This window comes from Helianthus annuus, chromosome 7 (assembly GCF_002127325.2).
Source record: "Helianthus annuus cultivar XRQ/B chromosome 7, HanXRQr2.0-SUNRISE, whole genome shotgun sequence".
In the NCBI taxonomy this organism is placed as follows: domain Eukaryota; kingdom Viridiplantae; phylum Streptophyta; class Magnoliopsida; order Asterales; family Asteraceae; genus Helianthus; species Helianthus annuus.
Window position 1 is genome coordinate 96,339,378 of NC_035439.2, and position 72,089 is coordinate 96,411,466.

At 37.2% G+C, this 72,089-nt stretch overlaps 1 protein-coding gene and 1 long non-coding RNA gene across 2 annotated transcripts; both read right to left on the reverse strand.

Annotated features, from left to right (window-relative positions):
• Positions 1-14,737: 14,737 nt before the first annotated feature.
• LOC110905706 lies at positions 14,738-38,017 on the reverse strand. Its single transcript, XR_002573357.2, has 3 exons — positions 37,900-38,017; positions 37,331-37,384; positions 14,738-14,917 (listed from the first exon to the last, which is right to left on the reverse strand). It is a non-coding gene; the product is annotated as an uncharacterized LOC110905706 (long non-coding RNA).
• A 280-nt stretch (positions 38,018-38,297) lies between these two features.
• LOC110907086 lies at positions 38,298-38,822 on the reverse strand. The gene has a single exon (XM_022152118.1). It carries the CDS (start codon positions 38,820-38,822, stop codon positions 38,298-38,300), a length of 525 nt encoding a protein of 174 aa, XP_022007810.1.
• Positions 38,823-72,089: the final 33,267 nt, after the last annotated feature.

Consider the following 72,089-nt stretch of genomic DNA (forward strand, 5'->3'; position numbering starts at 1 on the left):
ATTGTATGCAAAGTTTGTTTTCATTTTAATTCCGCTGCACAACTCATCCATTTTCATCTTAACTTCAAACACAAAATACAATAAAAAAGAAACTCAGATCCAACAGTTTCAAAAACCAGAATACTAGTTATAAACGAAGAATTCAGTGTAGTAAAAAGAAAGAACTAAGAAACAAGATAAATCGGGAAGGTAATTAAAACCCGTCAAATCTTTGATCTTTAGGCTTCTAGCTTCCACACAATGATTCCAAAACTCAATTCCTTGCCAAAGCTGCTACTGAATTCATCCAAGAAGGTCTCAAGTCGTCTAGGGTTTAGGTTATGATCATAAACATCACATTTATACCTTGTAAACACCATAAACCCTAAATTTTACGAATTCCGCTGGTATCATATACCCTCCTGGCCCGCGACATCCTCAATCCAGACTCTCGCACCCCGCGGCGCTATGGAATAGTCAAACGGGTCAACCTTGTTCTCTCACGACACGCGAAGCTCGTATCCAAACCTGTTGCGACCCGCGAGGATCTTAAAAGCCTTATTTTTCATCCCTTTTCAACTCTTGATCACCTGTTCACGTCCCGGTACTTGGTTTTAGCATTTTTTTGGCTCATTTTCCACTCTTTTCAGCTACTTTAATCAACCAAGACCTCTAAGACATAAACGAATTAGAAGTACACATATTCTAACTAAAAATGGCACTAATTCTAACAAAAACCGTACAAACTATAGAAGATAAATCAGTGTATTTTGATAGTGAATTTAGTGATATTTGAAGTCTGCCTTATTCATTAGTAGAGCCACCTTTGTTTTATCAAAATAATCAATAAAAAGATTAGTTGTTCCAATAATTAATCAAAAGACAGGTCAACATGTTATCCTTTATTGATCAATTGTGTGATAGCTCCCACATTGACACGATCTCTATGGGAACCTCAATGCTCGACATCATACCAAGATCAGTGATGAACTTCTTAATGTATTCCGTCTTTGTAGTTGATTGTGCAACAACTTTGGTGGTTAGTTGTTACAATAATCAATGAAAAGAAGAAAACTTAATATCTCCAAGATTCTTTAGCTACTATAAGATGTGGATCTATTTTGTTTTGTTAATTGTTTTACATGTATGCTTAGTGAAAATATTCAATACCTTTGAGGTAACTTCTTGTTGCTTCATGGGTTTTTATATGCTAACATGCTTTTGGACCATCTATATATTTTGTTGTGCCATATAGATTTTGTTTCTCTTAGGGTGGAAGGGGTGCTCCTCATGTGGAGAGTGGTAACCTCTCCACTTTAGCATTTTAGCCAATCAGCTCATGTCATGTCAACTCCCGTCTTCACTTCCCATATTCACTCAAACACAAGGGGTGCTCCACATGTGGGGGGGGGGGGGTCCATTTCTTTTTTCTTTTTTAATTTCACAATCATAGCATGCATTGGTCGATTAAGTATACCACACTTTGACCTTAAAACACCAAAAGCCCATTCCACGTCTTTTCTTGCTGCCTCGTGTTGCCTCTTGAAATTTTTTTCGTTCGGAATGTGAGGATATGCAAATGATTTCACAAAAACTAACCAATTAGGGTAGATTCCATCGGTAAGATATTATCCATACTTGTATAAGTGGTTGTTCACGTAAAATGGACATCTTAGTGCAGTTCCATTTCGATGAGTAAGAAATAACGAAGATTGTTGGAGCACATTGATGTAGTTTTGTGAACCTGGTGGACCACAAAAAGCATGCCAAATCCACAAATCTTGAGAGACCACCGCTTCGAGCATAACTGTCAGGTACTTGTGATCCTCTCTCATATATTGGCCCCGCAACTCTGTGGGACACATTCTCCAAACAAAATGTGTACAATCAAGGCTATCCAACATCCCAGGAAGGTGATGTTTCTCCTCATGAGCTTGGTACAAAAACGCAACGTCCTGGCTTGTTGGTCTACGTAAGAACTTGGAAGCGTATAAATTACATACCGTTTGGCAAAAAATATTCTAGACACTCACCGGAAGTCCTTTCGGCCATATTTAAATACTCGTCGTTCTCGTCTGGAGGGTTACCGGTTTCAAGCTATTTAATTGCCGATGTAACTTTTCACAACAGTGTAAAACTCTTCTTCATTCTCCCATCTACGCCCTCTTGAAACCACGGGTTATTCGCTTGCACGTCGCTCACAATTTTTAAAAACAACCTTTTTGACATACAAAACCTATGATGAAAAAAAACCATCAGTGTATTTGGGGTCCTCAACAAAATAATCTGCCATAAGGTTTTCGTGGTCTTTCTCTCGATCACGGCGGACAACTCTTTTTTACTAGATGTGCCCATGTCTTCTAGTTCGGCTTGCTCGATGAGATTTTTGAAAAAAAAAAGTTTAGCTACTATCGCTTCAGGAAGAATCATCGTCTTCATTAATGCCGTATGGAATAACAACGGTATGTTATCTGCAATTTTAAAAAATCGAGTGAGATTCTTTGGATTGTGAAAGAAATAATTTGGTTGATTGATGGCACAAAGTGGTCAAACAAAAACTAACTAATTTTTACCTAAAATGGACACGCTAAGTTTTAAATATATAAAACTAAGATTCTCTAAGACCTAAACCACACAACCGGTAAGTGTATGGATCAATGCAGTATAGCTAAAGTAAGTCCGAGTACCGAACCCACATGACTCTCTTGATTACGTTAACTAAACTTGACTACTAATTATAGACTGACGTGACTTAATTGTTTTGTTGATTAGGGGGTTTTCTAACAAACTACTAAAATAACAAAAACTGAATAGTCACGCAAACTAAATAGGAGATGTGATCAGATGATGGAGAAAACACTACCTAGGTCTGAATCCTACACTTGCAAGACATGTGCTATCGGTTTTGGAACTAATGTGGAAACCGGGATCTTCATATACTAAACCTAAAGGATAACCGAACAGGACCCTCGATCTTTCTCGAGAAGACACCTATGGCAACCTAATAAGTTGTTATTCTACCGGTTTAAATGAATCATTCACAGGCTCTCCTAGTGTGATAACAAAGCACCCGTAGACACTCCACCTCACGGCATGAAAATCTAGGGAAACTATGGTTTATACTCTAACTTAGCTAACAGACAGAGACTGTGAACTAGGGGATCTTGTAAGGACCTTCAAAATGTCCCTAACCAACCTATAGATGTAAACCCGGACCCCTAAAACCCTACTGTACATGAAAAACCAAGAAAAACAAGAAAATAGGGTTTTAGGCGGGCCGCGTAAGGGATAGCTTAACCTTACGCGGGCCGCTACAACTTAATGATCAAACCGGATAAGTTTTAGGGTTCTAGGCGGGCCGCGTAAAACTTAAAGGATGCTTACGCGGGCCGCGTCAACTTGAAATTCAACCGGATAAGTATCCGGGCCACGTATAACCCATCTGTCCAACCTAAGCCCATGACCCATCAACCCTACGCCAAGACTAGACAGCCTCGCGTGCCGCGTAAGAAATATGTGTGGGTTTACGCGGGCCGCGTAAAACCCAATTTTAGGCTATAGATAGCCTAGCTTAAGGGCTTTCATTCTGTGTCGACGAAACTTTCCAAAAACGAAGATATACTGCCCAAAATTATAATTTCATGTAGTTAGGTGCTGCTACGATACCGGGTATTAACTCGATCGCTTTTACGATTCAACGTCCGATCGATTGAAACTATCCAACGAATGTTTAAGTGCTGCTCAAATTGGGTTTATACTTTGTCATTCGTCGTTAATTCGATGGATGTTTATGTATCGCATTTTGTCATTTGTTGTGAGGGTTTAATCTCGTGAATTGTTGTAAATGCTGTATTAGCTACTAACCCAGTTCGTGTGCATTGTTATTTAAATTAGGTTAAACAGGCTAATCAGTAGATTAAACTCCGCCCGTATAAATCCGCAAGGTGAGTCATTTTCTTTTTACCAACTGTTTTACAAAACTCCAAGTTATTTTAAAAGTTATAATTACAGGGATTAAGTCTTTGTAATCACCAAGTTACAGCCGGTATGTGGGGTTTTGTATACATTACTTGATAATTGTCACCATTGGACAACGGGTTAGCCAAGGGGTGATATGACCATAGTCACAGACACCAATTGGACAACGAGATAGCCAATAGGTGGTCGAGTGACAAATACCGTGGGTATATGGTTGATAAACAGAAACATTGTAATCGCTCTTAATACTGTAAATTATAACAAAATGCTGTTTTAACAAAAGAGCGATTCACTCAGTATTTCCCGCTGACAAAACCTTTTTCAAACATGTTTCAGGTGATCTGTTGTGATCCAAGAAAAGTGCCGTGAAGCACTACAAGCTTAAGGAAGTGGCTCAATATAAATAAATAAATAAACATGTTTTGTGAAATAAGGATTTACCAGTTAAATCACTTTATTGTAAATTACAGGGTTTTATCCCTAAATTATGTAATAAAGTAAACGGGCATTTTTAGTATTAAAAGATCCTGTATTAAAGACTTCCGCTGTCACCTAAATTAAATACCACGGGGTTCCTGTTCCGCGGCTCTTGACCGGGTCAAACCGGGGCTAGGGCCGTGACAGGAAAAGGTGGTATTAGAGCCACTGATTTAAGCTAATAAAGTATTCAGCAAAATACTTAATTTTACAGATTGCCATTCTGTGATTATGTGTTTTATTAACTGACTATTTGTTAGTTACAATATGGGTAAACAAAGACTTTCGGCTATCTATTATAAATTAGATACTTCACCTAAAGAAAAAAAGGAACTTCCTCAAAATACCCAGCAGATATGGAAGAAGGAATATTTGTCCGTAAGGCACAGTTTGAAAAGCCACTTTCTCCCAAAAAAAGAAGTTTGATTATTAGGAAAAGTCAGGAGAAAGAAAAGAAATCACAACCAAAGGAAGTAAGGTTTAATCCGGAAACCCAGGAAATAGACAATAATCAACCTTGGGAAGACAAATTAGATGAAAAATGGGCAGATCTTTATATGTTAGCAACGGTAGCGGTAAATACCAACCTTTAAAACTATCAGGACCCTGAATCAGTATTAGCGCCTATATTACCTACAAGCTAGAAGCTCTAAAGAAAAGTTATCTCGTAAATAAATAAATCACGATAAACCCTAGTGTGTTTCAAATTTCAGTTGTCCTTTGTATTAAATTAATCACACGGTATGCAATAATACTTAAATGTTTATTTGTGAAATTTTGTTATAAAATTTTAACTTAGCATTTTTGTGCATTTTGCATATATGCTAAACAGCATGAATGAGTTATCTGAAGCCCTTCAGAATCTCAATCTCTATCCTGTACCAATAGAAGTTTCCAACGACTTCACTGGTTACATTGCTGATTTGGAGGAACCTATGGAATTTCAAGCTCCACCTCCGGAGAAAGCAAAGCCTAAGAAAAGAAGAAGATATGTAGGATGGAGGAAAGTGCGCAGAAGGAAACCAGCAACTAGGAAAATTCCCAAAATAGAAAATCCTATGGATAAAGGAAAAGGGATCGAGATCAGAGAGAGTTCTAGGCCAGCAAAGATAGAAATCGGGGAAAATGTTAGGCAAACAAAAATAGAAATCGGGGAAATTTCTAAGCAAACTGAAGAATTTCCATTTCAGGAGGAATTAGATCATCTACTAGCAAGCTATGATATCATTAGACCTATCACCAACAATCTCTACCCTTATCCTGCTGAAACCCAACTTCCAATGAACTCGGAACCAGCTATTCTAGACCCTCTAATCCACACCCAACCTTTAGGAGAAATGGACGAGTGGTGGACTAATGACTGGCAGTTTCAAAACCTTCTTAACAACCCTTATACCTTTTTCCCTCAGTTCGACCCAGAACCTATACCAAACCCACCGATGAGTAATGAAAATTTAGCTGAACTCCGCCATTTTGGCGAGGAGCTGATAGGTACAGGGAATAGGATCCGGGAAATGGGAGAACAAATCTCCTGGAAATACGACGAGAGGGAACGTCACTACTAAAATGCTAGCTGACAAAAGAATAGTGGGGATGGGAGGCTGTATTTGTATAATAACAGTAGTAACAAAAATATAACTCTGTAAAATAGAAATAAAACTTCTGTAAAATAACAGTGTGTACGGATGCCTAATATAATCTATAAAAATGAAAGTCGAGAAATCGACAATTTTGGCTATACATGTGTTGTAAACATTTATGTGCTTATGTGCAAATTGTTTTGTTTAATTATTGATTATTTGACACTAATAATTTATACCTATAATAATTAGCAGATGGAAAACGCTGATAATGAACCAGTTAATGAAGTAAATCAATCTGAGCAAAATCAGGAAAATCAATTTATGACTAGATAAGATATCGAGAATATCGTTGCTCAAGGGATAGCCAATGCTATTCCAGCAATTCTGGCTGCTGCCCAGAAACCTGCGGAACCTCAACAAATCATTCCTAGTAAACGTACTCAGGAAGATAATTTCAGTATTAGCGTAAATGGAGGCGGCAATCATGATAATCATAACAATGATCCACGGCAAGCCCCACTTCTTAAGGAAATGAAAGCTACAACGCCTGGTTGCACTTATAAAGAATTTCTTGCCTGTAAACCGGCTGAATTTGCAGGTAATGAAGGGGCAACTATGGCACTGCGTTGGTTGGAGAAAACCGAAGCAGTAATTATGATAAGTAAATGTGCTGAAGATGACAAAGTTATGTATGCTTCGCATCTTTTCAAAGAAGGGGCACTAGAATGGTGGAATACGGTACTTCAAGCCAAAGGAAGAAATATGGCCTACGCCATGAATAGGGAAGAATTTAAGCAGCAAATGGAAAGAAAATTCTGTCCCGAATATGAAAAGGAACAAATGGCAAATAAGTTCCTGAGCCATCGTATGGTGGGTGTAGATTGTCGAGGATATACTTCAACATTCTTCGAATATGCGAGAGTGGTACCAACCCTGGATTCGCCAGAACCGGTACTCATTTCCCATTATATTTGGTGATTAATTGGAGAGATCCGTAATATCGTTAAAGCTGCGAGACCACGCACTATTGACGATGCGGTAGAATTAGCTAACACACTAACTGACGAACTGGTACGTACAAGGGAAGAAAACCGGAAGAAAGAGTTAGCTCATATAATTACCCAAGGATTTCGTATGGGTAATAATAACAAGTTTAAGAAAAGAGGAACCGGGCAATCTTCCACTCTGCCTTTCTGCAGGAAATGCAGAAAGAAACATTTTGGAAAATGTAATGAAGCCTGCAACTTTTGCAAAGTTGTAGGACATCGTGAGGAAGAGTGTAGAAAGAAAACCAGGATCTGCTATAACTGTGGAGAAACTGGACATTTCAAAATCAGAATGCCCTAAATTAGCCAAACTAGCAGACAATAAAGCCAAGACGGCAGACGAAGCTACTAAAAAGAATGCCAGAGCATTCCAGCTGACCACTCAAGAAGCAGAACTCATTCCAGATGTGATAGCCGGTACGTTCCTGGTTCACAATGTGTATGCAAAAGTATTATTTGACTCTGGTGCAAACCAAAGTTTTATCAATACTTCATTTTGCCAAGCTCTTAATTTACCATTGACCAATCTTAGGCAGATTTTTACAGTCGAAACGGCAGATGGAAATTCAGTTAACATAGATAAAGTTTTGCAAGAAGGAAAGATAGAACTTTTAGGCCATAAATTTTCTGCAAACCTGTTACCTATGAAATTAGCCGGGTTCGATGTAGTATTAGGAATGGATTGGTTAGTAGCCAACCATGCTCGAATCCTTTGTGATAAGAATTCTGTAGAAATTCGTACCCCCACAGGAAAAGTAATTTTAATTACAGGAGATAGACCTCGAAAGCCACTGAAATTCATTTCAGTAATGAAATTGGCTAGTTATTCAAGAAAACAAGGAATGGTGTATATAATTTCACTAATCATTAACACAAAAAGTAAGGAACTTCAGGAAATCCCAGTAGTCTTAGAATATTCCGATGTATTCCCAGAAGAACTACCTGGATTACCACCTGACAGGGAAGTAGAATTTAGGATTCATCTAATTCCTGGAACTACACCGATTGCTAAAGCACCTTATCGGTTAGAACCCACAGAAATGCTAGAATTGAAAAAGCAATTAGATGAATTACTAAGTAAAAGATTCATACAACCTACTTCATCCCCTTGGGGAGCACCAGTGTTGTTTGTGAAGAAGAAAGATGGATCGATGAGAATGTATATCCATTATAGGGAACTGAATAAGGTTACAATTAAGAATCGATATCCATTACCTAGGATTGACGATCTTTTTTATCAACTCCAGGGAGCTAGGTATTTTTCTAAGATAGACTTACGATCCGGATATCACCGATTGAAAGTACAAGAAGAAGACATACCTAAAACTGCTTTCAGAACTAGGTATGGTCATTACGAGTTTACAGTTATGCCCTTCGGACTAACGAATGCACCTGCAGCATTCATGGATATAATGAATAGAATCTGTAAACCATACTTGGATAAATTCGTAATTGTCTTTATTGACGATATACTTATTTATTCCAAAAGTCAGGAAGAACATTGTAAGCACTTGCATGCACTCTTAACTTTGTTAAGAAAAGAAAAGCTTTACGCCAAATTCTCGAAGTGTGAATTCTGGCTGCAAGAAGTGCAATTTTTAGGTCATATGGTGAATCACGAAGGTATTCATGTAGATCCTTCTAAAATAGAAGCAATCACCAAATGGAAGATTCCGCAAACAGCTATGGAACTTAGAAGCTTTCTAGGTTTAGCTGGATACTATAGACGATTTATTAAGGATTTTTTCTAAGATAGTTGTACCCTTGACTAAGCTAACCTGTAAAGCAGTTAAGTTTGAATGGGGACCTAGGTAAGAAGAAGCTTTTAAGATTTTAAAGCAAAGATTGACAAATGCTCTAATTTTAGCGTTACCAGAAGGAACTGAAGATTTTGAAGTATGTTGTGATGCTTCAAAGTTTGGATTAGGATGTGTGCTAATGCAACGCAAAAGGGTAATTGCGTATGCTTCAAGACAATTGAAGAAGCACGAGGAAAACTACACAACTCATGATCTAGAGTTAGGAGCCGTAATATTTGCCCTTAAAATTTGGAGACATTATCTGTATGGAAGTAAGTTTACTGTTTATATAGATCATAAAAGTTTAAGGTAGATATTTGGGCAAAAAGAATTGAACATGAGGCAAAGAAGATGGATGGAAATCCTAAGTGACTACGACTGTGATATTCAATGTCACGAAGGGAAGGCAAATGTAGTAGCAGATGCCTTAAGTCGTAAGTATCATGAGAAGCAACGACGAGTTCGTACTCTCAGGTTAAATCTACAATTAGATTTAATGGAACAGTTGAAGGAAGTTCAAGAAACAGCAATTAAAGACGATGCTGAAGGAATGAAAGGATATATAAAAGAACTAGAGCAAGGAAAGGATGGAATTTGGAAATTCCATAAGAAAAGAATTTGGGTACCTAAGCAAGGAGAATTAAGAGATAAGATTTTAGAAGAAGCTCATAAATCTAGGTATACCATGCATCCAGGAAACAATAAGATGTACCAAGATTTAAGAAATAATTTCTGGTGGATAGGAATAAAAAAGGACATAGCTAAATATGTATCTAAGTGTCTTACTTGTTCGGAAGTAAAAGCAGAACATCAGAAACCTTCAGGACTACTACAACAATTAGAAATGCCTGTATGGAAGTGGGAACTCATAACAATGGATTTTGTTACTAAGTTACCCAAAACCAGAAAAGGTAATGATGCGATTTGGGTAATTGTGGATCGATTAACCAAATCGGCACATTTTCTACCTATGAAAGAAACCTTTAGCATGGAAAGGTTAGCCAAGTGTATGTAGACAAAGTAGTATCTTTACATGGAGTTCCGATCTCCATTGTATCGGATCGAGATAGTCGTTTCACTTCTCATTTCTGGACTAGTTTTCAGAAAGCAATGGGAACCCGACTAAATTTAAGTACTGCATATCATCCACAAACAGACAGACAAAGTGAAAGAACGATACAAACTTTGGAAGACATGCTCTGGGCATGTGTGATAGATTTCGGTGGAAACTGGGATGATCACCTACCCCTAATTGAGTTCTCCTATAACAATAGTTATCATTCAAGCATCGAAGCTGCCCCATTTGAAGCACTATATGGACGTAAATGTAGAACTCTAGTTTGTTGGGCAGAAATAGGAGAAAGTCAATTATCAGGTCCTGAAATTGTGCAAGAAACCACTGACAAGATAACTCAAATCAAAGAAAGACTGAAAACAGCTCGAGATCGTCAGAAAAGCTATGCAGACAATCGCCGCAAGCCACTCGAATTTCAAGTCGGAGACAAGGTACTTTTAAAAGTTTCTCCTTGGAAAGGAGTCGTTCGATTCGGTAAGAAAGGAAAGCTGAGTCCAAGGTACGTAGGACCATTTCCAGTAATTCAACGAATAGGACCAGTTGCTTATCATTTACAACTACCAGAAGAACTAGCTGGAGTATATGACGTGTTTCATGTATCCAATCTCAAGAAATGTCTATCAGATGAATCCCTGGTAGTACCTCTTCAAGATGTAGAAGTAAATGAAAAGTTCAAATTTGTAGAGAAACCACTGCAGATAGAAGAAAGAAAGATCAAGTTTCTTAAGCATAAACGGCTAGTGCTGGTTAAAGTCAAGTGGAATTCGAAAAAAGGACCAGAATACACCTGGGAGCTGGAATCAGAGATGAAGCGCAAATACCCACACTTATTTCAATAAATCTCGAGGACGAGATTTTAATTAAGGTGGGGAGGATGTAAGGACCTTCAAAAATGTCCCTAACCAACCTATAGATGTAAACCCGGAACCCTAAAACCCTACTGTACATGAAAAACTAAGAAAAACAAGAAAATAGGGTTTTAAGCGGGCCGCGTAAGGGATAGCTTAACCTTACACGGGCCGCTACAACTTAATGATCAAACCGGATAAGTTTTAGGGTTCTAGGCGGGCCGCGTAAAACTTAAAGGATGCTTACGCGGGCCGCGTCAACTTGAAATTCAACCAGATAAGTATCTGGGCCACGTATAACCCATCTGTCCAACCTAAGCCCATGACCCATCAACCCTACGCCTAGACTAGGCGGCCTCGCGGGCCGCGTAAGATATATGTGTGGGTTTACGCGGGCCGCGTAAAACCCAATTTCAGGCTATAAATAGCCTAGCTCAGGGGCTTTCATTCTGTGTCGACGAAACTTTCCAAAAATGAAGATATACTGTCCAAAATTATAATTTCATATAGTGAGGTGCTGCTACGATACCGGGTATTAACTCGATCGCTATTACGATTCAACGTCCGATCAATTGAAACTATCCAACGAATGTTTAAGTGCTGCTTAAATTGGGTTTATACTTTGTCATTCGTCGTTAATTCGATGGATGTTTAAGTATCGCACTTTGTCATTTGTTGTGAGGGTTTAATCTCGTGAATTGTCGTAAATGCTGTATTAGTTACTAACCCAGTTCGTGTGTATTGTTATTTAAATTAGGTTAAACAGACTAATCAGTAGATTAAACTCCGCCCGTATAAATCTGCAAGGTGAGTCATTTTCTTTTTACCAACTGTTTTACAAAACTCCAAGTTATTTTAAAAGTTATAATTACAGGGATTAAGTCTTTGTAATCACCAAGTTACAGCCGGTATGTGGGGTTTTGTATACATTACTTGATAACCGTCACCATTGGACAACGGGTTAGCCAAGGGGTGATATGACCATAGTCACAGACACCAATTGGACAACGAGATAGCCAATAGGTGGCCGAGTGACAAATACCGTGGGTATATGGTTGATAAACAGAAACATTGTAATCGCTCTTAATACTGTAAATTATAACAAAATGCCGTTTTAACAAAAGAATGATTCACTCAGTATTTCCCGCTGACAAAACCTTTTTCAAACATGTTTCAGGTGATCTGTTGTGATCTAAGAAAAGTGTCGTGAAGCACTACAAGCTTAAGGAAGTGGCTCAATATAAATAAATAAATAAACATGTTTTGTGAAATAAGGATTTACCAGTGAAATCACTTTATTGTAAATTACAGGGTTTTATCCCTAAATTATGTAATAAAGTAAACGAGCATTTTTAGTATTAAAAGATCCTGTATTAAAGACTTCCGTTGTCGCCTAAATTAAATACCACGTGGTTCCTGTTCCGCGGCTCTTGACCGGGTCAAACCGAGGCTAGGGCCGTGACAGATCTTCTCACGAAGAATCTAACCTAGAAACCTAATCACTTGAGACTAGCCAACAACCTCTCAATTCACGGCTGTTGAAGATTGGTAGAACACTTAATTCTATTCAAACACTAATCATAGTTTCTACAGGAAATTGTATACTATTAACTGTAAATTAGCCACTAACTATCGCAACCCCTGACCCCTACCCCGGGAGCGGGAGCCGCAAACCAGTCAAGTGGTATTGGTGTTTATTAATTTGGCAACGGAAATGAGATATCGGGATCGTAGTTAGGAAATAAATTTCAGAGTTTCAAAACACCAAGCTTTTATACTAAACAAATCGGATAAAACCCATATTTCATTTATAATATCTTTATAGGGATAAACTATAGTTGCTGAAAACATAAACTTTTTATTTAGGTAACTTTATAGCAACTTTCTTTAAGCCTTCAGTGCTCCATAGCTGGCTTCTACTAGCTTTCACATCAAGTTACCTGAAACACGTTTTAAAAATATTTTATCAGCAAAAAATACTGGTGAACACATTCCATTTTATAAAATGACACATTGTTATATTTTGCAGCATCAAGAGTTTTTACATTTGTTTATATCTATCAATTTCTCAACACAATATTGCGACCGGGGCACCATTGTCCCCCGTGCTTGCAGTCATGCTAATATTGGCTAACCCTTTGTGTAATATTAACGAGTGTCAAGTAATGTATACAATACCCCACATACTGATGATAATTGTAAAATTACAAAAAAACTTAATCACTGTAAATACAACTGATAAACATTTAGGGTTTTGTAACACATTTGAAATAATGGCTCACAAACTATGAGAAAAATAGAATGACTCACATTGTAAACTTATGTTTTTCTATGGGCTTCCTGGGAATGTTTTCTGTTAATTTTCTTGAGTGCCTATTAAAAACAAACAATGCACTCGCGTTAGTATAATAACCCACATCACTGTAGCCATACATCACGAGACAGAACCCCAACGTACTTAGTCAGGCAGAGCCTTGACATGCGTTGCTAGGTCCTAGATCAATCGGGTAGGATAACGAATTAGTGATAGGGGGTTAAAATAGTTACAACGAGACAGAGCTTCGTGATTTAGGGGGTATTTTAGTTTTAATTTTTGTTCAGAAGTGTAGAGAGAAAGAAAGAGACATGAACGATTTGAAATGGCAAACTGAAGCTCAATTTATAGGTGTTTCGGGGTCTCTTGCGCCCCGCGACCCGTCCCACCTACTCTTGTTGCACCCCGCGAGGGTACCCTAGCTACGGCTAGGGTTGACCAGCCATGGGGTAGCTTTAACACGTGGATGACACGTGGCGTGATATGTGTCCGGAAAGAAACGAGCCTCTCGCGCCACGCGAGAAGTTTCCCTCTGGTCGGTCACGGCCCGTGACAGAACAAAAATTATTATTTTATTTGTTTTTTACAAAGATAAGGTTATACGGGTTCGGTTTTGTGATTACGGGATGTTTTAGGGCGTTTTCGAGGGTTGTTATATCCTCCCCACCTTGTTTTAAATCTCGTCCTCGAGATTCACTGGAATAGGCGTGGATACTTTTGTTGCATTTCTGACTCTAGTTCCCATGTGTACTCTGGCCCTCTCTTCGAATCCCATTTCACTTTGACCAGAACTAATCTCTTGTGCTTGAGATTCTTGATCTTTCTATCTTTGATCTGTATTGTCTTTTCTACAAACTTTAGTTTTTCATTTACCTCTATGTCTTGAAGAGTTATTATCAATTATTCGTCTGCTAAGCACTTCTTGAGGTTACATATATGAAATACATCATGTATTCCTGCCATTTTTTCTGGCAGTTGTAGCTGATACGCTACTGGTCCTATTCTTTTGATAATCTCAAAAGGTCCAACATACCTTGGGCTTAGATTTCCTTTCTTACCAAATCTTACGACTCCTTTCCATGGTGAGACCTTCAACACTACCTTGTCTCCAACTTGAAATTCTAGTGGTTTGCTTCCGTTATCTGTATAACTCTTCTGACAATCTCGTGCTGCTCTCAGTCTTTCCTTGACTTGAATAATTTTGTCAGTTTTCGCTTGTACAATCTCAGGACCTGACAGTTGCTTTTCTCCAATTTCTGCCCAACATACTGGTGTTCGGCATTTTCGTCCATAGAGTTGAAACGTCCACTTTCCATAAGGTCAAAACTCAATACTTTATCGACGAAAATCACGACCCAATTTAAACTTTTTACATACCATTAGAAATAAACTTAATTGTTCATACAAAAACCATTCTGTTTAGACATTCGCAACCAAGTAGGTTTATACGTAGGACATGGCATACTAAGATTTAAAGTTTAACAACTAAACATAAACTATTTGTAACAAAAGTATTTGAAACACTCTTAATGCACATTCAGAAATATTATTGACATACTATTTTTAATAAAAATTGGGCATGACCCATTCGTAACATGAGCGGTTCCCTGTTTTTAACAATCATCATTTCAAGAAATTCTACGACACGTTCAAAAGATATAACATGTTAAGCTTTAAAGTCTAGCTACTAAACATAAGTTATATACCACAAAAGTATTTTTGACCCATAACATAATTATAAACGTAGCGGAAGCGCATGGTGGACGTGATTCATGTGTGTTCGTTCCAAGTCGCCAAGCCATTATGTTGAGGATTTACCTACATCAAACAACAAATTTGAAGAGTTAAATTCCATTAACTATGTTACATTTAATCTAATAAACCAATTCATCTATTTCGTGTCTTCACATTATTCTTGCACTTACTCCCCGTTGAAACGGGTCAAAACATACTTACCTCAAAGTAGAGATAAAACATACCATTCATTACTTACCCGTTAAAACGGGTCAAAACATACTATCTCATTAGTGAGATAAAACATACATTTATTAACCCGCTAGAAACGGGTAATTAAATTCGTAACATAAACTTCCATTCGGTCCGTTTACCACGAACAAATACATTCCGTTCATCTTTTATACTTACATCAACTCCAATCCGTTTATAACGGTTCAAGTAATTACATTCCTTTCTTACATAACTTTCCAATATACGGTTCATTCGAGATAAACCGATCATATCACAATATCATTCATAAACCTTCATTTCATATTGTTGGTGCATATGTCTGTCGACTTCGTCTTGTATCGAGTCTTGTGATAGATTAAATAGATCAGGGCACGATATACGAGAAAAATGAAAAGCATGTGGGTTGTGGACATTTCGCACAAAATGGGAAGTCCAGTTTGCACGAAATGGTGTTGCCATTTCGTACGAAATGACATTGGCCAATTCGTGTGAACCATTCCATGCAAAATGGCACGCCTATATATAGTTGTCTTGGTGATTTCATTTGTAACGTTCTGATTCCGGTAGCGAAGCTCTGCCGAAGTGTCTCCAACATTGTAAAACGATCTGATATCAATTCAAGAGACAATTTAAGTGAATCTAAGTGTAAATCAGCTGAAATAACTCCGATTCGCCTGTTTCCGCCTTTCGTATTGGACGAGATCTCTTCTGAACGACTCCTTTGGTCATGAAAACGATCCTACAAGTGGTATTAGAGCTCAGGAGAAAGAGTTCTTACCATTTTCAGCTTGATTTCATCAAAAATTCTGATTTCTACTCACTTTCTTCACATTTTTCAAAATTAACAAATATTTTACGGATAAAATGGCTTGATTTTCATATATAACGTGCAAAACACTGTCTTAACAAATCCTTGAAAGAATCAGACCTTAAATCGACCTAAAACTTAATCAATTTTGTCAAAAACTGTCCGATTGTGTGACTTCAGCACCAATTCCCACGATTTGGTCATCAGATCGTTTGAATTTGCTTCCAATTCGCACGAATTGGCTTCCATTTCGCACCAGGTGCTTCCATTTCACTTGAAAGTACCATTTCATTTGAAGCATCATTCCATTTCGCACGAATTGATCAACATTGACCCCAGTTCGTGTGAAATTAGGGTTCATTTCTTTTGAGGAGGTTCATTTCGCTTGAAAGGGCCATTTTATGTGAATCATACATTCCAATTCGCATGAATTGGGTAAAAAGGTTCCAATTCGTTTAAATAGTGACCAGTTCGTCTGAAAGTCCGGGTTTGTGAAATTTTCAAAATCGAATCATGGAAAATGAGTTCTACAACGCCTTTGCTGCCCGGATCACTGTGACTCAGAATACAATGCTAGAAAATGAAACGGGCACCATGCAAAAACCGCCTAAGCTTATGGATATTGAGGAGTATAGTGGACGGGCGGAACGTTTTGAAAATTGGGTTCAAGCATATTACTTAGATGCATGGGAATGTACTGAATATCGATATATTAGACCCGTTAAGGACAACGGAGAGAAGGTTGATATCAAAGATCTAAGTGTTGATGAGAAAAAGAAATACAAAAATCAAAAGATGATGGTTAGTCTCTTGCAGCAAGCTATTAAGGAAGAAATCTTGACTTTACTACAACACAACGGAAGTGCACATTCAATATGGAAAGAACTAAAATCAAAGTTTGTTAGAAGTAAAGAGATGATCAAGAACAAAATGTCACTTTTGAAGAAAGAATTTGATCTATTTTGTGGATTAAAAACTGAAAACACCAAGCAAATTATAGAAAGATATTGCAATTTGTTGATGAACATGAAAAGATTGAACATCAAGAAAGATAATGATGAATTGATTGAAAAGTTGGCGGGGCACATATCTTATGATGTTGAAAAATAAACCTGAATTTGACAATCTAACGTTGAACACGTTTATTGAACAACTCGAAGCTCAAGAGATGGAACAACGAAAGATAGCGAGAATGAAGGACTTTGATGGTGAACAAGACATTGGTCTGTATTACAAAGGAGGTACTAGTAATAAGACCTACATTGCACCAAAAATTGAAACTGCTTTCAATGCAAAAATTTCTTCTGGAGGATCAGATCAAGGATCAAGTAGAAAAACTGGATTCTCTTCATATCCATCATTCGATCCGAATTTTTCAGCAACCAAGAATGGCAAAGTACTACAATGCAACATTGCATTAAATCTTGAGAATGATCAAAATTACTCTGAAGAAGTAGCCAAAAATCATATGTCTTTGTTGGTGACTGTGTTAGAGTCTTATGGGAGTTTAGTTGCAGGAAGGATCGGAAATCCAATGTTGACAAAAGAGGAATACGGTCAGATTGATGCTGAGGAGATGGAGTTGATGGATATAAAGTGGTGTTTGGCTAGTGTGTTGAGAAGAGCTGAAAAATTTAAGCAGATTACTGGAAGAGATGATTTTCGTGATGCAAATGTTTCTACTTTAGGATTTGATAAATCTAAAGTTACTTGTTTTCGTTGCAGGGAAAAAGGGCACTTTAAGCGAGAATGCACAAACCGCGAAGCAAGTGGAGCTCAAAATCCTTTCGGAAACAATGATTATTATCGGAAAGTGATTTATCATCAAGTTGCTCAACAGCCGTATCAACAACAATCAACACAAACTACTCATGCTAGGAAGGAGATTGAAGAATCAAAGAATGCTTATCTAGTTAATCAAGATGATGGAAGATCATCAAAAGGATTTAGTTGGGACAAATATATTTCAGCTGAGAGTAAAGCTTGTCTGACAGATCAAGATGATGAAAGGCTTCCAAAAGATTTCAATTGGCATGATTATGATCCTAACAAAACTTCAGATCATAAAGCCTTTGTTGCTCAAATCGTTGAAGATAATGCTGATGATTATTGGGCAGATAGTATGAAAGAGCACTTAAAATATCTAGCCGAGAGAGATGCTGAAAATGCTCGAGTGGCAAAGAAGAAGGTTAAAAAACAAGATGATCGTGATGATGATAATTCGTATTATGCAGAAAGTATGAAAGAGCATTTAAAATTTCTAGCCGAGAGAAATAAAAATGATGATGAAGAAGTCTGTGTGATAAAGAAGCAAGTCAAAGAAATTCCAGCTTTCAAGATTGAAATAGAAGCTGATGCAGAAAAGGTGTCTGAGAATTGTGAAAACTGTGAGACTATGAAGAAGCAAAACAATGAGTTGATTCACAACATGAACAGACTGAAAGAATCATACGATGTCTTAAACAAAGCCATGAATCAATATAACGAGTCAAGCAGTGAACAAGCAACAACTATGAAGACACTCAATGGAGCATACATGTCAAAGCAGAAAATCGTCAATTTTACATTGAGATGTGTGCTGAGCTTAAACAAAAGTTGGAAACTCAGAGAATAGAAACTGAGAGAGTAAACCGGTTATTGAAAAGTTACTCATGTTCTTCTTATGTGATTGACAAGATTTATCCTACAGTGGAAGGCATGAAAGCATTTGAAGAAGAACCATTTGAAGTGAAGAATTCCCAAACAAAAGAGGATACTGAAGTAAAGGATTCTGGTAAGAAACAAAGTGTCAGTTATAACAAGTGTCCACCTCCGCTTGAAAATGGATATTCTCCATGAAATCCTAATTCAGAAAGATTCAAAAAGGCAACCAACTTACAGTGGGAATCTGAGCCTGTAGATAACTTGCCAGACAACATTGATGTCACTTTTACATCATCCGGCACTGATCATGAGTCCGAGTTAATAAAGAAAGTGGTTGATCAGGTGTTGGAAAAAGATGAAACGGAGGAGTCAAAGTCAGTGTCAAAGTCTGAGTTCGACACTTCAAGACCAACAGTTAAAAAGGACAAACGGGTTTATAATATCTGTTATCACAAAATAATTTGAATGACGAAACATTCAAAGTAGCATATACTTTGAATGATTCTGATAAATTATATTTTGATGAAGAATTTCCAATAAGAGGTGTTAAACTGAAATGATTAACAAGGTTTTCAAACTAACAGAAATTAATATTTCTAAAATAAAAAATGTAATTCTTACTGAAAAACCTAAAAAGTACACCTCAAGAGTTCAACAAAAGTTAAACAAGAAAAAAGGTTACAGTTCTGGTTCTGGTTTTCAAAAGAAATCAAACCATAACGGTAATTTCAAAAAGAAAGGTCTAGGTTTTATTCCACCAGAAAATTATAAAAATGAGAAAACTTATTAACCAAAAAACTGTATTTGTTTCAGGGACATCATCAGAAGAAGAAAAAGAAAATTTGTTCAGGAAGCAGACAAACAAAGAATTCCTTGCGAAGAAGCAAGAAGGAATGAGGAAGGAAGTTGCTCAGAAGAAGAAGGAGACAAGAACTTGTTTTCAATGCAAAATAGTTGGTCATATTGCCAGGAATTGTCCAAAGGCAATCCAAACAAAACAGGGGGTCTCTGAAAAAATAAAAGAAAAGATGGTTGATATTGAGCCACCAACCAAACAATTTAAAGTTTTCAAAAATTCAAAATTTGAGGTTGGTGAATGTTCAAAGAGTGTTTTTACAGAAGAAAAGTGAAGATTAACAACCAAAAGTGGGTTGTTAAGAAATCAGATGATAGTTCTGGCAATGAATCTGACTCGTCAAAGTCAGAGGAGCCCCGTTGAGCTAAAAGAAGAAAAATCACTTCCGCCATTGGATGATGCAAATTTTCCACCATTGCGGGCTGAAAATTTAAAATAAAAAATTGGAAAAGTTGAAATTTCAAATCAATTCTTTTCTGAAAAGAAAGAATTTGATGTTGAAAAAGCCTTTAACCCCAAAGTTCAAAATATTTTTGGAAAAATGATTGACGGGAAGGTCAAAGGGGTAAAGGAATTTTATGAAAAGGAAACGAGTAAACCAGATGAAGATGGTTCACCCCAGGTTAGTAACTGGGATAGAACCTATCATGACTAAAAATCTGGACTTGCCGGAGCTCCCAAGTTGGTAATCGTGGAGTAGGAATCGGCATCATTCTTGAAAATGTTTGTTTGAAAAACTTACAAGTGGTTAATCAAGGTCATTAAGTTGAACTTGATTTAACTTTCATTCAAGTGGTGAAAGAAAAGTGAACCTACAAGTAGCTAAAAATGAACAAAATGATGAATTTAGTCCCCTAACTTACAAGTGGTTTGTGAATTTCAACAAAACTAATTTTCCGGAAAAACCATTTTGATTAAAACAAACTTAAGTGTTTTGAAATCATAATGGAAAAATAGTTTGTTGTCATGGGGAGTTCTGATTGTTTATGCCAAGTGAATGGAGAATTGAAGCAATTCACACTGGTTTGTCAAATTTTCTTTAAATGGCTTTGAATTTTAGGGGAGTAAGAAATTTCAGAAAATCCAAAAACATTAGAAAATTTGAAAAATCCAAAAACATGATAAAATCTAAAATCCAAAAACATTGAAAAATAAAAAACGAGTATTGTTGTGAAAAAAAAGAAATGATAGTACATCAGTGGACTATCACAGCACGCTAAAGAATTGGAAAGTCAAATGTGATAAACGATCTCACTGAGGATGTGCCAGTAGGTTTTTATACGTTCAGTAGATTCTTTTCTAGATATAAACATAAATATCATAACTTATTTATCTCGTGGGTGTTGGTGCATGCGTCTGTCAACTTCGTCTTGTATCGAGTCTTGCATTGTTCATGGCACGAAGATCGAGAAATCATGAAAAATGTTAATTTCGCTTGAAGAGCTAATTTCGCATGAAAAGTCAACTAGTAATTCCGCACGGAATTACTTAATATCGTGTGAACTTGTAATTTCGCGTGTAATGTATTTTCGTGTGAGTAGTGTTCATGCGAAATTAGGTCAACTATAAATAGGTGTGATTTCGTTTCAGTTGGTACGAAATTAGCTTGGTGTTTTCCGATGGCAAAGCTCTGTCGAAGTGTCGTCTTGCTGTAAAATTGTTCTAGATCAATATAAACGACAATTAAAGTGAACATCTTGCTGAATTCAACTCATTATGTCTGTTTCCGCCTTTCATTCTGAGTAGAATGCCTCTGATCGACTCATTTCGGGTCCGACAACGTTCCTACAAGTGGTATCAGAGCTCAGGAGGAGGAGTTCTTCAGATTTCAGCTTGATTTCATCTCTTTTTCTTACTTCTACATCTTCTTTTATCAATTGAACAAGTTTGGACGGTTAAAATGATCTGAATTTCACATATAACATGCAAAACAGTGTTTTAACAAAGCCTTGAGAGAATTGGACCATAATTCAATCAAAATCTGACAAAATTTGTAATTTCGTTTGAAAATATGTTTGAAATGATGACATCAACATACTAATTCCGCACGAAATTATAGTTCTTGGATTAATTTCGTTTGAAATTGCATTTAATTCCGCACGAGATACTAATTTTATTTGAGTAATCTCGTGTCAAACCTAATTTCGTTTGAAACTGAGAGTAATTTCACACGATATTACATATTTCGTTTGAAAAGTTTAATCCCGTTTGAAATTTCCTGTGCAGGTAATTTCGCTTGGACAGGTAATCTCGTTTGAAGACTTAATTTTGTTTAAAAGTGTTGTTTGTTGGAAAACGTGTTACCGAATCATGGAAGAGGAATTCTACAACGCGTTTGCTTCATCCCCAACTACTCCGGCTGCTATTGCTCAAAGCATGAACATGGAGAACGAAACCGGAACTTTGCAAAAGCCCCCGAAGCTTATGGGAATCGAGGAATATTATGGATGGAAAGATCGATTCGAAAACTGGGTGCAAGCTAATCATTTGAGATCTTGGGAATGCATTGAGAAGAAGTATGTTAGACCGCGTACAGATTTGGGTGTTACAAAAGCAATTTCTGAACTGAATGACAAAGAGAGAGAGACATGTATAAAGCAGAAAAGTTGATGATCAGTCTTCTACAGTAAGCTGTAAAGGAAGACATTTTTATCTTGCTTCAACATGATAACACTGCCCTTTCAATCTAGGATGCATTGAAGGTTAAATTCGAGGGTAGTGAGAAAATGATTAAGAGCAAGAAAGCATTGCTAAAGAAAGAATTCGATTTGTTATCAAGCTTGGCGGGAGAAACATCAAAGAAATTGATTGAAAGATATTGCCACTTAGTTCGATCTATGTCTTTGTTGGGAATAGAGAAAAGTCAAGATGAATGGGTCGACAAATTAGCTGATGCTTTACCTCAAAAAGAGTGGGGTACATTTTTGATGATCTTGAAGGACACCAGGGAATATGATAATTTGACAATCTCACAGTTCATTGAAAAGATTGAAAGTTAAGATCTTGAACAGCAAAAGATTGCGAGGATGAATAATCCAAGTGGTCAACAAGATGTTAAAATGTATTACAAAGGTGGTATTCAAGATGTTGAAATGAGTCCTAAAATCCAAACTGCTTTTAGTGCTGGAAATTCATCTGATTCAGACAATCAAAGTCCAAACAGCAGGAGTGGAATTTCTTCATATTCAAGTGTGAATCCGAAGAGTTCAACTACAAGCTTTCAACATCAAAGTTCAAAAACTGGAAATGGTTGTGTGATACAGTGCAACATTGCATTAAATCTTCCGAATGGTCAAAGCTTTTCCGAAGAAGTTGCTAAAGATCACATGGAGTTACTTGCTACCGTGCTACAATCTTATGAAGGATTGGTTGCTGGACGAATCGGAAATCCTATGCTGACAAAAGAAGATTACGATCAGATCGATGCTGAAGAGATGGAGCTCATGGACACCAAATGGTGTTTAGCAAGTGTTCTGAGAAGAGCTGAAAAGTTCAAAATGATTACTGGAGGAAATGATTTTCTAGATGCTCATGTATCTACTTTGGGTTTTGATAAATCTAAAGTAACTTGTTTTCGTTGCAGGGAAAAGGGTCATTTCAAAAGAGAATGCAAGAATCAAGAAGGAAATGGAGCAAAGAATCCGTTTGGAAAAGATGATTACTATCGAAAAGCCATATATCAACAAGTTGGACATCAACCACAACAACAAAAAGAGCCACAAACTGCACATTCTAGAATGATTCAAGATGCAAATAAGAAAGCTTATTATGGTATCATTGATCAAGATGATGAAAAGGTGGCAAAAGGCTTCAGCTGGGACAAATACATTCCACCTGATTCAAAAATTGTTGCTCTCATTGCTAAAGTCATTCAAGAATCTGATATGTTTTCAGAATGGATGAAAGTGTTTGCTGATAATGCGAAGAATCAAGATGAAGAGTCTGTGACTTCAGATGGAAGTTCAGATAGAACAACAATTGTTGATCAATCATTATTTGATTCAAGTTCTTCAGATGATAGTTCAGAAAAGATGATAGAGTTTGATCAAACACCAACTGATGACAGTGGTGATGATGAGGAAGAAAAACATATTAATATTGCAAAAACTCAGTTATCTCCTGAAAGTTTTCAATTTTATTTTGCAGATCATTTGGAGAAGCTGAAGGTGAGACGAGCAGAAAAAGAAGAAATGTGAAAACGTTGATCAAGAAAGAAATTCTGAACATAGTGACAAAGTTCAATTTGCTGAAGAAGTGTTTCAAGTGATAAAAAAAGGTGTTTGAAGCAAATGAAAAAGTTGTTGAAGTTGAGAAAATTGTTGAAGTCAAAAAGATCATTGAAGTAGAAAAGATTGTGGAAGTCATTAAGCCTTGCTTAAAGTGTTCAGAATATTGCAAGCAGTGTGCAGAAAAAAGATGAAAAACTAAGTGAGAAAGACAAGATGATTGAAAAGTTACTGTTTGATCTCAATTACGTGAAGGAATCATACGATGTATTGAACAGAACGGTAACTGGTTTGCGAAAGACTAATTCTAAACGAGAAGATGCACTGACAATGCTGAATGCTGTGATGATGTCGAAGCAGAAAGCTATCAATTTTTATATTGAAGAAAGTGCAAAATGGAAGCAAGAGTTGGAAATTGAAAAGATAGAAAATGAGAGAATCAGACGATTATTACAGAGTTATTCTAGTTTTGATTATCTTATTGACCGAATTTATCCAACTGTTGCAGGTATGGAAGAATTTAAAGATGAAAAGCCAAAGAAAAAAGATACTGGTAAGAAACAGAGTGTTAGCTATAACAAGTGTCCGCCTCCAATCTGGGAAGGATATTCTCCCAGAAAACCAAATGTGGAGCAAGTCAATAAGGCTGTCAATATGAAGTTAAAATACGAAACAACTGATGAATTACCAGAAAACATTGACGTCACGTTCACTTCGTCTGACACTGATCATGAGTCTGAGTTAATAAAAAAGGTGGTCGATTAGGTGTTGGATACAGATGAGGAGTCGGAGTCAAATTCTGAATCTGAAAATCCGGGATCATCATCAGTTGACAGTCCAAAGTCTTCGGTTAAACGTGTTTATAGTAAAGAATTTTTGTTATCAAAAGGGACTTTGGATGACGAAACATTCGAAGTTGCATATACTTTGAATGATTTTGACAAATTATATTCTGACAAAGAGTTTCCAATAAGAAGTGTTAAAACTGATTTGATAAAAAAGGTTTTCAAACTAACAGAAATTAATATTTCTGAAATAAAATATTTAAATCTTTCTGCAAAACGTAAAAAATACACTTCAAGAGTTCAACAGCGATTAAACAAGAAAAAAGGTTACTGTTCTAGTTCTGGTTTTCAAAAGAAACCAAACCATAACAGTAATTTCAAAAAGAAAGGTTTAGGTTTTATTCCACCTGAAAATTATAAAAATGATAAAATTTCTAAAACAAACACAAAATTTGTTTCAGGAGGAAGTGCTGAAGAAGAACAGAAGAAACCTTTCTAGAGACAATCAAACCAAGAGTTTCTTGCTGAGAAGAAGAGAATGGGGACTGGAGTTTTTCATAGAAAGGATACTATAAACATGTTTTAAATGCAATGAAGCTGGTCACATTGCATGGAATTGTCCGTTGGATACAAAGAAAAAACAGGGAATCTCTGAAAAATTTAAAGGAATAGTTGTTGAGAAAAATGAACCACCAACTGAAAAATTTAAAATTTTTTAGAATTCAACTTATGAAGTTGGTGAGTGCTCAAGGAAGAATTTTTACAAAAAAAGAGCCAAAGACAACCAAATGTGGGTTGTTAAGAAGTTTTCTGAGAAAATCGGTGATGAATCTGATTCCACAAAGTCAGATGAGCCACAGGTTAAGGTAAAAGAGGAAAACTCAGTACCTCCAGTGGATGATGCGAATTTTCCACCATTGAAGGCTGAGAATTTTAAATCAAAGGTTGGTAAGGTTGAGATCTCAAATCAATTCTATTCTGAGAAGAAAGAATTTGATGTTGAGAAAGCGTTCAATGGAAACGTGAAAAAGATTTTTGGAAAAATGATTGAGGGTAAAGTTCAAGGGGTTAAAGATTTTTATGCGACAAAGAAGGCAACTTATAACCCGACTGAATCAGAGTTAAGATCACTCAAGGTTGGTCGGGCTTGGGTGGACATTTTCTTTACTTGAAAAATCTGACTTGCCGGAGCTCCCAAGTTGGTAATCGCGGAGCATGAATCAGCATCATTCTTTGTAACAGGTTTGATTGTGCATACTTACAAGTGGTAAATCAGGGACATTAAGTTGTACTTGATTTTCTTACAAGTGGTACAGAGGTTTGTTCTGTCTTAGTGATTAATCAAGGTCATTAATTTGAACTTGATGTAATCTTCATACAAGTGGTTGAAAACAAGGTGATGAATTGATCCCCGAACCTACATGTGGTTTTTAACAAAACTTATTTTCCGGAAAAATCATTTTGATTAAAACAAACTTAAGTGTTTTGAAATCGTAATGGGAAAATAGTTTGTTGTAAGGGGGAGTTCTGATTGTTTATGCCAAGTGGATGGCGAAATGAAGCGATTCACAACAGTTGTCACTTAATTTGTACAGTTTTGTTTTCAAATTTCTTTAAAGATTTAATTACTGTTTTCGTCCCTGTGGTTTGTCAAAAGTCACTATTTCAGTCCATTAGTTTAAAAATTGCAATTCCAATCCTTGTGGTTTCACTTTAGTAACCATTTCAGTCCATGTGGTTTCACTTTCGTAACCATTTCAATCCATTTATTCCGTAAGTACAGGGACTGAAATGGTTACGAGGTGGACTAAAATGGTTACGAAAGTGAAACCACAGGGACTGAAATCGCAATTTTTAAACTAATGGACTGAAATAGTGATTTTTGAGAAACCACAGGGACGAAAACAGTAATTAACTCTTCTTTAAATGTGTTTGCATTTTAGGGGGAGTAAAAATTTTTCAGAAAATCCAAAAACATTAGAAATTTTGAAAAAGCCAAAAACATGATAACATTAAAAAAAGAGTTTTGTTGTTTAAAAGAAGAAATGATAGTACATCAGTGGACTATCACAACACGCTAAAGATTTGGAAAGATAAATGTGATAAGCAATCTCACTGCGGATGTGCCAGTAGGTTTTTGTACATTTAGTAGATTGTTTTCGAGATATAAATCTGAGATACTAGGTCTTTATACTTAGTGATATTTGGGGTATTATCCCGAGACTTCTGATTTTGCGGAAGCAATGGCCTAGTCCCCGTATAATACTTTGCATTTGCTTGAAATATAGTATTACCCTCAGTACAAAAAATGATGAAACATTGAAAAAAGCTAATCATGTGCTGTTGAAGAAAAGATTCTCTAAAGGGAACACACCAAAAGTCGAGCCGTCATCTCTTTGCTGAACGGAAGTTCTGACCTGAGCTCACACGGTTTTGCATTTAACCCTTTTACAGATATCATCTAGGTATACTCACCTGTAAGACTGAATATTAGGATCTGGATGCGGGAGTATATTCAAGTGGTGGGACACGCGAATAAGTTTAAGTCATTAAAACACTAATATCGTATCTCGAAACAATTGAACTTTCTGTGAAAATTTAAGTGGATCAATATACTGACAATCTAAGTGAATTGTTTAGAACTTAAAATGAAATGAAGCTTAACGGTGTTAGTGATTTGTCTCATAAACTGATATGATCCTCTTACACAAACTCACAAAAATATTGTCTGTAAATATTTCTTTACTGCACTTTATATAAAAAATCCCAAAAAGATTTTAAGTGTGTTTTAGCATAAATTTTTGAAAAAAAAATCCAAAAAGATTTTCGACAACTGGTGTTGAAAAGCTGATTTTCAAAATTCCAAATGCTGAACATGATGATCATTTTGAAGGGGAGTCTGTTAAATATAAAAATGTTTGAATTTTTTTTTCCTGCAAGTGGTCATCAGAAGGTTTAAAATGAAAAATCATTCGGGATTGATTTGAAAGGGAGTTTGAACGTATAAATTTGTCAAATGTTAAATTTGTAAAGTTTATTGTGTGGTAGAGGATGTGCAGGATTGCCAAGTTCCAATACCTGAGAAGAGTGTGAGCCAGGTTTAAATCCTGATCCTGTGAAAGCCAGGCTGCGATCCCAGCTTATCGATAGGGGAAGTCTGTAGATGAAAAGAGCCAAGTTACGATTCTGAAGATAAAGTTCACGCAAGCTGATGATGCTGATGAACTTAAGGAATCAAGAGATCTGATCAAGAGAATCGGAGAGACGAAAGAGCCAAGTTCAGATCCTGGTAAAGTTTTGTTCGATGGAGTATGTTAGTGCTGAAGAAAAGAGAGCAGACAAACTGATAAAGATTGAAGGTGGCAAAGACTCGACACAATAGACTCGTCAACATTCGAGGGGGAGTCTGTTGGTGCATGCGTCTGTCGACTTCGTCTTGTATCGAGTCTTGCATTGTTCATGGCACGAAGATCGAGAAATCATGCAAAATGTTAATTTCGCTTGAAGAGCTAATTTCGCATGAAAAGTCAACTAGTAATTCCGCACGAAATTAGTTAATATCGTGTGAACTTGTAATTTCACGTGTAATGTATTTTCGTGTGAGTAGTGTTCATGCGGAATTAGGTCAACTATAAATAGGTGTGATTTCGTTTCAGTTGGTACGAAATTAGCTTGGTGTTTTCCGACGACGAAGCTCTGTCGAAGTGTCATCTTGCTGTAAAATTGTTCCAGATCAATATAAACGACAATTAAAGTGAATATCTTGCTGAATTCAACTCATTATGTCTGTTTCCGCCTTTCATTCTGAGTAGAACGCCTCTGATCGAATCATTTCGGGTCCGACAACGTTCCTACAGTGGGGAACTGTTAGGATTGAACCCTACTAGAGGAACAGATAATGAAAGCCAAAACCGGATCACAACAGTGCACTCACAATAAGCAACTGTTTACTATAAGCTTTCCCCTTGACTGTGGCTCCAACAGCTGATATACTCCAATGTACTGATTTTATCAACATCTGCTGACCTACAACTGCTGTTCTATTCAAGGACTGATGAAGACTAAAAGCCCTGCTGTTCAATCTGCTGCCCTGAGTCAAGCACTGCTGATCATGACAAGTACTGCTGGGTTCACAGCAGTGGAATGATGCAGCATCAGTGTTATACATCTTCTGTAATATTATGCAATATCAGTAGTTAGCAAAGCAGTAGTTGTATAGATCAGTAGATATAGTACTCTGTACTGTTACATTTGATCATTTTGAGTGAGTTCTTCTCCTCAATTCAATCCTTTCATCTTGTACAACCAACCTTGGGGTATGAGGCTGAGGGGGAGTTTAGTTATGTAAGCATGCTTGTAATCTTTTGATTTTCATTGTAATCATTCAACTTATTGAGAAAGCAATTGTTTATCAAACTATTCTCTTCTTTGATTTGTGTTTAACAAAGTTTGTATTCATTTCCGCTGCACTTTACACTGTTTCATATTCTCTGAATGTTCAAATTATACAAACAAACACAACCATGACAGCCTCCGATCCTAACAATTGGTATCAGAGCCTGGACAGTCAAATTCGATCTAACAATCAATTTGACATAACAGTTCAGCTCAAAAATTTATTGATACTAAGGTTGATTGCATTTTGTTGAAAAACAGAGCAAAAGAAATCATGTTCAAAATGATAAATTTGAGACTCTGTAAAACAACCAAGATGTCATAAGATTCACAAATCTCATACAACTAGTGATGTCATGAACAAATCACTCATAGTCCCCAGATCTGGTAACTATGATATGATTATATTCATTCAAAAATTGATTTCAACCATTGTTCTGGAATTTGTGATGATTTCATCATGTTTTATACTAAAGAATGTACCTCGGATTAGCGAAACCTATGTTCATATAAACATTAGTGTTTGTTAACTTAGAAAGAGGGATATAAAGCTTTAGTCATGAAATCTTATGTCTTAAAAAGCAGGTTGAGAATCCTCAGAAGGACCAAATCAACTCTGTCAAAACACATGAAGAAAATCTGGGGTCAAACCAGTCCAAATCATATGTAATGTGAGAATTGGTAATAAAACATGTACAAATGTGGCCAGATCTCTCAAAACATTGCTGAAAATGATTTTGGATTGAGGATTCTTTCATAAAAACCTCCCAGTAAGTAATTTATTACTTATGAATGGGATGGGTAAAAAGGGAAGAAGAAAATGAACAAAACTCAAAAGTGTGCTTATCTCAAAGCTTTTAAAACCAAAAGAAAAGGAGTATAAGCATAAAACACTTATGAGGTCAAAGTTAGGTAAACAGTGGTCATCATGCAACTGCGTGCTTTCACCAAATACAGGAATCGTTCAGGTAACAATGGCATCTCCAGTGATTGACCTTAAAAGAAGAATTTACAATCAATTGTGAAGAAAATGACCCTAAACAATGGTCAAAATAACTTGAGAATGATATGATCATGTTCTTACTTGAAAAGTTGTCCGATCCTTTTGATGTTGGTTTTCAAAACATCCTTTAACTATTTCTTAAGGTGTTTTTCTCAAATAAAACCGGATATATTACTTCATTTTTTTCAAATAATATATTTTGTACTTTTACTCATTTTTTATAGTAAAAGGTTTCTCACCGGTCAGGATGTAATTTCCTTATTTTTGTGTGAAGTTGTTATCCGTAAAATTAGATCAAAAGGAAATGGTACATTTGTCAAGGTCATATCAAACTCAAGGTTATTTATCACATATCAATGATTGATTGCAAATTGATTTTGAACTACTGAGATACTCATGTTCTAATTCAAATAATTAAGACACAAATTGAGTAGCCCTAGTAGAAATGTCTTCATCATTTGGGGTGCTGAACCACTGTCAGGAATAATGAACATGTGGCAAAGCCTTGAACAAAGATTTCTAAGATAACTGCTGACAATTTTAAACTTGAGAATTTACATCCAAAATGTAAATTGTTGAGTATATCATTTCTGCAGAATAAGAGATGTTGAACATAAAGTTGTGTTTACACAAAACCAATACCCACATCTAAACAAGCAGATGCTAAATTGTTTGTCAAAAGTCAAAACACTGCTGCACAAACAGTTGTTATATTAAGGATCTTCATGACTGCTTTTAACCACTGTTGTACCTTAAATGCTGTTGTGCCTAAACTTCTGCTCTCTAAAGTCTGTCCACTGCTGAAAGTCAACCCCTGCTCCTTAAAATCTTGAAAAACACTGATGTTCAAAATCATTGTTCTATCCACTGATACACTATCTACTGATAGTAAAAATCATCCACTGCCTCATTTTGTTACCGTTGTAACTACTGATGCTTAATCCATCAGTGGCTGTCAAAACAACTATCCTCCATTATTTACCATCTCATCAGGGGTTGGCACGTGGACAGTTTTTAGCCGTCAGATCATTATAACCGCTGCCACGTCAGCATTCATTTTTTCCCTAAAATAAAACCCTGATTAAACCCAAACAGGGGCTCACACTGTCGAATTGAATTCCAAAATTCTCTTTTCAAAGCAGTTTCCCACTCTTCTTCGCAAAACTTTCTTCGATCTTCTTCATCAAAAAATGACGAAACCAAAATCGAACTCAAAATCAAAACCATCTTCTTCCTCAACCCCAACAGACGCCACTCAAATGGCTGTTGAACCGAGCGAAATACCATTCAAAGCTCCTCACAACTATGTGGGTATACTCACAAAACCCACAACCGACAACACCTTCAATTCCATCATAGACATCATATCTGCATCAAAGTATAAAACTTTGTTAACAGCAGATGCTCCCATCTACCAGGAAACCCAGAGAGAGTTCTGGAAAAATGCCACTCTTGAGAAACAAGATGATGTCATCAAAGCCATAAACTCCTCAATAAAGGGTAAAGCCATCCAAATCATTCCACAATCTATTTCAGAAGTCTTCAAACTCGACGATCAGAAAGGTAAAATTTCTTTCTTAAAAACCGAGTTGAAAAATGATTTTCTGAACAGGGGATATGCAGAACAACCTAAAACGGATACCTTACAAAAAGGTTATTTTCCTTCTGCACCCAGATTTTTATTTCACACACTTTTGATGTGTGCTTCAAATAAAATAACATCTTTCAATGAAATACCATTAAAAATTCAATGTCTGGGATATGCTATTTTAAATAATAAAGATTACAATTACTCCCAGGAAATTTTTAATGATATGGTAAAGAATGTTGACAGCAAAGCATTTCTGCTCTTTCCACGATTTCTGAGTTATTATCTTGAACAAAAATTTGAAAAGAAAGATGCAGATTTGCTCAAAGAAGGTTCTCCTTTTCAAATAAACGGCTTAACACCTGAGACTTTCTCAAGGATGTTAGCCCCTGTAAAAACAAAAGCAGGGGTACCTGAGCAGAATTTAGCAGATGAAACTGCTCCTCAGGTACCTGCTGCTGAGCCCACTACTCCAGGTGATCAAAGCAGCACACCCACTATTTTGAAACCCACACCTGCCACCACTAAAAAGACCAAAAAGAAAACATCCAGAAAGCCCACCAAACCCAAACCAAAGGCACCTCTGGAAGATGAGATCCCAGAGTCAATGCCAGTGACAGCACAAAAGTCACCAATAACCACTGCTGCTACTTCCTCACAGCAGATGGAAGAAAGATCTCAACCCTTGCCTCAAACTCCTCCTGCATCCTCACAAAAGGATCAGGTTGTAAGCACAGGGACCCCACAATATGAAGCTCTGGACCCACTCGGATCCATCTTCCACAGTCCTAATCCCAAGGACATGTCTCTTTCTACACCTTCACCCTCACCCTCCATATTACCACAATCCATGATACCTTTGTTGCATACAGTTGGTACTACTCAGACACAAACCAGTTCCTCTCAAACACCTATCACTGAGAGTATACTCCCACAAGTGACTGGGTCTGATGTTGATATCTCTGTTATCCCAGCAACAACTGAGGTGGTTACACTGCAGGAATTACAAGTAATTCCTGTCAGTAGTTCAAGTGGAGCAGCCACTACAAATGTTGAACCCACTTGTTTGCATTTGGACAGTGGTTACATACATAAGACTCCCTTGAAGGCAATTTCTTCGATAGCACCACTAAGAACCACCAGTGAGATTGTTTTAACTACTGGCAACATCAAAAGGTTATCAAGTGCTGAAGAAAGAAGTCCCCATGACCAAGAACAAGGGGCATCAATGGCTGATTTTTAGGACTTTGTTCCTAAGTCATACATTGGTAAAACCACTGCTGGTGGGGATTCAGATGATCCTGTTAATTCAGGTGATGATTCAAAATATCAGGAATTGACGGGCAGGGTCAAAAACCTTGAAACCTCTGTTGCTGAAATAAAAGATATGGTGCAGCAGCTGTTAAAAGCTCAGAAAGCCCAATCCACTGCTCCTCCTGCTCAAGCATCTGCTCAACAAGCGCCTGCTGCAAATGAGTTATGGAACCTATTCCAACCATTGCTGGAAAGACAAAAACAGATGGCAGATCAGCAGCATGCTATACATGTTAAAAAGCTGACAAATATGGTGGAATCAAGATTCAAAGATACTCAGGCGGATATTAAAGCTATAAAGGCTCACATTCAAAGTGCCTCTGGAAAGGTCCCCTCCACTGTTCTTTTCATGAATGAACCCTTTCCAGATAATGCCAAAAAGGGGGAGAAGATCTAGTGGAAGAAAAAGGGAATTGATGATGGTATGTATGTTGAGCCAGAAAATAGTCAAGCCAAAACTGTAGTATCAACACACACCACATCACCACACACCACCACAACTACTGCTCCACCACCATCTGTGTCTACAGCATCAAAACCACCATCACCATCAAAAACAGCCAACCCATCATCACCTCCTGCCAAAAAGCAGAAGACGGCAGATGTTATAACATCTGTTGTAATGGCAACAGTGGTTGAAACACCAGTTGTTTCAACAGCTGTTAGTCAGCCACTCATCACCACTCAAACTACTGCCATCACAACCCCTGCTCAAAAGCAGAAGACATCTGCTGATACATCAGTACTTGTAATGACAACAGCAGTTGAGACACCAGTTGTTTCAACAGCTGTTTGTCAACCATCCACCACTGCTCTCACCTTTCCTACATCACAACCAAAGCTCTTCAACAGAAAAAGAAAGCCAATCTCTACCGATGAGGGCATACATGATCCTAATGCTGCAAAATATCCACTGGAACTTGAAGCTATCAAAAATGAGATGATTTCAAAAAGAAGATTCTCCTCACTCATAGGCTACATGGCACCAAAGGATATGGATGATTACCTCAAGATCAAGGCAAGGCAAGCTAAAATAAGAGCTAAAGTTGAAAGTGAAAGTGAAGGTTTAAGTGACGAAGGCATTGCTAAAAGACTGGAGTTCTTCCTCACAAAAGTAAAGCAGATAGAAGAGTTTGCACAAGAACTAAACAAAGAAAAGGCTGATCAATGAAAAAAGTTAAGAAAACAATACCTAGCCTACATCATGAAAGAGAAATTCTATCATGCTGAAGAAAACCAGTTCAAAGAATGGCCAATAGTTGCTTTAAGGCATGGGGCATAAAGGATTGAAAAAATCAAGAATGATCCTACAAAGAAGAAGAATGCTCCAAACTGGAGCAAATACAAAAAGCTCATTGCTGACCTAACTGCTGAGTATAAAGGAAAGAAAAAGGAGCTGGTGGATGCAAAAATGGATACTGCTGAAGCCATATCAAAATGGTCAAAGCAGCAGACTGATGAAGCCTATGAAAGGCTAAAGAAAAGAAAGATAACTCTTTCAGCCGCTTCAAAGAAACGTGAACAAATGATGAAGCTTGAACAGCAGATAGAAAACCTCAGAACGCTGTTCAAATCAGCAGACAGTCCTATTCTTGTGTCAAGCCAGGAAGAAGGTAAACAACTGTCTGAAGAAGAGGTCAAAGAAAAGGAAGCTGAATACTTTAATGATACCATCATGAAAATGGGTCTAAAAGAAGAATCTTCAACAAAGCTTCAGAACCTTTTTAAGAAGGTATTAACCAAACCTGCATCACCAAAAACTTCGACAGGCATGACAGACTTTGATAGGCAAGAGCTGATCGAAAAAGAGACTGCAGAAGACATAGCTGCAGCTAACAAAGTCATTGAGATGGCCTTCAAAAGAATGTCTGAAAGTCTGCAAGTTTTCAAAAGGCCAACATCTACAAACTCATCGAAGAATAAATCTCTCCCAAGAAACCCATTTGGTTTAAAAATACTAGTGTGGATATTTGATCAAAAGACCCACGTATTGACTCTGGTCAGAACCAATGGTGAAGTGAAGTACATATCAAGGAGAGAAGCACTAGGCCTTAGTGTTGAAGATTTGCAGGATCTCCTTGAACTTACACTGTGTAGGGATGAAGATGACCTGAGTTCCAAGGAATTTGAAGCTGAATTTAAAAGACAAGCTAAGGAACTCTTGATGAGAAATAAAGGTCCAGAATAATGAAGGGTTTTGGCATTATCTGTTCCAGGGGGGAGATTGTTGGGATTGAACCCTACCAGAGGAACAGATAATGAAAGCCAAAACCGGATCACAACAGTGGACTCACAATAAGCAACTGTTTACTATAAGCTTTCCCCTAGACTGTGGCTCCAACAGCTGATATACTCCAATGTACTGATTTTATCAACATCTGCTGACCTGCAACTGCTGTTCTATTCAAGGACTGATGAAGACTAAAAGCCCTGCTGTTCAATCTGCTGCCCTGAGTCAAGCACTGCTGATCATGACAAGTACTGCTGGGTTCACATCAGTGGAATGATGCAGCAACAGTGTTATTCATCTTCTGTAATATTATGAAATATCAGTAGTTAGCAAAGCAGTAGTTGTATAGATCAGTAGATAGAGTTTGTTAGGTTGTTAGATGTTACTTTCATGGTGACGTCAGCTGAGATGCTTCAGTGGTTTGGATTGTCTATAAATGTAACAGTACTCTGTACTGTTACATTTGATCGTTTTAAGTGAGTTCTTCTCCTCAATTCAATCCTTTCATCTTGTACAACCAACCTTGGGGTATCAGGATGAGGGGGAGTTTAGTTATGTAAGCATGCTTGTAATCTTTTGATTTTCATTGTAATCATTCAACTTATTGAGAAAGCAATTGTTTATCAAACTATTCTCTTCTTTGATTTGTGTTTAACAAAGTTTGTATTCATTTCCGCTGCACTTTACACTGTTTCATATTCTCTGAATGTTCAAATTATACAAACAAACACAACCATGACAACCTCCGATCCTAACAGGAACATCTCTCGGATATATAGGTAACCCCTGAAGACTGAATATAGAAGTCTGGATACGGGAGTATATTCTGAGGTGGGACACGCGAATAAGTTTAAGTCCTTAAAACACTAATTCTCGTATCTCAAAACAGTTGAACTTTGTGTGAAAATTTAAGTGGATCAGTATACTGACAATCTAAGTGAATCGTTTAGAACTTAAAATGTTTAAAGCTTAACGGTGTTAGTGATTTGTCTCATAAACTGATATGATCCTCTTACTCAAACTCACAAAAAGATTGTCTGTAAATATTTCTTTACTGCTTTCCATCAAAAACAAAAATCCAAAAAGATTGTGTTTTTAGTATAAAATTTTGAAAATTCAAAAAGATTTTATTTCATCTTATTTTTGACAACTGATGTTGAAAAGCTGATTTTCAAAGTTCCAAGTGCTAAACATGATAAATAGGGTTGGGAGAGTTTGTTCAGAAAGAAGAAAAAAAATTGCTCTTACAAGTGGTCATCCGAGATTATAAATGTTAAATCATTTTGGATGATATCTACAAGTGATGATTTGAAGTTGTTTTTACAAGTGATCAGCAGAACTTAAAAATTGTTAAACAAAATCTTACTTTGAGGTAGAGTTTGTGCAGGCAGAAGCAGCCAGGTTATGACTCCTGAAAGATATGCGAAAGCCAGGTTCCGATTCCTGTGGACTTTCAGCATGAGGGTAAAGCCAGGTTCTAGATTCTATAGCTACAGAGAACCAGGAAATGTTTGTGAATTCCAGACTTCGATCCCAGCTTATCGAAAGGGGGAGTCTGAAGATGCAAGAGCCAGTTTCCGATCCTGGAACTGTGTTCAAGATAGAAGTTGTTAATGCTGAAAAAGGATAGAACCAGATACAAATTATGGATCAACATTCAAGGGAGAGTTTGAATGTTAAAGAGCCAGGTTGAGATTTTGGAAGAGAGAGAGAGAGAGAGAAGAAGAGAAAGAGATAGAGGATGCTTACAATGGAGAATTCTTTGGAGAGAGCATGAAGACTGATAAAGACTGAAGGGTTGACATACTAAAGACTCGACACTGAAGACTTCGTCAACATCTAAGGGGGAGTCTGTTGGTGCATATGTCTGTCGACTTCGTCTTGTATCGAGTTTTGTGATAGATTAGATAGATCAGGGTATGATATACGAGAAAAATGAAAAGCATGTGGGTTGTGGCCATTTCGCACGAAATGGGAAATCCAGTTTGCACGAAATGGTGTTGCCATTTCGTACGAAATGACATTGGCCAATTCATGTGAACCATTCCATGCGAAATGGCACGCCTATATATAGTTGTCTTGGTGATTTCATTTGTAACGTTCTGATTCCGGTAGCGAAGCTCTGCCGAAGTGTCTCCAACATTGTAAAATGATCTGATATCAATTCAAGAGACAGTTTAAGTGAATCTAAGTGAAATCAGCTGAAATAACTCTGATTCGTCTGTTTCCGCCTTTCGTATTGGACGAGATCTCTTCTGAACGACTCGTTTGGTCGTGAAAACGATCCTACACATATGACCCGTTTGTGACGGGTCATGCTATCTACAACATAACTACTACGGACTGCCACAATTATAATTTTGGTACAAAAACGACAAGTTACAAAATAAAGTTTGTATGCATAAAACAACATACCTCGATCTTGTGCGTTTTCCATTTTCCTAGCACTTGCGCTTTCTTCCTTCACGCCTACATTAACATATTCATTCCATCGTTTAGTTCATCCAAATATCTTTTCATTATTTTCATAGTTTAGCATATAGCAACAATATCATAATTTCTTCCGAATTTCACAAATACGTTCTTTTAGGCATTTCATCGAGCACTTGGCGGGCTTTGCATTTGTAGGACACTATATACAAGCTTTCTAAGTACAAATCCTACTAGTTTACTTCATATTCCGTCAATGATCAACCAAGTTCATATCATTCTTTTATCCTACATCAATTTGCCCAAGATTCAAGTATTACAACATCATCATATTCCAAAATTACACATGATCACTTCTAATTTTCATCATCCTACATCTCTAATATTTCACATCAAATGGGTTCATGCAACAAGTCTTTCAAATAATCAAATTCACACATAAATCTTATCCTATAGTGCACTCCTTACATCTAATCACACGTATTTTAACATAAACACATGATTGGGTTGAAACCCACTTCCTATTATTCATCAAATCAAGAAATTTGACTTACCACTTCAATAAGTAGGTTTAGATGATCGAAATCTTGAGCTCATGCAGTTTATTTTCTTTGAAATTCTTTCTAATTTGGCTGAATTCAAGAACTAGGGTTGAACCCTTTCTCCCCTGTTCTTGTTCAATCTCAACACACCAAAAGTGTGTGTTTTTGAGTTTTGACTATTATTAATACCTTCACTTTATCATTTTACAAAATTACCCCCTCTAGTTGTGTATTTGTTTTATTTAGACATCTTTCATTACTAACTTGTTACTTTACACATTTTACCAACTAAGTTAAGTTTTTAATTCAATTTAATTTATTCTCTTAATAAATATTTTCGGGGTGTTACAAGTCTACCCCCCTTAAAGGAGGTTTCATCCCCGAAACCTGAACACATATCAAATCAACGTTTACATACCAAATAGTGAAGGGTAGTGCTTCCACATTTCATCTTCCGCTTCCCATGTAAGTTCTGATCCTTTTCGATGTTGCCATTGCACTGAGACTTGTCTAACAACATTGTTGCGAAGGTTCTTTACCTTAACGTCTTTAATGGTTATCGGTCTTTCGACATAATTTAACCCCTCGTCCAATTCAATGTCGTCGAGAGGCACAAACGCCGTTTCATCCGTAAGGCACTTTCTCAATTGCGATACGTGGAAGGTATTGTGAATCCCGTCTAACATAGACGACAATTCTAAATGATATGCAACATTTCCGACTCGAGCCAAAATTTTAAACGGCCCAATATAACGAGGACCCAACTTGCCCCGTTTACGAAAACGGATTATGCCTTTCCACGGGGATACTTTTAGTAAAACATAATCTCCGACTTGAAATTCAATAGGACGTCTTCTTTTATCCGCATAAGACTTTTGCCGGTCCTCAGCCGCTTTCACTCGAGCTCTAATCAAATCGATCTTTTCGTTGGTCATCGCTATCAAATCGTTAGGCGCAAGCTCCCTTTGTCCTACCCTCCCCAAAATCTAAGCGCATGCCCTCAACATATCAACAAGGTTTTGGATGGTTCTTTCTGATTGGCCGTCAGTCTAAGGGTGATAGGCGGTGCTTATGTGTAACTTCGTGCCCATATTTTCATGAAAGTTCTACCAGTAGCGAGAGGTGAATTTCGTATCTTGAACTAGATGATTGACACGGGCACCCCGTGTCGAGATATTATCTCATTCATATAAACTTCCGCCATCCTTTCCAAGGAGTAGGCCTCTCGAATAGGTAAAAAGTGGGCACTTTTTGTGAGTCGGTCCCCAATTACCCATATTGTATCGTGCCCCTTTTTCGTTTTTCACTTTTCGTTTTAGGAAGTTTGGTCACCAAATCCATTGTTATTTCCTTCCATTTCCATACCTGAATTTCCAAAGGTTGTAATTCTCCGTACGGTTTCTGATGTTCTGTCTTCTCTTTGAAACATGTTAAGCATTTCACGACATACTTAACAATATCGCGTTTCATACCCAGCCACCAATAGTTTGCCCCCAAGTTCCGGTACATTTTTGTTGCCCCGGGGTGAATTGAATACCGTGACTTATTTAAGAGGTAGTATTCACTTACAGTCATAAGTATATATCTTATTCTCATCTTAAAATCAGGAGCTGAACTTTCATGCATTTACCATTCGTAGTGGGTGATTCTATTTCCACTTTACTCATACATCATACAAGATATTACATTCTAACATTAGCCCCACGAATACTTGTCGTGAGTTTACCTCAGTGTTCTATTATTAGCATCCTTTCTAGGTACTTTCGCTAACACATAATAATTTGGACCATTTACATACTCATTTTACTAACATTCATTTGAGTTAAACATTACCACCGGATAATTATTATTTCATTCCCGCTTATCTGGAGCAAACCACTACATTCCATTATCAGCGTTGCTCCTAATTTCTTTTATATCCTCATGGAAGGTTAGCATATGATAGTACGCACTACTGTAAACATTCAAAAATTGATACACCATCATAATTACCATTTTCATACTCACTTATCCATACTCGTCACGAGGATTAAGCATCAATCTACATTTTCTACTGTTCCTTGAACTACTTACAACTTTAAGTCTAGCCTCAAATTTAATCTTTCGTATCACTTATTATTAACTCTTTGCATGCACTATTATTATACTAACCGAGTATGTCATGCAAAAGCATCATACGAGCGTTTAACCCATTAGTCTAAACTTTCATTCAAGACCTTTAGATCTTCCTCTTAGTGATATAAATACCATCTTATGTTGACCATTAAAAGTCGAACATTTCATACCATACCATAATTATCCTACCCTTTATTCTGTTCACCCGTACAAATCAATCTACAGATTCTTACTTATCAATCAAGAACTGAACATTTTACTAACCTTGATTTCATTACATAGACCAATGATCCGCAGCCCGGATCGTCCCGCTCCTTCATGAGTTCTCACCATAACCGGATTAACCTCATTCATCCGTGTGATGAACTTCCGCTCGTGCACATCCTTTCTCAACACTACTAGCTTTATCACATCGAGCGTTCTACCTCCTTCATCTATAAAATTTAGGATTAGCATATTTTGTTCAAATTCCTTCAAGTATGGCGCTTATCAACTCATTCTGACCCATTCACAACGGGTCAATACATGACCATTTCCTAATGTATCATTCCCACTCGTTTGACTCGTACTCAACGGGTCAATACATGACCATCCCTTAATATACCATTTTCATTTGTTCATTCACTGTATTTGGTGTTAATTCACCTACGTTCTCTCACATATCCCTTACTAATGAGTGTCCCACATTACACATTGCATTTCTTACGTAATACTTCCAATATTCATAAATAATTATTATTTACTGACTTCTACAATTTAACATTTTTAAGTCAACCACCACTTAGTACTCTTGTATACAAGTATTGTAGTACGCGTTGTACTTACTTTCAATTCGTACATACTTACAAAACGTCTTTGTCTTTAGCTAACATCTTAACTAATATTCTTTCCATACCTTTCATTAACATTACCAAGTTCTCATTTCCATCTTAAAACTTCTCAACTAAAATTTATGACCGGTTTACCCGTATAATGAGGTCTTACCAGTTTAACATTATGCCAACCACTTCAACAAAACATACTTTAACATTTCTCATTTATTTATACCTTCCACTTGATTTCGAATATTCAAACACGTATACATCTTCATGTAAATAATTTCAAAGTGATTGCGAAATCACCTTCCTTTAGTGTCCAAGTTCATGCTTGCCTCATTGCTTCCTCTTAACCCGTTTGTCATCCATGCTCTAGTCAATTGACAAGATTTCCATTCTTACATATCATTACATTCATAATATTATTAGCTTATGTGAGCATACACACAACTGTTCACTTTCTTTCTATTCATACGTTAATTGACTTTCGTTAGTCAAATTTCGTATAAATGAGACATTTATTAATAGTTATCTCATTTCAAATCCATACAACTAAACTATCATCAAGCATAACACGTAATTCATCTAGTACATAACACATTAACTGTTTACTTTAACAATTGCGTCTAATGGCCATTCCATGATATCCCTATACTGTTGACTTTTAGAAAGTCAACTATCTTTCTTACACACTTTAAACTTTTGAACATGTATTCATCTAAATCTGGTAGGCCATAATATTAATATCCTACGCATTTCATACTCATATTGTATGACATATACAATTTACGTGATCCTCTAAACAATACACATATACATTCACTTACACGTACTTTCACATGCTAATGCTCCATGATTCTACAAATAGCAAATTTCATTCAAGGTAACTATATAACATAATTTCAACATATCCTTTAATAAGCTCGTATGATTCACATTTAGTACATATTCGCATCTCAATTATACTAAAGCAAATCATTAAATACACATAAGTATCACACCATTCAAGCACAGGGTACAAGCCTCTAATGCATAATTCTGATCAAAGCATACATTTATCCAAATTCTCATACGAATTCCATCTAATTCACATTCTTCAAATTATTTTCACCACTAATCTCATCATTTTTATTTTCATTTATTAACAAATCAGGTTCCTTCACATATCCAAGTACTTTAGTCTACATTTACTTCTTTCATTATTCATAATCATACGTTTCAAACTCCACTTTATACGTTCGTCATTCATTTCATGCCATTCCATACATTACGTTCGACTTTTACGAATTTCATTTCATCATTACCACACCATTGTGATCACATACATCTTATTATATCTATTAAGAACTTTACGGGAACATAAAATAGGCTTTCGGATAACACGGGGACCCCAAGTATGTAAAACGAAACAAAACAGCGGACTGAAGCCATACGAGGCGTCGGCGACGGCCGGATTGCCCGTCGGCGACGGTCCCTCAAAAACCGCGTCGGGTGAAAACTGCCGTAGGCAGGAAGATAGCGCGTCGGCTGGGGCAGTCGCGTCGGCGACGCAGTTCTCCGGCGTCGTCGACGCCCCTCCGATTTGCCAAACCGCTACTGCATTTTTTTTGTTGTTTGACCCACTATAAAGTCCGGTTCCGACCACACGAACCCCGTAACCCTTCCGAATTTTATCATTCTAATATCAAGCTAAATTTTTATTCTAATAAACAGTTTACACCTACTATTATATACCGAAACTAAAACATTTACCTTAAATGCGGCCTTGGAGCGAACACACCTTCGAGCAAGCCGTCAGTTTGAGTTCAAGCACAATTACTTGCGCTTGAATCCCTCAAACGTCAGCTCTGATAACAACTTGAAACTTCCACTTTCCATAAGGTCAAAACTCAATACTTTATCGACGAAAATCATGACCCAATTTAAACTTTTTACATACCATTAGAAATAAACTTAATTGTTCATACAAAAACCATTCTGTTTAGACATTCGCAACCAACTAGGTTTATACGTAGGACATGGCATACTAAGATTTAAAGTGTAACAACTAAACATAAACTATTTGTAACAAAAGTATTTGAAACACTCTTAATGCACATTCAGAAATATTATTGACATGCTATTTTTAATAAAAATTGGGCATGACCCATTCGTAACATGAGCGGTTCCCTGTTTTTAACAATCATCATTTCAAAAAATTCTACGACACGTTCAAAAGACATAACATGTTAAGCTTTAAAGTCTAGCTACTAAACATAAGTTATATACCACAAAAGTATTTTTGACCCATAACATAATTACAAAAGTAGCGGAAGCGCATGGTGGACGTGATTCATGTGTGTTCGTTCCAAGTCGCCAAGACATTATGTTGAGGATTTACCTACATCAAACAACAAACTTGAAGAGTTAAATTTCATTAACTATGTTACATATTATCTAATAAACCAATTCATCTATTTCGTGTCTTCACATTATGCTTGCACTTAATCCCCGTTAAAATGGGTCAAAACATACTTATCTCAAAATAGAGATAAAACATACCATTCATTACTTACCCGTTGAAACGGGTCAAAACATACTATCTCATTAGTGAGATAAAACATACATTTATTAACCCGCTAGAAACGGGTAATTAAATTTGTAACATAAACTTCCATTCGGTCCGTTTACCACGAACGAATACATTCCGTTCATCTTTTATACTTACATCAACTCCAATCCGTTTATAACGGTTCGAGTAATTACATTCCTTTCTTACATAACTTTCCAATATACGGTTCATTCGAGATAAACCGATCATATCACAATATCATTCATAAACCTTCATTTCATATGACCCGTTTGTGACGGGTCACGCTATCTACAAAATAAAGTTTGTATGCATAAAACAACATACCTCGATCTTGTGCGTTTTTCGTTTTCCTAGCACTTCCGCTTTCTTCCTTCACGCCTACATTAACATATTCATTACATCGTTTAGTTCATCCAAATATCTTTTCATTGTTTTCATAGTTTAGCATATATCAACAATATCATAATTTCTTCCGAATTTCACAAATACGTTCTTTTAGGCATTTCATCGAGCAATTGGCGGGCTTCGCATTTGTAGGACACTATATATAAGCTTTCTAAGTACAAATCCTACTAGTTTACTTCATAATTCGTCAACGATCAACCAAGTTCATATCATTCTTTTATCCTACATCAATTTGCCCAAGATTTAAGTATTACAACATCATCATATTCCAAAATTACACACGATCACTTCTAATTTTCATCATCCTACATCTCTAATATTTCACATCAAATGGGTTCATGCAACAACTCTTTCAAATAATCAAATTCACACATAAATCTTATCCTATAGTGCACTCCTTACATCTAATCACACATATTTTAACATAAACACATGATTGGGTTGAAACCCACTTCCTATTATTCATCAAATCAAGAAATTTGACTTACCACTTCAATAAGTAGGTTTAGATGATCGAAATCTTGAGCTCATGCAGTTTATTTTCTTTGAAATTCTTTCTAATTTGGCTGAATTCAAGAATAGGGTTGAACCCTTTCTCCCCTGTTCTTGTTCGATCTCAACACACCAGAAGTGTGTGTTTTTGAGTTTTGAATATCATTAATACCTTCACTTTATCATTTTACAAAATTACCCCCTCTAGTTGTGTATTTGTTTTATTTAGACATCTTTCATTACTTACTTGTTACTTTACACATTTTACCAACTAAGTTAAGTTTTTAATTCAATTTAATTTATTCTCTTAATAAATATTTTCAGGGTGTTACAAGAGTGCTTCAAATGGTGCAGCATTGATGCTGGTATGATAGCTGTTGTTGTAGAAAAATTCTATTAAAGGTAAGTGGTCATCCCAATTTCCTCCAAAATCAATTACACAAGCTCTAAGCATATCTTCCATCTTTCAGATTGTCCTTTCACTTTGTCCGTCCGTTTGAGGATGATAGGTTGTACTTAGATTTAATCTAGTTCCCATTGCTTTTTGGAAACTTGTCCAAAAATGAGGAGTGAAATGACTGCCTCTATCAGACACGATTGATAAAGGAATCCCATGTAATGAAACTATTTCATTCACATACAACTTAGCTAACGGTTCCATACTGAAAGTTTCTTTCATTGGTAAGAAATGAGCAGATTTAGTCAATCTGTCTACAATCACCCAGATTGTGCCATTACCTTTTCGTGTCTTGGGTAATTTGGTCACAAAGTCCATTGTATCAATTCTCATTTCCAAATTAGCATTTCCAATTACTATAGTAATTACTATAGTAATCCTGAAGGTTTCTGATGTTCAGTTGTAACCTGTGAACAGGTGAAACATTTAGCAACATAATTTGTTATATCATTCTTCATTCCTATCCACTAAAAGTTCTTCCTTAAGTCTTGATACATCTTGTCACTTCTAGGATGCATCGTATACTTGGACTTATGATCTTCTTCCAGAATTCGGCTTCGTAGGCTCCCTTGGATAGGTATCCAAATTCTTTTCTTATGGAATCTCCAAATTCCATCTGCTCCTTTCTCTAATTCCTTAATCATTCCTTTCAAACCTTCAGCATTATCCTTGATTGTTGTTTCCTGTATCTTTTTCACTTGTTCATTTAGATCTACCTGTAGGTTTAGTCTAAGAGCATGTACTCTTTTTGGCTTTTCATAATATTTGTGACTTAAAGCATGAGCTACTATGTTAGCTTTTCCTGCATGATACTGGATATTACAATCATAATCAATAAGAATTTCCATCTAACATCTCTGTCTCATGTTTAATTCCTTTTGTCCAAAAATATATCTTAAACTCTAATGATCTGTGAAGACAACAAACTTACTACCATAGAGATAGTGTCTCCAAATCTTAAGGGTAAAAATTATTGCTCCTAATTCTAGATCATGGGTTGTATAATTTTCTTCAGGCTTCTTAAGTTGTCTACAGGCATAAGCAATCACCTTTTGAAGTTGCATCAACACACATCCATATCCTAACTTAGACGCGTCACAATAGACTATAATATCTTGGCAGTCCAAGAAAACTTCTTACTTCTGTTGGTGACTCAGTGACTTTCCATTTGGTAATCGCTTCGATCTTTGTGGGATCCACATGAATTCCTTCATGATTAACCAAATTTCCAAGGAATTGCACTTCTTGTAACCAAAATTCACATTTTGAGAATTTAGCAAAAAGCTTTTCCTTTCTCAATAATGTTAGAAGAATATACAAATGCTTCGCATGTTCTTCTTTATTCTTAGAGTAAATTAGAATATTATCTATAAAGACAATTATGAATTTATCCAGGTATGGTTTACATATCATGTTCATCATGTCCATAAATGCGGCTGGGGCATTGGTTAAACTAAATGGCATGATGGTAAATTCATAATGACCATATCTTGTTCTGAAAGCAGTTTTAGGAATGTTCTCTTCCTGTACTTTCAATTGATGATATCCTGAGCGTAAATCGATTTTAGAAAAGAATCAGGCTCCTTGAAGTTGATCGAATAGATCATCGATTCTCGGTAGTGGGTACCGATTTTTAATCATAACCTTATTCAATTCTCGGTAATCAATGCACATACGCATAGATCCATCCTTCTTTTTGACAAATAACATCGGTGCTCCTCATGGCGATGAACTAGGCTGTATGAAACCTTTATCTAGCAATTCATCAAGCTGTCTCTTCAATTCCTGCATCTCCGTTGGCGCTAGGCGATAGGGTGCTTTGGCAATCCGTGTCGTCCCTGGTATTAGGTGAATTCTAAATTCAACCTCACGATCTGGCGGTAATCCAGGTTATTCTTCTGGGAAAACATCTGAGAATTTAGATATTACGGGGATATCTTTTAATTCTTTTCCTTTAGTGTTAATGATTACTGAAATCATATACACCATTCCACCCTTCTGGGCGTTGCTTGCAGCTTTCATCATAGAGATAAATTTTGTTGACCTAGTTGGCTTGTCTCCTTTAATTGTGATCTTTGCACCAGTTGTCGTACATACTTCTACAGACTTTTGTTAACATAAAATACGTGCGTGATTGGCTACCGACCAATCCATTCCTAACACGACATCGAATCCGGCTAGATCCATTGGTAAGAGGTTAGCAGTAAATTTATGGTTTAAAATTTCTATCCTTGCTTCCTGCAGGATTTTGCTTATCTTGATAGAACTTCCATTTGCCATCTCCACCAAACAGTCTTGGTGAAGTTTAGTTAATGGTTGATTGAGAAGTTTGTAGAAAGAAGTATTGATAAAACTTTTGTTTGCACCAGAGTCAAATAATACTTTAGTATAAACATCATTAACTAAAAACGTACCGACAATCACGTCAGGGATCATCTAAGCTTCTTCGGCTGTCAAAACAAATGCTCTGGAATTCTTTTTGGGTCCTTCTGTTGCCTTTGCTTTGTTGGTTGTCTCTAGAGCTAGTTTCGGACAGTTCGGCTTGATATGACCAGCTTCTCCAAAGTTGTAGCATACTCTGGTACTAGCTTTCGTTCTACATTCTTCTTCCTTATGCTCGGGCTTCTTACAGAAATTACAATATCTTGTGCATTTTCGCGAATGCTTCTTCTTACATATCTTACAGAAAGGTGAAGAAGATGAACCTGTTCCTTTTCCACGCAATTCCTGAGTAATTTTCTAAGCTTGGTTCTTTTTCTGATTTTCCTCTTGCGTGCGTACCAATTCATCTGTCAAGGTGTTAGCGAGTTCCACTGCTTCTTCTATTGTTTGTGGTCTAGTTGCCTTAACTATATGTCTGATCTCATTGATTAATCCCCAGATGCAACGGGAGATTAATACTGGTTCTGGTGAGGCTAGTGTTGGTACTATCCTAGCATATTCAAATAATATGGTAGTATATTCCCTGCAATCTACCCCAATCATTCTATGATTTAGGAACTTATTAGCAATCTGCTCCTTTTCATGAGGAGGACTGAACTTTCTTTCAACTATTTCCTTAAAGTTGGTCCATTCCATATTATAAACCCAGTCACTTCCTCTTGACTGGAGAATGGTATTCCACCACTCTAAAGCTGCATTCTTAAATAGATTAGAAGCATACATGATCTTATCCTCATCTACACATTTACTTATTTTTAAAACTGCTTCTGTCTTTTCTATCCAGCGCAAGGCTGAAATGGCTCCTTCATTGCCTGAGAATTCTATCGGTTTGCATGATAAGAATTCTTTATAAGAACAACCATATTAGATGGTCCTTCTTCTTTTTGGAATCAGAGCTTGAATAAGTACTCGGTGATTTCCATTTACACTGTGACTTGGCTCGTTGGGCGTCTGTTTACTTCCGATTATAGAATTATTATTTTCTGCCTTTTTATTGATAGTGTCGATAATAAATGGCATGACATCTATGATTCCCTGAGCTACTATGTGTTCTATAGGACTTTTATCCACTTGGTTTTCGTTATCATTGTTATTCTGGATTTCCTAATTTACTTCGTTTGACATCTAAATTGTAAATATTTAACAGCTATCAATATCACAGAATAAATTAATACAAACACTCAAGCATATAGAACCAAAATCGTCGATCATTGCGACTTTTACTCTTTTCATATATATATATGCATCTATTACAAACTATGACTGGAATTTAAAAGTTAGTAATTATGCATCAATACATATATATAAGTGATATATATATTAATTTATTTCTGTCTTAGTTGATTTTTTTCTAAATAACAGAAACTAAAATTATACATATATATAGTATATCAGGCGTTAACTTTCTAATATTGCATCTCCCTCTCGTCGTATTTCCAGACGAGTTTTTCCCCGATTCGGCGTATCCGGTTTCCTTCCTCTACCAATTCTTCACCATACTTGTCATACCCCAACCGATGGCGCAAACATCGGGGTGTGGCACTGAGCGAAACAGATTATTCAAGAGAATCCATGACAACTATTAATGTCATTATATTTAACATTTAACGTCCCATACCATCAAACATATAAAGCAAACAGTCATAACAGATATAATCTCAAACAAATAAGTTGTTCCGACAACTCATATTTATTTAGTTTGTTTCTAGACCACCTACACGTTTCACCAAGCAAAGCAAAGCATCCTATCACCCTGTCACATACGTTAAAATAAAGTCAATACATAGAATGTAAAGGTGAGTACATAAGTTTGATAGCATATACTATAGCGAAAGCGTTTACGTATAACCAGCATGTAACACATAGAAATGTGAATCAAGTAAGCTATCGATAATGACATATGCAACCTACATGACTGCAAGTGTAGAATGCGCGACACATTATCACCACTGTGACCATGTGAAGTAAAACCCTTAACAACCCTTGTTCATGACAGGTGCTGAGTCCAAACTATAGTACTATAGTTGCTAAGGTGTCAGGCAACAATCACTGTGTAAACATAACATACAAGCATTCATCGAGTCACGTATAACATGCGAGAGCGGTTAGCGTTTAAAAGTGTTTGCGTTGTGTGTTGATGTGGTTTGATATAGATAACGTATGTAACACCCAAAGGTGCGCTAAGCGAAAAAGGGTTCGAGTATACTCACAGTATGTGTTTAGCTGGTAAACACAGTACTTGGATTGAAGGGAGTGCGTGAGAGTTAGCCTGAGCATAGAACAATAGCGTAAGCTTTGAACAGTGCATAAACAGTGTGTCAGATGAAATAAGTGTCGAATGGTAAGTCTAACGGATGAGAACCCATTCGATCGGATGGTCATCCGGACGGATGACCATTCGAACGGTTGGTCATTCGATTGAGTGAGTGTGTTTGTAAATCGTTTTGAAACTTTTGAAGTTTTGGTTGTAGTATAAATCAATTCATTCGATCGGATGGCTATTCAATTGAGAAGTTGAAGTTTGAAGTTTGGTCAAAACGTTTTAAGTGTTGAAAGTTATAAGGCACGAGTCACTTGGTCGAATAGTCATTCGATCGGATGGTCATCCGATCAGATGGCTATTCGATTGGGCAACCTGTTGTTTTGAAAACTCGTAAAAGTTTCCAAGTCAAAAGAAAGTTTGGAATTTGACGGAAACGGCGTGACGACGTGTTAAACAACGGACACCATACCAAGTCCAGCTCAGTCAATCGGATGGGTATCACCCCATTCGATCAGACTAACTGTTCTTAACGGAGTTTCATGTTCAACCCGTAAGTCGGTCATCTCTTCGGTGGAAATCCGTTCTCAGACCGGTTCTCGACTAGAGAATGAGTAGAGAGCCTAAATGAGTCTAGATTCCATCGGTTTTGAGTGAAAAGTGAAGAAATGTTGCAGAAAAGTATGTAAACTGTTGAAAACTTTTAGATCTTGTGGAGATTTGTGTTAAAATGTGTAGAAATCCTTTAGATCCGAACAAATCTTGATAAGATGATGTCACACTACAGTTCTCATAAGGAACCAAGATGACGTCACCTTAAAGAAGTCCAAATCAGGTGATTTCATGGTGAAAATCAGTGATTTTGATGGAGAAGATGATGAGAAAGTGTGTAGTGATGATGGAAGTACAAGATTTAGAGAGAAAACTTACGGAAATAGCCTTGATTCGACTGAAAAGAGCTTGAGAGTGAACTTGGAGCGTCTGGGTCGGATAGAGCTGTCACGTCAGTGAACAGTGATGTGATAGGCGAGTATTTATAGGGTGAGAGGAGATAAGGCGGTGGAGAATGTGGGTCGGATCTTCAGTCGATCGGATGGCCATCCGATTAGATGGTCATCCGGACGGATGATCATTCAATCGAATGGTCATTCGATCAGACTGTCACACCCTGGCTTTTGCGGAAGCGTGGATCATTTTGGTGTGACTTCTTAATACCATAGCAACAATCATAACAATGCTATATGATAAAAACATGAGATGTTCATCCATTAATAAAGCTTAGAAAATACCACAACATACTAGTCATAAAACATCAACCCCAAAATAAGTTACAAATCATGACTTGTTTAAATGATTTCGTAAAGACTCAGCAAAATATCTTAAACAAAAAATAGGTTTAGAGATATGTAACCCGTCCAAGTAGAGGTTACACCCCCTAAACCCTACAACCCTGGATGACATCTTTACTCAAACGCAGCTTGAAATACATGCATACCGTGCCAGATCCATTAGTTCCCTGAAATACATGTAGTTTGAAAAACATCAACAAAAGTTGAGCGAGTTCATGTGCATGTGAGTATGTATGTAAGTTCCTGGTATGTAGCACTAAGGAAAAAAAAAGATCACCAATAGTTTCCAAGGCCATTGATATGTGTGAAGTGATGCAGGAAGACTCAAACCTAGCAGATTTCGCACCGGGCTTCCGGCGGGAAGATATAGTCACCACGTGGTCCACTCGGCGGACTCAGGGTGGGGCTCGCTACACCCAAATAGATCTATCACTCATGTCCCTCGGTCCTATGACGAGGATTAATGGCCTTAAGTATCCGCCTACCCACTCACATGATCTAAGTTGTATGCGCTCCTTAAGCTAATCATACCATATATAAAAATGTCTGTATAATTGTAACATGTATTTCACCCCCGAAGTTTGTAAAACTGAAAACAGTTAAAAAGAAAAGGGGGAAACATGAACTCACTGTTTTGCGTCTTCGTATCCAATGTAACTCGAAGCTTCCACTAGAACGCACGACTACCTACATGCGTACTACGGTCTGTTAGACGAGCGGGCGTGCCTTATCTTAGTATTGATTAGTGCCTTTGATAGTATTCCAAGTATGTAATTTATTTGTTAAAATAATCAATATTTTAACTCTAAATTATATTTATAAATTATAGAATATTTGTAAATCAATATTTTCGTGGTAATACTTTATACTTCTCAAGTATATATATCCATATCTCCTTCCCAAGGATGGGGGTTATCTCATACATGTGTATCTGTATTTTGTATGTGTGTATTTAGCCATGTATTGGCGTCGTATTCCGGTGCATTATTCCCATTAAAATATATAGATATATTCCCAATATATGTTTTACGTCCCACTTTGGAAAATATATTTAGTCTATTTGTCCATTAATAACGTATTCCCAAAATATTTGTATTTTTCCCAAAAATAATATATTTTTACTTCCCTAGTTTCCAAAATAATATTTTACCAAAAATATGTGTATAAGAGTATTTCCTGGAATATTTCATAAGTTACGTTTTCTTGTTCGGTTTCATAATACCAAGTATGTAACTTAAATATTTTATTCCTTGATGTTTTTGGTATTATTTTGGAGTTGTAAATGTCAAAGTCTTTTGTTAAGTTATATTATTTTGCCCTAAAATAATATAACTAGTCCACAAAATATACAAATAACCACGCAAGTGTCTTAGTATAAAATATATATTTACCCACTTTTATTTGTAAAACCAACCTCCGATACTTTGTATTTTTGTGACAAAACCCATGGCAAAGTTTATATTCGTAACACAAGTTGTAAATTATGCTTGTAACATTTGTTAGAAAAATATTTTCTAAGTGTTCGAATTTTAGAAAATTTCGCCAGAGTTTCCTTTGTAATTGGAGGTGTCCATGCTTATTAGCATATCATTTTCTTTTCAAAAATCCATCCAATAATTTTCAATCAACAATATACAATCTCTACTTACCAATCTTGTTAAAACAAGCATAAACTACCAACTCATGAACTTGAAAATTTATAAAAAAATGTGTAGTAACTGACTAGTGTAATTAGTAAGTCTTGTTACCCGTGGAAGTGTAATGGTTTCTTTAAAAACTCCATTTTTAAAGAATATGGATGTTTACAACTTTTGTTCATATTTTCTAAAAATGCTCCTTCATGTATTTTTCTTGTTACTCATGTGTTCCTTCACTTTGTTAATCACCAAAAATGATGTATATTTATGTAAGAGCCAAGGTTTAGTAAACTTGTATTTTTAACTTGGTCTCTTGGTAAATCATACTTGAAACATTTAGATTTTTTTTTCAAGACTTTAAACTTACTTGTTCTTTATTTTACAAGGAACATCATGTTTATTCAAGCTCATGACTTTTTGTGAGGATGATTGATATCCTTTAACCATGTTCATCCTCTCATCTTGCTAGATCATGTTTTTAATCATGATTTAGCAAGGCTACATGATGATCAACATCATTTTCACAGACAACAATAATCATCAAGCATATTATCACTAAAATAACATAGTTTCTTCATGATTTAAGCTTATGTTAAGGCTTCATTCCTTTGATTCTTAGTGTTTTTCAATATTAACATCATGCATCTTACTTTAACCACTTGCATAAGATGTAAAATGAAGGGATTTAAGTTCTTACCACTAGCTCAAAGCTAGGGAAGTTCACGAGGAGAAAAGTGGTGGTTAATAGCAAACAGAGAAGGTCTTTCCAATTCCAAGAGCACCAAGCTTCGCTGTATGATCCTTAACACCTTTGTATGCAAGTAAAATGGATGAAGATGTTTGAATGATGATGATGGTGGTGTTGCTTGGGTTCGGCCGAAGCCAAGAGAGGGAGAAAGGGGAGAGTTTTGTTGGAGTTGTGAAGATGATAATGAAGGACTAGGACTCTTGGATTTATAAAGAAACTTCCAACCATGCAGTAACCATTAGGTCTAGTGTTTCACAAGGACAAGGCATGATCTAATAAACAATTAGATAAAATCTTGGGGGTCCCATGTTCCATAACCGGTTTGGGGGGGGGGGTTAGTTTAGTTGGGTTTGAACTATGTTAGTTAGTTTAGGATGGTAAAGTAAGTGATTTAGTTAAGTATTTAGATGTTATGTCATAATATAGTGTGTTCAAGTGTTCGGGGACCATAACTAGCTTAATAACAGTGAAACAATGTGTTTAACAATATTTTTGTGTTCCGGGTAATGTCCGGTTGTTCGGTTTGATACTGTTCCGTTAAAGTGCTTAATTATTCCGTAAAGTGTCTTTTATATAGCTTTTTGTGTCACCATGCAGGACCATTTTGTCATACTTTTGCAAGTGACTAGCATATTTAAATGTTGAATTTTGGTAATAAATGCAGAATTCTACACTTAGAGTGGGTTTTAGGCACTTTCCGGCACCTAAACTATTACCTAGTGACACAGTTTTATGGTCCTTACTTCCCTATACTCCATACTAGTGTAGTACCTTGTCCCTGGCTCATACTGGGCCTCAATATAGTGTCTGTCTATGTGCTGGCATTGTCAGCAGGTGTCTGAGTTATCCGCTCTCTGTGCTAACTATGCTTTGTGCATCAAGTTTGTAACTAAAGTTTGTGTGTAATAAATGGAGTGACAATATAGATGTGATGCATATGTATGTATGTAACAGAAATCAGAAAGCAGTTTAATCAACAGTTGTAATCAAGCACAGTCATTAAGCACAAATTAAATATTAATTAACTGTACGAATGCAAATTTGATAGTTGTCACATTCTCCCCCCGTTAAGAAAATTTCAGCCTCGAAATTTGTACTACCTTAACTCCTTTTGGTTACATCACATGTGTATGTATCTGAATAATACTGAGGTAGATAATCACCAACCCGAATTAAACCTTACTCTCATCAGGTGAGTCCAAGAATATGTAACAACCTAAACCCTAGGGTTAAAAGGTGTGTGCTTTTAGCATTTGATGTCAAAGGCACAAGACGTACTTGACGTATAGTCTAGTGTAATCCAGCTAGCGGGGGGTCCACAAAAGAGGAGTTTTGACTAATAAGATTCTCAAACGATCGATCGAAATATGCAAACGAGTTTCCACAAACCATAGCATCCGCTATATGTACTCAAAATCAATCAACTCAAAAGTAATAGTAAAATGATCTGTCAACTCCCGTGTAAATGGATGGTAAGGTTTAGTGGGTTGACATTCTTAAATTTCGAAAGTACACCGAATGAAATACAAGCAAATCTGGTATATCATCGTCTTGATTCGTAGTTGCATTAGAAATGTTTAAATGGCAAGTCAAACGAAAGTACATGCAGTTTTGTGTGAAACGGTTGACCCTGATTAGCACAAACAAGTTTGTAATGACACCACAAGGTGTCGCAGTGACATAACTCAAGTATAGTGGTGACTGAACAAGTTCACCGTGTTGGAAATCAAATGAACATGTACCGAAACAAGCCAGAAGATTTGATTTACACAATGTCATAGAGTTTTCAGTTGAATATGGAACATCAAGGAGCCACTGTTTTCGGTCGAAGGTGAAAAAGCAATAAGTACCGCAAGGCATTCGATCGATCATAAAAGAATCGTTAGGAGGCACACTGTGATATGAAATGAATCTATGTACCTTTGCCTTAACACACAACTGTGTTGAGACCGATTTAATCGTGATAAACAAGACAAATTTAGGGCAAGTTATCAAATAATCAATTAAATCCGTGTATGAAGTGAGTAACCAAATAAGCGCAAGCTTCAATTTTGTGAAAGTATCCCCACAAGGTGTCGTAAGCAACAAATGATTTAGTGAAGTCGTAGACCAAACAAGTCTACTACGACTCGAAACAAAAGAATCTTTGCCAATGATTTGAATATGATGATCTCAATACATCATATGACGTCTTAAACTGAATATGCGAAATGAATAAGTTCAAGCAATTGAACTTGGTTCTTGCGTAATCCGATAATAGACGTATGCATCAACTAGGGAATCCCAGCATGGTTACGATGATGAACTATGAACGTAACTTGAAAGAAAGCAGTTTCAAGAAAGTGTGTTGACTTGGTAACAAAAGAGCCAACAATAACAATAATGTAGGTCATTTGAATCATGAATCAGTAATTGGGTTTAGCAAAACAATATTTAAATTTCAATGAAGTGTTTGTTCGAAACGAAACCACATGCGTAGCAAATGATGCATGTATGTCATGAAAGTTTCCGAGTACTGAAACAATGAGTACTTGCTATAATGAAGAAATGACCAAGTATCGAAACAAATGTGTGTTCGCTCTTTGCGAAGAAAATCAACGCGATCCAACTACCATCAAGGGGAGTAGAGGTGCAAACATCTTTGCTAGAAGCAAAAGTAAAGATTTCAACAAAAGAAGTTTAACTACTTTCTGTTTGGTCAACTGAACTGGTATATATGTCAGGTTAATAGTGTTTGCTTGAGTCAACAGATGTGGTTCCTAAGTAACAACATTTGCGAATTTGGACCTGGGTTCCCGATGGTCCTAAGTACATGTTTCCTAGATTCTTAGAGTTTCGTATTTGGTGAGAATCGTTCTGTGCATTGTGTAGGAAACACCATTTGTGTACATCTAAGAACAAGTTATTGTCTCACCACCCCCACCGTATACTTTCTTCCTGAATTCCCAGCTAAAGACACTCGATCATCGATCCGTCGTGAAATAGTAGTTGGATCCTCACAGTGGGGTACATACGAAATTCGTTAGTCCTTAGCAAGAGTCACCGACTCTGGTTGGTTAGCTCGTTCGATTCCTGGTAGTCTGCTGTTCATTTGAAAATCATCGTCCTTTCTCTTGACGAACAAAGCTGAGGTTACCCCAAGCGGGAAACTTGGTCTGTTACCTTCCTTCTCTATCAACTACTGAAACTACACTGTTAATCCTTGCATCTCCGACGGTGTAAGTTGCTAAGGTGCATTGACTGCAGGCGCGACGCCTGGAATCAGATTGATGCGAAACTCGACTAGTTGATGAGGAGATAATTCTGGTAAGTCTTCGGGGAAGACTTCGGGGTATTTCCTCATCACAGGGGTATCTTCGAGTTTTGGTTCTTCGGCTCCCTTGTCCCTGACATGAGCCAAGAAAACAACACATCCTATTCGCAACAACTTTCGTGCCTTCAAGCAACTATTAATTTGTAAAGGCGTACACTGCTTCATGAGTCAAGATCGTTCCTTTGTTCGCCCTCGGGACGCGGATATCAATCTCTGCTTGGTCACTTGACAACCAATCCATCTAATTACCTTGTCAAAGCTTCCCAATTCAATTGGTAGTAGGTCAAGCGTAACTCACGCTCTTCGGGTTCTATCTTGTCGTTATCAATTACTTCGTGGGCCTCTGCTAGCTTCCCGTTAGCTAGTTCTTTCGAGTGTGGATTATCTAACTCAGTTGCTACTAAACCAAGTATACTTTCAAACTCTAGAGATGCGAATCGTATTGCAACAGTATTTGGCAATACAGATGCATAATGTTGAGTAATATGGGATGTACCGATATCCAAACTTGGGTTCCTGGCGTGCTCCCCTAGCTCTGCTACTTAGCTTTTATCTTTGTGCCTGATTCTTCTTAGGACAGTATTTTCTGAAATGCTTCTTGCTCCCACAGTTAAGACATCCTTGAGCACGTTTCTGTTTGTCACTCGTTCTGCCTTGATAATTGTCATTTTCGTTGTTTCCTCCGAGATTTTCGCTAGCATCTTGGCCTTCACTTCTATGTTCAGTATTTTGCCTACAAGTTTCTTTAGGATGCCCCCTCTTACCACAGTTATCACATTTTCCATATTTACATCGCCCGACATGATAACGTAGACAATTGTTACACTTAGGCTGGATACCCATGTAGTCTTTTCCCTTTTTGGCCTTTTTCTTGTTACTCGCCCGAGTAACCTTCTTGAAATTTGCGAGCTTTCTCTTGTTATCTTCAGATAACTCTACAGGAGTCTCTTTTTTCTCTTCCATAATAGAAAATTTTCCTAGTCTAACCGCTTCTTCAGTGAGCGCCACGCTTATGTCGATAGCCTCGGTGACAGTTGAAGGTTTAGATGTTGTTACCAGGCTTAGAATCTGAGGTGCCAACCCCCCTATGAAACATTCAATTCTCTTAAACTCTGGTCCCACCAGGAGCGTAGCAACTTGTGATAAATCATTAAATCTCTGCACATACTCAGCTATCTTTGGTCCTTCCATTTTCAAGTTCCACAGTTCAGTTTCCAACTTCTGGACTTCTGCCCTCGAGCAATATCTCTTACGCATCAGATCTTTTAGTTCATCCCACGTCATAGCATATGCAGCGGTCTCGCCCATTGTCTGAACTTGAAGGTTCCACCATGACAGAGCCCCATCTACCAATAGTCCAGCTATATACGTGGCCTGATGTCCGGGGTCACATTTGCTCAATCGTAAAACAGAATCCGTCTTCTCAACCCAGCGCACGAAGGCTAAGGCACCCCAGTGCCGTCGAATTCTCGAGGTTTGTGGTCCAAGAACTGCTTGTAGGTGCAGCCTTTGCTGTGTTCGGAGCGAAGGGCCTCGAGCTGTGCAATGGCCTATGAGATGCGTTCTTGTAGTTGTGCCGTCGATGTTGGCGGAGGGTTGTTGGCATTGACGTTCCCTTGTGTCGACATCTTCTGAGAAGAAGATTGGTTAGGTCAGGTTTTATTTACTCAGTGAGTGCATTTAGTTGTTTAGTGGTCATATGTACATATACATAATAGGTCATTATCCCAACCAATCAAGCAATAGCATAATCATAGCATAACCAAGCAATTTGGTAATTATGTTTAATGAGAGCTTAACAAATAAGCACGTAGCATTATAATTTTAGCACGCACATAAAGATCAATAACGTGCTTAACGAAGACATAGCGACTGAGCTTTCGTCGGTTATTGGCCACAAAGTATTGTCGCATGTTTAATGGTGATTGGCTTCTCCTTATTCCCTGATCACAACTATACTGTCTTCCAAGATGTATCACATCAACAGGGACACAGGGTCACCCTGCCCTTGTCCATTAAATATATTGGTGTATTAAAATTACGTAGTCAGATGTGGCCTTCAAAAGTCTCCACAATCCTGGCTTATCATTAGTGTCTTTACCCAAATGTAATGCAATCCACATAATCCAGAAACCAACTATACTGGTGACCGAGGTGGAGGAGGAAGGAAAAGTAAATTGTTTATCATGCGTGAACTCCTTCGCGAGCTTGTATATATGTCGAAGTAATTAATTGATCTGCTGCTTGACAGTAACGAAAACGAGCCTTAATAACCAAGAGGGCGTAATAGCAGTAGGTGAGTGTGCCAAAGGGGACTGTGATGAATGTGGGGGAACAAAGTATATTGGCATAGTCGGGGTAGAGGACGTGGTGACAGTTCAAGTTCCAAAACGCTGCGACTTATATCCTCAATTTGTAGTTGATGTGACAGGTGTACTCATCCCGTGTGTAGCCTCCATAATGTGAGGGATGGTAAGGGTCTAAAATCAGCATAATGTGTGATAGGAACCATCAAAATGGCTCGTCCAACGATGTAGAGGTGAATGTAGTAAACGGTGCGGCCTGTGAGATCGTAGAAAATGTTGCAGCAGTAATAGGGATCGTTACGCGGGTGCCGACCTGGAGTACCTTTCCGGAGTGCGGGTAAGACCCAAGAGAAAGCGATAGGCCTGCCAGTGCAATGGACGTCGGTCTCCATAGGTGAGAAGGAGCAACATCAGTGGTTACAGGTGCAAAAGCAAACGTCTCTACCAATAAGGAGATTGTCAAGTGCAGGTACTGGGTCAGATATAAGGGGTGCAACGTCTGGTAACCCAAAAAGAAACAGGGTCATGATCAAACAAGGGTGCAGTGATCAGTAGGTGCAACATCGAGCTGCCCCACAAAGGTGCAGAAGCTAGCTCAGGGGCAGTCTCTGGGTCGTGTAACGGTGTGGTGCCTTAAGCAAGTGATAGTGCAGCATTCATAGCAGCGTTGTCGTCTGTGTCAGTAGTAGAAAGCTGTAATCCGGTCGTCTATAAGGCTGTAAATGTCACAGACTCAAAGGAGTCTGAAATCGAACATATGCTAGAATCGGAGGTTCGTTTGTTAACGAGGGTCTCAGAAGTGAAATTTATAATAACGTTCCCGTCTAATTTTCCATCACCATGGATATTGTCAGGAGGACCATCAATAGTTATGTCAATATCATCGATTATGCGTTGAGTAGCCACCCTTTGGAAGGAAAGGTCCACATGAGGCGTATTGTCAAGGATCGGAGTCATGGTGTGTTCACTATCGGAATGACCAGTGATGAAGTGGTCATGGACTAAAACAAGAGTAACAGGAGGATTCTTGTCAGAGAAACCTTCAGCAAGGGTAAATCATCCCCAAAATCTGGTAGCGCGGACTGTTGTAAGTCGTCCTTGCCCTGGGTCAGCATATCAGGATCACTCTCAGTGTCTGACGTAAATATCTCCGGCGCAAGTGCAGTCTCATCATTTGTGGCGGTGGCCGTAGGGTCATCAATGTTTGACAACCCACTTTTTGATCAAGGCGACATGTGTATTGGTATGATAGTCATAGTATGTATTTCCATAGTAATCACTATTAGTTAGCATATGCAAAGAATCACCACATATGCACGTTTATCAATAATCAACAATTAAGCATGTATGTGATGACAATGTAAGCAAGTAATTTTTCCTAGTCTTCCCCAGACTACCCCACCCAGTCTCTTAGACTAAACTCCCTAGTCTCCCAGACTAACTCCCTGGTCTCTATGTCCAACTCCCTGGTCTCTAAGACCAACTCCCTAGTCTCTAGGACTAAATCCCTAGTCTCTAAGACTAACTCCCCAGCCTCTAAGACTAACTTCCTGGTCTCTAAGACCAACTCCCCAGTCTCCGGGACTAAATCCATGGTCTCTAAGACCAAACCTCCCAGTCTCTAAGACTAAATTATTCCCCAGCCTCTAAGACTGAACCTCCCCAGCCTCTAAGGCTTAACCTCCCCAATCTAAGATTGAATCCCTCAGTCTCTAAGACTGAACCTCCCTCAGCCTCTAAGGCTGAAGCTCCCTCAATCTCTAAGATCGAATCCCTCAGTCTCTAAGACTGAACCTCCCTCAGCCTCTAAGGCTGAACCTCCCTCAATCTCTAAGATCGAATCCCTCTGTCTCTAAGACTGAACCTTCCTCAGCCTCTAAGGCTGGACATAAATTTTGGAATGTGTATTTGAGCCTTTTGTTTGTAAAAATGTTTGTTCCCTAGATCTGGTCGTTTTGTGTATGCAATGAAAACATGTTCGTAAAAGCGTTTTCGTGAGAGCCCTATTGATCGTAGTCTAGACTCGAGAATGAATCCTAGTTTGCTACGATCGAGGCTCTGATACCAAGCTGTCACATAGTGGCTTTTGCGGAAGCGTGGATCATTTTGGTGTGACTTCTGAATACCATAGCAACAATCATAACAATGCTATATGATAAAAACATGAGATGTTCATCCATTAATAAAGTTTAGAAAATACCACAACATACTAGTCATAAAACATCAACCCCATAATAAGTTACAAATCATGACTTGTTTAAATGATTTCGTACGGACTCAGCAAAAGATCTTAAACAAAAAATAGGTTTAGAGATATGTAACCCGTCCAAGTAGAGGTTACACCCCTAAACCCTATAACCCTGGATGACATCTTTACTCAAACGCAGCTTGAAATACATGCATACCGTGCCAGATCCATTAGTTCCCTGAAATACATGTAGTTTGAAAAACATCAACAAAAGTTGAGCGAGTTCATGTGCATGTGAGTATGTATGTATAAACCTTTGAAACGTTGTAAGTATGTATGTAAGTCCCTGGTATGTAGCAATAAGGAAAAAAAAGAGATCACCAATGGTTTACAAGGCCATTGATATGTGTGAAGTGATGCAGGAAGACTCAAACCTAACAGATTTCGCACCGGGCTTCCGGCTGGAAGATATAGTCACCACGTGGTCCACTCGGCGGACTCAGGGGTGGGGCTCGCTACACCCAAATAGATCTATCACTCATGTCCCTCGGTCCAATGACGAGGATTAATGGCCTTAAGTATCCGCCTACCCACTCACATGATCTAAGTTGTATGCCCTCCTTAAGCTAATCATACCATGTATAAAAATGTTTGTATAATTGTAACATGTATTTCACCCCCGAAGTTTATAAAACTGAAAACAGTTAAAAAGAAAAGGGGGAAACATGAACTCACTGTTTTGCGTCTTCGAATCCAATGTAACTCGAAGCTTCCACTAGAACGCACGACTATCTACATGCGTACTACGGTCTGTTAGATGAGCGGGTCATGCCTTATCTTAGTATTGATTAGTGCCTTTGATAGTATTCCAAGTATGTAATTTATTTGTTAAAATAATCAATATTTTAACTCTAAATTATATTTATAAAATATGGAATATTTGTAAATCAATATTTTTGTGGTAATACTTTATACTTCTCAAGTATTTATATCCATATCTCCTTCCCAAGGATGGGGGTTATCTCATACATGTGTATCTGTATTTTGTATGTGTGTATTTAGCCATGTATTGGCGTCGTATTCCGGTGCATAATTCCCATTAAAATATACCGATATATTCCCAATATATGTTTTAAGTCCCGCTTCGGAAAATATATTTAGTTTATTTGTCCATTAATAACGTACTCCCAAAATATATGTATTTTTCCCAAAAATAATATATTTTTACTTCCTTAGTTTCCAAAATAATATTTTACTCAAAATATGTGTATAAGAGTATTTCCTGGAATATTTCATAAGTTACGTTTTCTTGTTCGGTTTCACAATACCAAGTATGTAACTTAAATATTTTATTCCTTGATGTTTTTGGTATTATTTTGGAGTTGTAAATGTCAAAGTCTTTTGTTAAGTTATATTATTTTACCCTAAAATAATATAACTAATCCACAAAATATACAAATAACCACGTAAGTGTCTTAGTATAAAATATATATTCTAAATATATATTTACCCACTTTTATTTGTAAATCCAACCTCTGATACTTTGTATTTTTGTGACAAAACCAATCGCGAAGTTTATATTCGTAACACAAGTTGTAAAATATGCTTGTAACATTTGTTAGAAAATTTTTTTCTAAGTGTTGGAATTTTAGAAAATTTCGCTAGAGTTTCCTTTGTAATTGGAGGTGTCCATGCTTATTAGCATATCATTTTCTTTCAAAAATCCATCCAACAATTTTCAATCAACAATATACAATCTCTACTTACCAATCTTGTTAAAACTAGCATAAACTACCAACTCATGAACTTGAAAATTTATAAAAAAACTAGGGTTAAGACCCGCCCGCGTTGCGGCGCGGGTACATCGTAAACATTGAATGGATTCATCTAAACGTTATATGATGCATTAACCATATGAAAACACACATTTCGACGTATCCAGTTGAACTCAATGTAACCTGTATAAGCATTGTGATTGGATCAACGTAAAGTAAATCAAATTCATATCGAACAATCATAACGTATTATATGTGACCCAACTCATACATAGAAAACGTAACGGGCATGAAGGAAAATATGCACATGTAATCGAAAGGGATTAATTAGAGCTTTCGAAAAAAAGGGAGAAAAAGAAAGCATAATTTGACTCCACTCGGTTCAAAACATACATAGAAAAAACACGAAAACAAATTATATTTGACCTGAATCATTATCTAAAAAAGTTTACGTCGAAATGTATAACTTGAATTTATACCAAAACGTACATAAAATATACACGTAAAAATGGTTTCTTTAAACGAAAACATATCATATTTGACCTGACTCATCTGTAAAAAAAAGTTTACGTCGGAATGTAGAACAAATCATATTTATACATACATGTACATAAAATAGACACGTAAAAAATAGTTTTTAAGTAAAGGAACTATAGGAGTAAACCGAAACAAAATATTAGTAAAAATTTTAATAGGTTAAAAACGTTCGTAAAACCGTTCCAAATAGCACCAATGCCACAACGGCATCGACTCTCAACATCGTAAAAATAAAATAGATAAAATGGTAAAAATTACACTGAACGAAAAACAGACTTAAAAACCTTGAACCACACACACCCGTTACAGTGTGTTAATGCGAAGAAATTAACCAGAAACGTAAAATGTAGAAAATAATAACTTAGTCGATCTAGGATCCGCCCGTTGTGATGAACTTTTCAAAAGAGAAAAAATGGACACGTTGCGACGGGTCTGTCAAATTTGAAAAAATAGAGCAAAAAACGTTGAACCTCACATGAACGCTACGAGATGTTAACTCGTAAAATTTAGAACGAAACGTAAAACGAAAAACTTGCGAAAGATAAAAAGTATGAGGGACTAAAGTTGTAAATAATAAAGTGTTGTGTTAAATTGTAAAAAAAATAAAAGAGGTCAAAATACAAAATATGAAAAAGTTTGGGTTAAAATTGAAAAATCAAAGTTCTTTTTTTTTTTGAAAAATCCCCAAAGCTTGAGGTACAACACACAATGCAACCAAAAGTTGCTAATTTATAGGATGGTAATGTGTAGTAACTTACTAGTGTAATTAGTAAGTTTTGTTACCCTTGGAAGTGTAATGGTTTCTTTAAAAACTCCATTTTTAAAGAATATGGATGTTTACAACTTTTGTTCATATTTTCTAAAAATGCTCCTTCATGTATTTTTCTTGTTACTCATGTGTTCCTTCACTTTGTTAATCACCAAAAATGATGTATATTTATGAAAGAGCCAAGGTTTAGTAAACTTGTATTTTTAACTTGGTCTCTTGGTAAATCATACTTGAAACATTTAGATTTTTTTTTTCAAGACTTTAAACTTACTTGTTCTTTATTTTACAAGGAACATCATGTTTATTCAAGCTCATGACTTTTTGTGAGGATGATTCATATCCTTTAACCATGTTCATCCTCTCATCTTGCTAGATCATGTTTTTAATCATGATTTAGCAAGGCTACATGATAATCAACATCATTTTCACAAACAACAATAATCATCAAGCATATTATCATTAAAATAACATAGTTTCTTCAAGATTTAAGCTTATGTTAAGGCTTCATTCCTTTGATTCTTAGTGTTTTTCAATATTAACATCATGCATCTTACTTTAACCACTTGCATAAGATGTAAAATGAAGGGATTTAAGTTCTTACCACTAGCTCAAGGCTAGGGAAGTTCAAGAGGAGAAAAGTGGTGGTTAATAGCAAATAGAGAAGGTCCTTCCAATTCCAAGAGCACCAAGCTTCGTTGTATGATCCTTAACACCTTTGTATGCAAGTAAAATGGATGAAGATGTTTGAATGATGATGATGGTGGTGTTGCTTGTGTTCGGCCGAAGCCAAGAGAGGGAGAGAGGAGAGAGTTTTGTTGGAGTTGTGAAGATGATAATGAAGGACTAGGACTCTTGGATTTATAAAGAAACTTCCAACCATGCATTAACCATTAGGTCTAGTGTTTCACAAGGACAAGGCATGATCTAATAAAAAATTAGATAAAATCTTGGGGGTCCCATGTTCCATAACCGGTTTAGGGGGGGGGGGTAGTTTAGTTGGGTTTGAACTATGTTAGTTAGTTCAGGATGGTAAAGTAAGTGATTTAGTTAAGTATTTATATGTTATGTCATAATATAGTGTGTTCAAGTGTTCGGGGACCATAACTAGCTTAATAACAGTGAAACAATGTGTTTAACAATATTTTTGTGTTCCGGGTAATGTCCGGTTATTCGGTTTGATACTGTTCCGTAAAAGTGCTTAATTATTCCGTAAAGTGTCTTTTATATAGCTTTTTGTGTCACAATTAATTCCCGGCACTTAGGAAAGCATACAAGACCATTTTGCCATACTTTTGCAAGTGACTAGCGTATTTAAATGCTGAATTTTGGTAATAAATGCAGAATTCTGCACTTAGAGTGGGTTTTAGGCACTTTCTGGCACCTGAACTATTACCTAGTGACGCAGTTTTATGGTCCTTACTTCCCTACACTCCATACTAGTGTAGTACCTTGTCCCTGGCTCATACTGGGCCTCAATATAGTTTCTGTCTATGTGCTGGCATTGTCAGCAGGTGTCTGAGTTATCTTCTCTCTGTGCTAACTGTGCTTTGTGCATCAAGTTTATCACTAAAGTTTGTGTGTAATAAATGGAGTGACAATATAGATGTGATGCATATGTACGTATGTAACAGAAATCAGAAAGCAGTTTAATCAACAGTTGTAATCAAGCACAGTCATTAAGCACAAATTAAATATTAATTAACTATACGGATGCATGCAAATTTGACAGTTGTCACACAGACGACTGGTGCGAGTTAGTTTTCCAACTTTCGTTTCGTGCGTTAAGCGTTGCGTTGCGTTTAAGCGAGTTGCGAATCAGCATTGCGATGAGATAACCACATAATCGTTAAATAAGTAATCACACAAGTAACACACGTAATGACTAAGATGCATAGAAGTAAATCTGCGTTTCAAGTTACGATGGGATTGCGATGACATAGCGTTTAGTATAAGCATGCGATGTAATATGCAATAAAATGCGTTCTAATAGTATGCGCTCTAATAGCGTTGAATGCGATAACTGCGTTTTGAATAAGCGTTGTGAATGCGTTGTAAAACATAGTTTAAAATGTAGTGAAAACCCTTTGCGATAATCGAAATCTCGAGAGTACAAGGTAATTAAGTAAGAAATAAACAATAATTAAGCAAGAAATGGTAGATCTGTTATTTCTTATTATAACGACCCGAAAGGTCGGGTAGTTACAGCCTCCCCTACTTTAGGGAATTTCGTCCCGAAATTATGGCGCAGGCGTAACGAAGAGATGTGGATATTTAGCTTTCATATCACTCTCGAGTTCCCAAGTGAAGTCGGCGCTGCGTTTGCCTTCCCAGCGAACCTTCACTATAGGAATGCATGAGCGTCAAAGTTTCTTGGTCTCTCGGTCCATGATTTCTACTGGCTTTTCCACGAAGTGTAGAGTTTCGTTGACTTGCAGATCCTCAAGAGGGACATGCAGGTTTTCTTCGGCTAGGCATTTCTTGAGGTTCGAAACGTGGAAAGTCGGGTGTACGTTGCTGAGTTCCTCCGATAATTCGAGTCTGTTGATGCATGGAATGTCTGTTGACTTCGTCTACATCAAGTCTTAGGTCAAGATTGGTCAAATTAGAAGCTAGAAAGTAAAATTCATGTATATTATAGTAGTTTCGCTTGTATGAACATGTTAGTAGAGGTTCCACTTATTTGTCAAGATAAGGTTTCGCTTATTAGGTTAAATGAGGTTTCGCTTATTTGGCTTGTCATTCAAGCGAAACTATAGGGACTATAAATAGGAATTAGAAGCGAAACCTGATCAGTCATGCGTGTATGTTAAAGCGGATCTGTTGTGTGCTTTAGGTGTGAAACTCTGTCAAATTTACATCAGAAAGCAATAAAAGGAAAGGAATTGAATAGGAAAGCTGTTGTTACTTCATTTACGTTGATTCCGCCTTAAAACGTTAAGATGAACGTTCTCTACTGACTATTCAGGGTCGGAAAACGGTCCAACAAGTGGTATCAGAGCTCAGGACGAGGAGTTCATACTACTACAGCTTGATTCTACCGATTTCTCTGATTTCTACTCATTCTCTCTCATACTTTTTCAGTTTGAACTGGTTTCTACGGTTGAAATGGCCTGAATTTTGACTATATTGTGTGATATACAGTAATAACAAACCCTAGAAAGTTTCAAGTTAAAATTCGGACTAAAACATGGTGAAACCTTGTTAGAACTAGGTTCCGCTTATACGGACATCGAAGGTTCCGCTTGAAAGACCTAGTTTTGCTTGTAGGTTTCGCTTGAAATACATAGTTCCGCTTGAAACGAACTGATAGTCTCGCTTATTCAGACAAGTAGTTTCGCTTATTCGGACAGATTCGCTTATCAGTTTCGCTTATAGGAATTTGTTGGTTTCGCTTATAAGAACAACTTGATAGTTCCTCTTCTAAGACCACTGATACTTTCGCTTATTCAAACCATATAGTTCTGCTTGAACAGACAAGTTTAGGTCCGCTTGAACAGACACTTATCTGGTCCGCTTGAATAGGCATTTACCTGGTTCGCTTATTCGGACATTGGAGTTCCGCTTATCTGACACTTATCTGTTTCGCTTGATTGTCATCATTGCTGATAGTTTCGCTTATCAGTCATCATTTTCTAAAATTTCTAAAATTTGTCTAAGTGTTTGCTGATTTTGTAGGTACATTAAAAATGGATGATATTTTCTTGAACCCGTTCAGCGACATGTACGCATTCACGGGAAATTCCGGAAACAATGATACTTCATCAAGCAAAGAACATGAGAATCCACCGAAAGAAAAGAAAAAGGAAGCTTGGGAATCGGAAAGTGCCTTCGGAACATTCAATAAACCCCCAAAGCTTATGGCTATCGAGGAGTACAGCCAGTGGTCTAGGAAGTTTGAAGATTGGCTGATGGCATTCGCATTTCCCAGCTGGAAAAGTTTGAAGAACGGTTATGCCAATGGAAACAAAAATGGTGAAGCGTTAAGATCGGCTGAAGAGATTGATGCATTTGTAGCTGAGCAAAAGTGTGTAGCTTTGTTATTTCAGTCGGTTCAGGAGGACATAATCTCTTTGATCGATTATTCAAATGCAAAAGATCTTTGGCAAAAGCTAGAAAAGAAATGTCTAGGAAGTACTGAAATTGTAAAAAGTAAAAAGAAACTTCTTAGGAAAGAGTTTGATATGTTTGGTTGTCTCAAGAATGAGTCAGTTTGTAACATGATAGAAAGGTTAAGTCATCTGAAGCTGGAATTAGCAAGACATGAAATCAAATATTCTGATGAAGAACTTGTTGACAAACTGTTCGATTCATTACCAGATGAGGTGGATTGGAGATATTATGCGCTTATGCTGAAAAACACTATTGAGCCTGCAAAGTTGACTCCAGATTTAGTGATTGAAAGACTTGAAAGTATCGAGTTAGAGTTGAAGAAGACGTACAAAGTCAATCACTCATCTTACCAGCAAAATTTGGATCTTTATTATCCGAAAAGCATGATGCCAAAAGCAACTTCTCCAAAAACTGCATTTTCTGCTGAGAATGTGTCGACAGCAAGTAAAGAAAGTCAAAGCAGTCAAAGCAGTGGAAGTCACAGTGGTTATCACGGTGGATCTTCATCATCTGCAAGTCATTCTGATGCAAAGTTTCAGTGCAACATCGCAATAGATTTGAAGAATGCTCAGAATTTTGACGAGGAGTCGGCTAAGCAGCAGATGGTTTTCTTGGCGTCCGTCTTGGAATCATATGAAGGGTTAGTAGCTAGAAATATCGGTAACACAAACCTAACGAAAGAGGACTATGACCAAATAGATCCTGAAGAAATGGAGCTAATCGATATTCGTTGGGCTATGGCAAGTGTTGTTCGTAGAGCACAACGTTTTATGGAAATTACCGGCAGGAAGACGATTGGTGGTCCATCTACCAAGCTGGGGTTCGACAAATCCAAGGTGACATGCTTCAAGTGTAAGCAGAAAGGTCACTTCAAGCGAGAATGCATGAACGCTTATGCTGATGAGTCAGAGAACCCTTTCAGAGATGATTATTACAAGAAGGCGATTTATCACCAGAATAAATCTGAGCCACCTAGATTAAAGCAGACTGAAGATAACAGAGACAAATCTAGGGCTCTTGCGGTGATCTACGATGATGAGGGGTATGATTGGAGTAAAGATGTTTTACCGGAAGAAGATGCGGTTGGTTACGCATTCATGGCGAAAAACGATGAACCTATTCCGTGGAAAGATGATCGTACTGAAGAGAAGAAGTATAGCTATCGGAAAATGATTGCTGAAAACAGAATCATTAGAATTTCTCGTATCTATCTGGAAGCTAGAAGAGCAAGAAGATGGGATCCGGACAGGGAGTGTTATCTTGATGAGTATGGAAATATTGCGATCGATGACAAAACGCTTGATCTGGAAGCCATCATCAAGGAGATAAAAGAAGATGATGAGTATTGGCAACACAAATGGTGGGGAACTCCAACTGAGAAAATGAAAGAAGAAGAGAAAGAGAAAGAAGAGAAAGGAGGAAGAAGAGATCGAGAAAGCAAAGAAGATTGATACCGGCATTATCGATACAACGCAGGAGCTGACTGCAGAGAACCCGGGAAAAATGGCTGACAAAGTGCTAGCTGCTAAAGCACTTGAGGTAGACTCTAACTCCGTGTCTGAGTCAAAAGGCCAGGTCCGTCCAAACTCGTCAACAAATGCGTCAGGTAAAAAGATCGGAGGAAATGCTGATTGCAAAAATTGCAACAAAGAATGCAAATTTTGTAACACTGTCACGTATCTCAACGGTGAGAAAGTTAAAGATCTGACAGCAAAGGTCAGAAGCGTTGAGAATCAGATTCTTGCGCGTGACAAAACAGTTAAAGCTTCAACTGAACGGATTAAAGAATTAACTGCTCAAATTGAAAATGATAAAATTGAACATGAAAAAGTTAAATAAGAAAATGAAAAGTTAATTCTTGAAAACCGTCAGATTTCTGAAAAAATTGAAAAACTCAAAAGCACAGTGAAAGATAGTGATGATCGAAATGGTAAAACTTTTAAAGAAAACGAACATCTAAAAGCAGTGCTGAGAATAAAAGAAGAATCAATCAATAAGCAACTGGATGAAATCGCTAATTTGAAACTTAAAGTTCAAGAGGCTGAAATTGAAAACGAGCGAATCCAGTTGAAGCTTAACAGCTATAGCTCCGCAAGCTTTGTGTTACAGCACATTGTTCCCAAACCCATCGGGAAAAACAAAGCTGGCGAAGATGTGTATTCTGATGGAACCGGGGTGGGTTTTCATAGAGTTCCACCACCTGTTCTTGATAAATACACGAAAAAACAATTTGGGTTGGTTGAACTTGAGGAAGAAAGTGAAGTTAAACTTCCGGAGAATATTGATGTCACGTTCACATCTTCCAATGACGATAGTGTCCAAAATGATATTGTAAAAGGTGTTGTTGAAAATGTGCTAAAAACAGATAGTGATACTACTGAGGAAGATGGGTGTTTCTTGGACAAATACATTCCGAAACAAAAGTCCAAGAACAACTTAAATGATGAACCTACTCTTGTTATGTACAAGATGTCGGGATCGGATAAGTTGTTTTCAGATTCTGAGTTTCCGATTGAGAATGTAAACATGAACAAATTGACAAATGTTTTCAAACTGGTCGAAGTTGAGTTGTCAGCAGTGAACAATCTGAGTCAAAAGAAAAGTAAAATGAGGTTTGAGAAAGAAAAAGTTTACAACAAGAAATCTGTTAATCCACCGCGTGTTTATAATAACAACAGAAACAGCTGGTCAGGTGGTTATCAGGGGGGTAAATTGTATCAGAAAAGAAATGTTCCAAACAAGAGGTTTGTTGAGAAGAAAAAGTTTGTGAACAGTTCGAGTTCACTTGCTGATGAAGAAAAAGAATTTTTTTCAAAATCAAACAAAGAGTTCTTTGAGAAAAGAGCTTCTCAGTCTCAGTCTGAAGCCACAAGTCGAGTGGCTGATACTCGAACTTGTTTCAGATGTAATCAAGTTGGTCACATTGCACGAAAGTGTACCAATGTTGTCACACCCCGATCTCCACGTGTCACCGGTGGGCCCGGTGTGGGGTACAGTGACGTAGTTGGCATCGTCATAGACAAACAACACAATATAATAATGCACAGCGGAAGCAGAATAGATACATTTCAACTTTTAAATAAAGTGCAATAATAAATATCACAGTAGTTGAAACGGATCCACAGGCGGATAAAAAAAAAGAATAAATTGTTCAACAGTTATTTGTCGTCCGAGCTTGCGAGACTATAGTGGATGCTCTTAGGAAACAGCCAGCCTATTTCGTATAGTACCTGCACTTAACCTTTTGGGAAAAATACGTCAGTTTACACTGGTAAATACAAATCGACTGACTCATTTTGAAAATGATTGAAAATTGATTTAAATGCACAAGGCATAAATATTTTTATTAACTTGGGATATTTATGCAATATAAACTTGTGAACGATTTACATGTACCCGTACTTATGGTGGCCCGGGATCTGCTGTCCGGGCTAAAGGTTAAATGACACACCACATTAAAGAGTTATACACGCCGGGTGTACGCCTACACCCCGTGCTCTGGTCGTGGCCATCTCGTAAGATAATGCCAAGGATATCCGGGACACCGTCAATAACCCCCCAAAGCCTAAAGTAAGACAAGACTGTTTAAACGAGTCGCACAAGCTATTCAAGACTGTACACCCATAAGGTGCAGGACTTGTGCGCCCGATCAAGCGGTATTTTAAATACCGTACCCCAAGCCCGTATAGGGAAAATAAGTCAAAATGTATTTACCTGAGCAAGTATGAATCACAAACGGTAAGTGTAGGTAGCTTTTACTGGGCCTCCTAATCTGGAACAAAGGTTTATAATAACCTATTAGATTCCTAACAGGTCTTTTATTTAAGCTTTAGTTTAGACCGGTTAGTTTTAAGGACGGTACGGTACATGCGCACGATTAAGCGAAAGACCGGATAGAATGTGATTTAGACC

What these genes read in the sequence shown, in the direction of transcription:
- LOC110907086 (XM_022152118.1), bottom strand. Translation starts at nt 38,822, where the DNA reads ATGACCAACGAAAAGATCGATTTGATTAGAGCTCGAGTGAAAGCGGCT.